This window comes from Panthera pardus, unplaced genomic scaffold, assembly GCF_024362965.1.
Source record: "Panthera pardus isolate Hobbes unplaced genomic scaffold, ASM2436296v1 HiC_scaffold_2, whole genome shotgun sequence".
NCBI classification, from domain to species: Eukaryota; Metazoa; Chordata; class Mammalia; order Carnivora; family Felidae; genus Panthera; species Panthera pardus.
The window spans coordinates 6,387,271-6,459,359 of NW_026526765.1; the positions used below are offsets into that span (position 1 = coordinate 6,387,271).

At 44.9% G+C, this 72,089-nt stretch overlaps 1 long non-coding RNA gene across 1 annotated transcript; it reads left to right on the top strand.

Annotated features, from left to right (window-relative positions):
• Positions 1 to 46,879: 46,879 nt before the first annotated feature.
• LOC109267824 (uncharacterized) lies at positions 46,880 to 47,932 on the top strand. The gene is made up of 3 exons (XR_002080296.2): positions 46,880 to 47,287; positions 47,355 to 47,486; positions 47,602 to 47,932. It is a non-coding gene; the product is annotated as an uncharacterized LOC109267824 (long non-coding RNA).
• The last annotated feature ends 24,157 nt before the right edge of the window (positions 47,933 to 72,089 follow it).

Here is a 72,089-nt window from a genome sequence, read left to right on the forward strand (position 1 = left end):
TCATAATAAGACAGGAAAAAAAGGGGCAGAATTCCAGAGCTAAAAATTGAACATTCACATTAAGCGTTAGTAGAAAAAACAGCCATCAGACTTTTAGGGATCCAATGTCACTAGCCAGGTCATTGGATAGCTAGATAAAAATTGAATTTTTAGCCTCAGTGGTAACACCATACCATTTTGGCCTGAACAATGAAACCATTCAAGAAAATTAAGCCTCCTTAGTCTAATTCCAAGTCAATAGACACATCTCTTATTCTATTTATTTATTTATTTATTTATTTATTTATTTTTATTTTTTTGGATGAAGTTTATTGTCAAATTGGTTTCCATACAACGCCCAGTGCTCATCCCAACAGGTGCCCTCCTCAATACCTATCCCCCACCCTCCCCTCCCTCCCACCCCCCATCAACCCTCAGTTTGTTCTCAGTTTTTAAGAGTCTCTTATGCTTTGGCTCTCTCCCACTCTAACCTCTTTTTTTTTTTTCCTTCCCCTCCCCCATGGGTTTCTGTTAGTTTCTCAGGATCCACATAAGTGTGAAACCATATGGTATCTGTCTTTCTCTGTATGGCTTATTTCACTTAGCATCACACTCTCCGGTTCCATCCATGTTGCTACAAAGGGCCGTATTTCATTCTTTCTCATTGCCACGTAGTACTCCATTGTGTATATAAACCACAATTTCTTTATCCATTCATCAGTTGATGGACATTTAGGCTCTTTCCATCATTTGGCTATTGTTGAGAGTAGACACATCTCTTATTCTCAAATACGCCTGCCCACGTAAGAGATTTAAAAAAAAATCTAATGAACTTTAAATATTTGACCTTTGTATTGTATCAATGAGCAGGATTTTATTTTCCGTGCCGTCTAATGAGAGAAAGAGAGAAAATGCTGAGAGATTAGGAAGCCATAACAACCCAGTCTGCACAAGGGTTATGATACTGTAAAGGCACGGACAGGCATTCTGCTGTCCACTGAGGATGTGTCTGTCTAGTGCACGTGACTTAGTCCCTCACAGCCTGATGTCCTGGGACAGCAGGGAGAGACGGCTCACCAAGTAGAAGATTCACCCAACTAGCTCTCCTGCAAACGACACATCTGGACATTAAATGCTCCTAGGATTACTATATACTGTAGGCACAATAGGACTTAACATCTACAGTGCTAGAACATATCCCCTGTCATTGCGTCTATCAAGGTTGAGGGGCAGGCAGAACCTCCATCATCCCCGCTTACAGACAAGGAAGCTGAGGTTCATAGAGGTAAAGGTACTTGCTTACGGCACTGTATCCTGTCCCAGACTCAGAAACACGATCTGGAGCAGAGGCCTCTGTTTGGGCAGACCTTGTTTAACCATTCCATGCGACTCTCCAAGAGTTGCCTTTTTAGGGTCCTTCCTGTCTCCTTATGTTTTCATGTTGGGGTGAAGATTGTTGGGATCACTAGTAAAGCCAGGGTGGGCCTGTGTTTTGTGATCCCAACTGATGAGTAATTTGGTTTCATGGAAGACAGAGACTAAATCTTACTCTTCTTTAATTGTTTCGGGCTCTTAATGGCATAGAGTCTGCCTTGCACAGAGTAGGCCCTTTGTACTTACTGAATGATAATGAATGTCATCTCTATAATGAATATCATGATGATATTGTCTTATTCGTTGACTATTTATGTAAAGGCTTTGGGAAAGTCTCACTACTTTGAGCCTTGATTTCCTCATATTTAAAATGGGGCCAGCATGACCCCCTTGTAGCATCTCTGAGACCTACAGATGATATGGGTGAACCACCAGTGTCCCTTACAGCACGTGGGAGGTAATTCATAAAAAGAGGCAGACGTTATCACAGCACCCCGGTGATTATTTTATGATCACCATTGTATCTCCTATCAATATGTCTTCCGTTCCCTATGGAACTTCACACACAGATAGAAACATAATCGATATTTAATAATGGAGCTTAATAAATGCATGTTAGTTGATTAATTAATTGTCAAAGAACGGAGGCAGAAAAGAAAAATCACCAGCAGAGCTTCAGGCAGAAGCGGCCCTCTCTAATCCATCTCCTACCCTTCTGTCCATCCCAAGTTGACAGTCGTACCTCCTTAGTGCATGATTGATTATGGACTTCCCAGCCCAAGGGCTGTCCAAAAGCAATCACAGAATCTTGTACCCCAGAGAGTGCCTCAGCTCTCAGATCCCAAAGGCATGAGAAAACCCTGAAGATACATTTCAATTATCATGCAAAAAAATATGAAACCACATTAAAACTACGCCTACACTCAACCTCCTGGCGCGTCTACAGGCTCAGGATTCGTGTTTCATCAGACACCCAGGGAGAGGGAGGAGAGTTCGTGCACACTGGGGGTACAGAAGGACATCTTCCGAGAAGTCACCTGCTCTTGTGCCACGGTTTTGGGGGCAGGTCAAGAGGTGAGTATTCTAGGGTAGCTGGTGGATGAAGTTGGCTCTTCCATTTTTGTTTCATACGGTTTTCATTTAAAAGCCACGGAATGCAGGTGGAGAACTTCCCAAGTTCCTGTTAAAGAATGATATAAGAAGTTAACTATGTGATTTAATAAAATAAGAAAATCATCTTCTCTGGCTGTCACTCTTTAAAATATTCCCCAACCTCCTTCGCTTCCTTGACCTCTAAATAGTTTTTCTCATTGAAATCTATATTGCATTATTAAGGTTAGATGTCTTGTTTGATAAGGTTTTCGTTTTACCTTTAAGATCCTACAAAGGTGAGGTATTATAGAAATTATTTCCTGATTTTCTGGCTTTGATAGTTTCTTCATCTTGCCATAAGAAAGAAATATTAATTTTTTTTATTGTAAATAGACAAATATAAACACCCAAGTTTATTTAGAGAGGGGTTATGTCCCGAATATGTTCGGGACAAACATCAAACACATTTGATCTTTTAACTTCGTGTCTAGAGAACATACGCGAAGTCTGAAACTCAGCAAGCACCTTCCTGATATTCCAAACAGCTTCAAGACTTCAAGACTATCCCTCCCGGCTGGGGACTCTCAGTCATGTTTCTCTTTATGGGACAAAGGGGCATAACCTTTGATTAGTACAAACTTTGACAAGTGCTGGGAGGTGCCAGAGTCAGCAGTCAGCCCAGAGGGCACAGAAAAAAGCAGACAGCCGGCCCCTCGAGCTCACCCAGACTTCAGAGTTTGCTTACCCTGAGCACGTGCCTGGGAGATGGCCTCAGAGGGATGCAGAGGAGGTGAAATTTCATGGCCTAGGAGGTGTCTACACAGAAAGAGGCTAGGCTAAATCCAGCCTGTAAATCTGCACTGGCAGAATGTACTGTCCTGACTGGGAAATCCAAACCAAAAGAAAGTGGAGGTGGAGACGGATGGGGCTGAGCCCCAAACTTCTGATCAAAAAGGCTGGAAGTTAGTGAGTCAGGAATCAGCCTTGGAGGATCATAGAGGCCAAGACTCCATGCCTTGGAAGCTGGCACATAGGTGAATCTCAGATACGGATCCAGCCTCCAGATGCCTTAGCCAAACAAGGCACGGGAAGGAGACTGGCTGCAATCACCACAGCTCATGGGTCAGGTGGCTCTTGTGTGTGTGTGGGCCGGGGGGGGGGGCGGGGGGGGGGGCGGTGGTAGTGCTGGGTGTCTCCTGTTCTTAAAGGGGCAGCACCTTCTGGGCAGGAAAACACCCCTACTGATGCCTCTGTGAGTGTTGGCTTGCCCTTAATTCCCAAAGCAGACGCACTTGCTTTCTTCTCTCCAGGTGGCTGCCTCCAAGCAAACTGCTCTGTTGGCGCCCAGTTTCCATCACCAACACCACGTGGAAAGACCAGCACCATAACAAAGGCACATCACGTCAACTGGAAAACCCAAGAAGGCCGTGCTGATGCCCAGCGTCAAGTCAGGCAGAACTCCCCGAAGGCACAGGACGTGGTAGGTCTCTATGGAAAACAGCAGCTCCACTAGCTTACCCCAAAGTGACCAGGCCCAGAGGAAGTATCTCAGCCTGATACCTTCTCAAGGTGTGGAGAGACATCAGAGTGACAATCGAGTCACTTACAATGGGGTTAATGGTGGGGCTGTTCTCAGAAAATCATGGATTTTCTTCCGCTATATGTAAATGACCACAACGTGACCTAGAAGGTTGCTCAGGGAGCGTAACCGGTTAGAAAGGAGGACTCTGAAAGTTTCAGAAGGGATACTTCCATGAATCCTTAAAAGCAGTAGAGACGGTCATCTGTCCAGATAGCCAGTAACAGCCCAATGCCCTAGAACCGAAGCACCCTTTCCCTGGACAAAACTGGGCACACTCACAGATTCTTCAGCGCTGTCTCTCTTATGCCCTAGAATCTATTATATTTTCCCCATTCTGACTTTCTGACAACAGAACAATCGCTCCGATGTATCGTGCCATGAAGAATGTTACAGTCTTGTTTTGTTGTTCTAACCATCGTGTCCTTCTCGCGGCAGATTTCCCAGCCCTGTTGGTAGCACGGTGAAAAACACCTCCTCAGGAAAGTGCCTTCTACTGCCATTGACCCTCACTGAGTGCACATTTCTACCTGTTCCCGCTTCAGAGGTGAGCCCGACACCTCACACAGAAATCTGCAAGCTCCCCGAGCGTCGATGGAAGCCCCGTCCACGCGAATTTCTTGGTGAAAAGACTTCTGCAGCTAAAATGGTGTCACGGTGAATAGACAAGGAAGTCGTCACGGCGCCATTGTGGCTAACGTTGACTTTCACTTCTTCAGAAGGTTATGCTGTCACTCACCTTTCTTAGGGTCGTTAATATTGCCCCCCTCTTGCTTTCTGCCCATTTGCGATGCTATCACCTGGTTTTCATTTAAATGAGGCAGGGATTGGGGCGCCTGGGTGGCTCGGTAGGTTAAACTTTTGACTTCGGCTCAGGTTCGTGATCTCATGGTTTGTGAGTTCGAGCCCCGCGTCGGGCCTTATGCTGACAGCTCGGAGCCTGGAGCCTGCTTTGGATTCTGTGTCTCCCTCTCGCTCTGCCCCTCCCCCACTCATGCTCTGTCTCTTTCTGTCTCAAAAAAATAAATAAACATTAAAAAAAATTAACTGAGGCAGGGATTAATTCTGAAATACTGGAGCAAACAGAATGCACTGTCTACCATCACAAAGAGATTGACCGGAGCCTTGCTGGTGAGGGCACATGGGGCCCACAGTGAACCCATCAATCACCAATCTATTTAGTTGGTGCTGGGGTACCTCCGTAAGAAGCTCTGAAAGCAGGAATGTCCCAGAGACGCCATGACAGAGATGCACTTACTTCTCAGAACTGATTCTTCTAGAAAGAATCGCTATCCTCCTCTTTACTCTAAACAGGAATTAGCCTTAACATCAGCCCAAGGAGGATTTCTGGGATATGCATATTTCCTACACCCTTGATCTTGGAAACAACAACCAAACAACCAACTAAGCACTTGGAGGTCAAAATGAACTTGTTCTAAAAGACAATAATAGTGCTCTGCATAATCCCCACTACAAATAACGGCTATGTGGGAGGTGTCATTCAGTCTGAGAGTCAAAGGAGACTGTTCACAGAATTCCAAAATTGGGCCAATTGCCCCATTCGGTTCCAGGAGCATTGGATTGGGGGTCCCACTGCGGGTCTGCACCAGAAGACTTACAGCATAGAAGAACTGAGGTGACCTCGTGCTCTCCCTGGACAAACCCACTCCCCAGGCCGAAAAGGACAGACCCAAGCCCGGTATGCCTAGTGTGCCCCAAACTGACCAGTCAGAAGAGCTGCTCACCTCTAGCAAAGTCGGATCATGGGGACACTCCCTGGGCTCCATTCACAGGAGGTGAACACCAGGAGGCAGAAGCATTCCGTCCCTGACGATCTAGATATACAGACATACAATTCAACCAATGTTCCTTTAGACACCTGAGCTTTAACATGTTGGCAAACAGCGAGATTCCAACTGTATTAGGAAAATAAAGGGAGGTGTTGTCGTATCTCATGCCATATGACGTGACGGAGGCTGGAATAATGAGGAAGTGATATGAAAACCTTCCTTTCGATAAATTATGGGTTGAGAGTAGGCCAAAGAAGGGATGGCACTTCCCAATTAAAATCTGAAACGTATATTCTGGGGCCAGGAACAGAGTGACGGTGTTGTCTGTAAAAAGCAGAGTGTAAACAGACTGCCAAATATATCTGAAGGAAAGCACCTACCTCCCCTCATTTGGGGGAGAATCCGGGCGAGCATTATAGGAGAGAAACACGGTCGTGAAATCAGCTAGAGTGGACCTGTCTTTGAGGGACCGAGGGAGCAGGCTGGCCCTGTACGACAGCTGATGGCCCCAAAGGGTCTCAGGTTGCCTTGCCAGAAACAGCTGGCTTTCCCCACACCCCAGTCATCTCCCTTGCACACTGGCAGACATGGGGGACCTCAGCTTTTCTAGGGGAAAACCCGCCCTCACCCATCCTTCCTATCATCCTTGACCCCACGTGACACTCTGGAACTTCTGTACGGGAGGAGCTTAGAGGTAACAGTCTGGATACAAAGGGGTGGTTTAGGGTTCTCATCTTGAAATATTTTTGTTGCCCCTCCCCCTACATGGTCAGTTTATTTGGCTTGGTATTTTTTAAATTAAAAACAATTATACATTGTGGGGTGCCTGGGTGGCTTGGTCGGTTAAGCATCTGACTTTGGCTCAGGTCATGATCTCACGGTTCGTGAGTTCGAGCCCCAAGTCGGGCTCTGTGCTGACAGCTCGGAGCCTGGAGCCCGCTTGGGATTCTGCGTCTCCCTCTCTCTCTGTCCCTTCCCTGTTCACAATCTGTCTCTCTCTCTCTCTCTCTCTCAAAAATAAACATTTAAAAAATTAAAAAAATGTTATAAAAAAATTTATTTATTTTGAGAGAGACAGAGAGAGACTCCCAATCAGTCCCATTGCTGTCAGCACAGAGCTTGATGCATGAACCATGAGACCATGACCTGAGCCAAAAAATCAAGAGTTGGACACTTAACTGACTGAGCCACCCAGGTGCCCCTGGCTTGGCATATTTTGATCAGGAAACACTTTCTTTATTCCCTCCAGCTGAACACCACAAGAAATAGGCTGCTAATCAGAGTTAAATGTATTGGTTTGTTGTGACAAGGAAGATCGCAGCCCTCGAAGGACCTTGGAGCTTCTCAGTAAGAGGAGCTTGTGAAAGGCTCTGGCTTTGCATATGTGACTTGGGAGATGTAATTAAGGAACGGTATGTAATTTTGCTCTAGATGAGTGAAGTCAGAAGGCAGCAGTGATTCCATGATTGGGTTTCTCAATGTGTCTTACCTAGGAGGTGAGGTGGGAAAGGGTAATGTCTGGTCATTTGCTGTGGTTTGGGCAGCATTCTTATTGTCTCGTGTGTGTGTGTGTATGTGTGTGTGTGTGTGTGTGTTGAGACACGACTGCAGAAGCGTCTTGTATTCTTTTCGCTCCACCATGGTCACACACCTTGTCTGGTGCCAGTGTTTTGTGAGATTGTTTATGTTCAGTAGGAGAGCCTCCTGTGTTCACTGATAAAAACACGCCAGCTTCAAGATGCTTTTTAATTGCTCAAGTTTATAGTGATTATGGGAGGACCAAAGTCTCTGCAAACTACCCATGAGAACTCTACTTTTTGGCTTCTGAAGAACATTGTTATACCATATGACATGACATTCTTCATCTCAAATAACAGAAGAAGAAGAAGGAGGAGAAGGAGAAGAAGAAGAAGAAGAAGAAAAAGAAGAAGAAGAAGAAGAAGAAGAAGAAGAAGAAGAAAGAAAGAAAGAAAAAGAAAGAAAGAAAGAAAGAAAGAGAAAGAAAGAAAGAAAGAAAGAAAGAAAGAAAGAAAGAAAGAGAAGGAGGAGGGGGAGGAAGAGGAGGAGGAGAGGAAGTAAAGAAGATGGGAATGGCTATTAAATCACACACTGGGAGGTGCCAGTGAACCCATCTCCATACACACTTTTCTGGGCTGTTCCAGAGCATCCCTTTTGCTGCCCAACCATTGGCAAAGTCCCTTACAGGCAAATAGCCAATAGTCCCAGGTTCTAAGATCACAGACACTGGGAGTCAAGATGTTAGGCTCCTGAAGGCAGGAGGGCATTAGAGAGAAAGTGGTCTTTAAGGAAGTTTTCCTCAGTATCCTTTCTCACAAAGGAAGGGCTTCTCATCAATTTCAAGTACCCAAGAACCAGCTCTAGAGACGGCACCTGGAGAACCATTGCCCCCTGCCTGCAAAGTTCGTATTTACGTTAGAAATTAGGCTCCTCTCCGCCTATACTTGCAGATTGATAGCTTCATCCTGTGGGAGGGAAAACGTCTGTCAGCACAAGTAAATAAAATGGTGACGGTTTCAAGAAGCAGCATGACTCACAGCAGGCTGCAGGAAGTTTACAAATCATCCGATTTGTTTACTGTATAAAAATACGCAATTAATTCACAGTAATTGATCTGAAAAGGAACATTAGTGAGAATTTATTTGTGATGTTCAGCTTGAAATCATTACCCAAAAGAGAAAAATGATATTTGAAATGCTCAAGAACCACCGACTAGGCACACCTATAATTCTGTATCTTGAAAGTCCAATCATGCGCTCCCATACGTCTTACTCTGTTTGTTTTTCTGTCTCCCCAGCCCCAGCGCTCCCCAGATATTCTGGATTGGGGGCAGTTGTCTGTATGTGCCTTTTGCACCACCATTAGGTGCCCCTAAAGTATCCGCTTGTCTCTTGAGTGAAACGTCGGAGGAACCTGACCCCAACATCTCTCAGCTTTCTGGCTGCACCTGTTGCATATTCCTGACAACTCGGCCCCTCCATGCATTGCCCTCCACTCAATACAAGCTCAACTGCTGGCGATCGATCCCCCGTCTAACCTTTGTTGCTTTCGCATTTCTCTTTCCCGGGGTGGCTGGGGGTTCCAGCCTATTCGCGATGGTCAGGTGGGTGAGTTCTCCTCTCCTTTCCCACCTCTCCAGTGGATGTATCCCATCCTCCTAGCACCCATAATGTCCACCATTTCCTTACAAGGCGATGCTCTTGGTGCCTCTTTGCTTTGTACATACTGTTTCAGCGGTCGGGGGGACTCTTAGCCATTTCTTCTCACAACACCCTAATAACTCCCAAAGACCCAGGTTGATTCCACCCGCTATGTGAAGTCTTCCCGAAGGCTCTTAGGCTCCTCATCTTCTGTCTCCTGGAGCCACTAAGGGTTTCTATGAGAGCACCAGCCACATATACTGTGATTACTTACTCACACACCTGTCTCTGCCAAACTGGTTACAAACTCTCCAGGGTCGGTGGGAAGACACACAGGGTTCAATATTTCACTGACCTATGTTCTGCCCATGATCGTCTACAGCAGATATTTTGTGGATGTTTTCCTTCTACCTCGTCTTGTTCATAATTTGTGACTGTTATTGTTAAGCGCCCCCTCGCAGACGATCCAAAATTTCAACGGTTTTCCTTTATTCTCTTTCATTTTATTTTCATGATGTTTTGTCATTTCTTCTCAGATTTCCAAGAAGCCTTTTTTTTTTTCCTCTCACGAAGTAATATATTTTAGAAGTGAATTGGAAAACAAGAGACCTACAAATCCAAAGCCGAGCCAGCAAAGCAGGTATAAAAAGATACTCAAAGTTGAAAGGGGAGAAGGGGTTTATTTATATTCTAGTGCGTTAGCTCATAGAATTTATTTCTTACCAACAGTAATTTTGGATGAGACAGAAGCCCCATGCGAGCTGAACAAGTCACAAAAAGTTCCACTGAACTTTTGGAATCTGTCTTCAGTATCCCCACACTTTCTTTCTTCAGGCTTCACTTTTACAAAAGAGGGGGTTATACCAGATACCAGATCCCAAGATTTTGTGAAAGATCAGAGACTGGTTACAAAGATTAGAAAACAGAGAGGAGCGCCTGGGTGGCCCAGTTGGTTAAGCATCTGACTTCGGCTCAAGTCATGATCTCACGGTTCGTGGGTTTAAGCCCCGCATTGGGCTCTGTGCTGACAGTGCGGAGCTTGAAGCCTGATTCAGATTCCGCGTCTCCCTCTCTCTCTGCCCCTCCATTGCCCCCCCCCAAAATCAATAAATATTTTAAAATTGTTTTAAAAGAAGAAAACAGAGAAACAAAAATCTTTCCTTGACCTAACGTGGTCGCCATTTCCAAACATCTAGAAGAGGGTTTCTTGACTTTGGCACTATTGACAGTTGGGCTGGATAATTCTCTGTTGTGTGGTTGTCCCATGTGTTAGAGGATATTTAGCGGCGTCACGGGCCACTACCCTCTAGATGCCAGTAGCACCCAAGTTGCGACAATCATGTGTCCCCTGGGGCGCAAAAGCATCCTTGTTTGAGAACTGCTATTCTAGAACACAGTTCCCAAACTCTGTGCCGTGGTTCCTTGGACTCTGTAGCAACTCTTGGGCTCCCAAGGCATATCTTTTTTTTTTTTTTTAACGTTTATTTATTTTTGAGATAGAGAGAGACAGAGCATGAACGGGGGAGGGTCAGAGAGAGGGAGACACAGAATCCGAAACAGGCTTCAGGCTCTGAGCTGTCAGCACAGAGCCCGACGCAGGGCTCGAACTCACGGACCGTGAGATCACAACCTGAGCTGAAGTCGGACGCTTAACCGACTGAGCCACCCGGGCGCCCCTGAAGGCATATCTTTAATTATCTAGTGAAACACAGCGACATTTGTCTGACACCATGGGACCTGCTAGTCTGTGGGAGTTTGCAATTTTAGCATTAAATTGTTATATTACTTTTGATGTCATCCCACATTTGTGAGTCTGGATTTGGGGAATAGCTATAATGAAAAGCAAGCACTAAGTAAAAATCAAGGTGGAACAGGAAATTAGAATGGCGGTATCCAATATAATTCCAAGGATTAAGAATTTGTTCAATGCCCAATAGGTGCTAACTAATCAGGACTTAAAAGCTTACAAAGTTGTTTAGATTTAACTACATAATTAGCTGAATTGTAGGCATTTCTTTTGGCCTAGCCGTCCCAATGAACAAGTAGCTGAGATGCTACACATACTACGAACCAAATGAGTTCGGAACCTCTGCCCCAGCGCAGAAAGTTTTGGTTCTTCCTACTATAGAGTAAGTAATCACCGTAGGTACATATTTTCTTTCAAATTATAATTGGTATAAAACCCTGAACACAATTGTTTTTATGAGAAATATTTGTGGGAGCTTGGATGGAAGCAGGTACCACGATTCTCTTTACCAGTTCATATGAAGACGAGTTGACAAATCTTGGAATTATGATTGAGATGGAGGACCTTTTGATGCTTTTGATGGTGTTTGTAAAATGACTGTAATGGACAATCTCTTTCATTTTCACTAAATAATGCACACGATATTATAGAGATGGTGGTCCATAATCTCTCCTATGCCCCAATTTTTTGCTTGGGATTCATTTTTTTTTTTTTTTTTTGGTAGGATCCACACCCAATGTGGGGCTTGAAGTCATGACTTTGAGATCAAGAGTTGCATGCTGTATCGGTGAACCAGCCAGGTGTCCTTGGTTTGGGATCCAGTGAGCTATTTTTATAGTATATAGAAACAATCTTCTTTTGAAAGGGAAATAACTGAGGCAAGAATTAGCAAAGTATTGTTGGCTTCGGGGAAAAGGTGATAGAAAGAAGGTATTTGAGAGGGATGAGAAAAGAGAGAAGACCGACAACTGAGAGGGGAAAAGTAATATTATAGATGCACGGTAAGTTAAAAAAAAGAAGGCATTTAGTTGCAGTTAGAAAAGACAGTGATGGCTCAACACAACAAGTGGTGGGTTGCAAGAGAAAAGGAGAGGAGAGGCATGTTAGCAAAATATTCACATGCATCAAAGAAGAAAGAATCAAAGAGAAGCTGAGTATAGTTGGAGAATAAGTTTCCGTATCCTTGCTGAGCTGAATTTGATGCATTGGTACCCTATCCGTAAGAAAACTGATGTGGAGTAGGACAAGTAAATGCATGAAACCCAACTAACCAGCTACGAGAGATCATATTTTCAAAGATGGCAGAAACACATCTCCATCCCCACATGCTCTTGTATAATGTTATCTTCATGTAGAGATGAAGGCAAGTTCCCCTACCTTGGAATCTAGTTAATCTGTGGTGAATTTGAACACTACAAGGTGATGTAAATAATATTCTGGGACGTCTGAGCTCAGAAATTAAATATTCCTAGAAGCCTCTGCTTTTTTTTTTAAATTTTTTTAACGTTTTTTATTTATTTTTGAGACAGAGAGAGACAGAGCATGAACGGGGGAGGGGCAGAGAGAGAAGGAGACACAGAATTGGAAGCAGGCTCCAGGCTCTGAGCCATCAGCCCAGAGCCTGACGCGGGGCTCGAACTCACGGACCGCGAGATCGTGACCTGAGCCGAAGTCGGCCGCCTAACCGACTGAGCCACCCAGGCGCCCCAAGAAGCCTCTGCTTTTGTACTCAAAAGGAAGCCGAACTATGTAAGAGTTTGACTAATCCAAGATGGCCATACTGTGAGAAGACCAACACGGTCACATGAAGACACCATGCGGGGCAATACAGAGGGTGGAACCCACAATCCCAGCCGAGTACGCAGCCAACAGTATGGCAGGAAAAAGCCATAGAAGGGAGGCCATTTGGAAATGGAACTTCCAGCCCTACTTTGGACACCCACCTGATGCCATGTGGAGTGGAGTGGAGTTGTCCCTGATGACGTCCCTGGCCAAACTGCAAAATTTTGAGCACATCGATGTTTCCAGCCACTAAGTTTCACAATGGGCAACTTGAGGTTTTCTAGCCTCAGCAGACTATGTGTACAGAGATGTCTATTCAGAGTAATTGGCCCACTTCACTGGTCTCTTGCCTCTTTCCCTTGATTTACTTAAGGGAGCCCCAGTAGACTTTCTCTGTATCTGTCAGAGACCAGGCAAGAAAAGAGCAGGCGCTCCAGAGGTCTTTAAACATGGACAATTCAATACAGGGACTTATACATGGCATGGGAGAATGAGAAGTCAAATGAAAGGCAATCACGGTGATGGTAAACACTTGTATGCTCTTCCCATTCCTGGGGCTGACAGAGTAATGGGAACAAGGAGCATTTCCAGAGCCCAGCAGCTAGAACCTTCTATCTTATAGAGACTACCTCGTGGAAGTTGGGACCATGGAGGGTGAGGCCGACCAGCAGGCCCTGGAGCCACAGGAAGGAGCATTCTTACATCCTTCCCCTTCTTTCTCTAAGTACCCCTCATTTTCACTACACTGACTCATGACTGCAGTGATTGCTGAGTTGAACCACAGATCGGAACGGCACACATCAAGTTGCCATCATGCAGAATCACCCATCCCTGAGACAAGAGAAGTTCTTTTATTTATTTTGAGAGAGAGAGAGAGAGAGAGAGAGAGAGAGAGCACATGCGTGCACGCACCTCAGTAGGAGAGGGGAAGAAAGGAAGGGAAAGAGAGAATACCAAGCAGGCTCCGTGCACCGTTAGGGAGGAGGCTGGCTTGGGACCCGATCTCACAAGCCCTGAGATCATGACCTGAGCTGAAATCAAGAGTCAGGTGCTTAACCGGCTGAGCCACCCAGGCACCCCTGAGACAAGTGAAGTTCTGATACAGGTTCCTTAACACAGGTTAGACCCTCTCACCCCTGAAGCTCAGTCCACATACGGATTCATTTGTGTTGAACTTAACTGCTGGGCAACCTGCCCAAGCACGTCTGAAATGCATCTTAAACGTGTTGACCTCGGCAAGCCAGAGAGACTTGTTGGGGTTGGGATTGGAGGTGCTCTCACAAGTGGGAGCCCCAGGTTGTACTATCACAGCTGAGGACATCTGAAGGATTAGGATTCTTAAAGCCGGTTATTTATTCTTAATTGTCTCAACTTTTCCTCACTAGCTGTTTCTTCTGAGATCTTCCCATAAACCTCCCATCTCTTCTTGGATTGCCCTCTTTAAAATGCTCTCTTTTGAGACGCCTTGGTGGCTCAGCCAGTTAAGCACCCCACTCTTCATTTCGGCTCAGGTCACGATCTCATGGTTCCTGAATTCAAGCCCACATCGGGCTCTGCACTGTCAGGGTGGAGCCTGCTTGAGATTCTCTTTCCCTCTCTTTCTGCCTCTCTTCCACTCACTCTCCCCCCCCCAAAAAAAAAAACCAAGAAACAAAAACAAACCACTGTAAAAATATGTTCTTTTTCAATCGATTGGACTCCAAGAGGTAGATGTTTTCTTGACCTTGATTCCTAGGCTGTATACCTTAAGCACACCCCCAGAAAAGATTGTACAGCAGCCTTACTTAATAAGCAACATCACAACACCTTGTGAGGAATTAGCCTTTTCATTTTTCCAAACTGGATGGGCAGTGGCAGGTGGGCAACCAGGAACCAGAGATTTAAAATCTTAGCCAAGGACCCAGAATGAATGAGGAGCAGGCTGGAAGCAACCTTGTAAACCCTTCACTCCCTGATTGCGGTCATTAAACTGTGCCTCACAGTTGGGTTATTGATATCTTTATGTGCCGTTCCGCATATATAGTAATCACTTTACACAAAAATACAGGTCAGTCGATAAGAAGAGCCTTTTCAAACAATTAAATGCGCTAGTCTGATGTCTTTCGGGATAGCAGGATCTATCTGAACACATGAGCAACTTCATTATTGGAACACAGTGGCAAAAGGAAATAAAAAGGCTGTGAGCCAAAAGAATGAGAATACAAATGGCAAACAATGACAACAGTTGCCTTGCTAAGACCTGCTTGATGCATTGAAAGCAACTTCTGCATGCTCTGAGTTTTACATTTTGGGGAGGAACCGATTTTAAGAGCCAACCTTCTTTGGATCAAAAAGCGTTGTAGAAAATCTTGGGAGAAAAATTATTCTCATTTTTTAAAAAAATAGAGCCACTGTCACATTTATCTCAAAATGAAAACTCGCACCCATCACTGACCATTCTATGGCGATCAGGACAGTCAAGAGGAGGAAAGGCCATGGGGAACCCAGGACAGTGTGAACACTCCCATCAGAAGTAGGAGGGGATGCCTCTGGCCCATGGGGACTGAGCCCATGACTGTCACCCAAGAACCCGCTGATCGTGTCAGATCCCATTTCCCGCCGAATGAAACGCACACGCATTTCCTCACCCCGATTCTGTCACTTCCCTTCCCGCTTCAGACTCCTTTATTTCTGAACACACAGGGACCGTCCTCATCATGAACGGTGCTGTGTCACGATTAAGTGCAGCTACAAAGGTCTGTTTGGAACCCAAACCAGATGGTCACAACAAAGAATGACAAAAGGGAGGTTTGACGTCTCTCTCCCCCCCACCCCGTTGTCATGGAGAAGAATGAGGGTCTGCTCACTGATGACACCCCAGGGGGCACCTCCTAGCCACGGCTGCCCCTTCTCCCATCGCCTGACTTCTCTTTGTCCTCTCAAGTACAGACGACATGATTGCAAATCCCAGGAGTGCAGGCAGAAATTTCGGCAGTGCAGTCTGGGAATGGCGGGTTTTCTTCGACTCCGTAAGATGAGTATTTCCTTCCACGTGTGATAATATTTCCACAAATTCGATGGCACATTGCAGCCATTAACCTTGGTTAGTCTTCGTTGTTCATACATCAGAAGGCTTCTCTTCATTCTCAAAACAAGCATCTCCTATCATTTGTCTTTGTCCTTAAATCCTGAAATGATGTAAATTCTCAAAACAGCAAATCCAAAAATACGGAAGGGGGGAAAACCCACAGACTTTTCTATTCTAAATGTACATTTTCCACAAACACAGACTGTTGGCCAAATCTTTGAAGCCAGTCACGGACATCGTGGTCTAACCAGTTGTTCCAGAGAGAACCGAAGGCCCGTCTCCGCTCGCCTGGCGGGGGACTCTCAGTGGGGTCTGCAGCATTGAGTTAGCTGGCGCCAACCATGGAAATAAGAGCCACCATTGACTAGGACTTAGTCTGCATCAGACGCTGGATTAAAATCTGGCGTCGAGTTTCAACTTGTTACGTAAACAACTTGCCAGAGAGTCATCATCCCCATACACCTGGCGGAAGGACAAGTCTGAGCCCTAAAGGGTAAGGGGCTCGAATAAAGGGCCTACAGTGGCTGCACTTAGATGTGGGGTCACCTGGAGCAGGTGACCTCTCAGCTCTGCTGCTGGGCAGTCCGAGGACAGAACTCCAGGGAGAGGACAAGACACAGCCGGTGGGCACAGAAGCCCCCCACTGCTCACCACTCTCAGGGCCCACGGAGAAAATGGAATAAACCAACAACGGAGACTAAAGCCGACGCAGAAAGACCAAAGGGCCAGCGATTGACCTGTGGTCTCCTTCTGGAACAATTGCAAGTGTTTAAAGTTAAGGAATTTTAATTGAAATTAAAGAATTAAGAATCTTCAAAGCGTCAAATCAGTATCAACTCGAAACGGATGGTCGATTTTACTCTTCTCAGTGTTAGAATGCAAATATCGCTTACATGCTCCGAGATAAATCGTCTTTTGTGTTTGTCGCGTCTCTTAAGCTTCCTTATTTCACAATGAAACTGTTTGGTTGGATCTCAATTTGTTTTCGGTAGAGTCAATAGTAAACGTCCCGGGGTCTAAAAGATAGGTTTTCTTTTCTGTTAGTGGCTCACTAATTGCTAGAATGGATAATGGTAGAAATTAGGATGTTCTCAATCAAATCAAAAGTCCAGAGGCTTTAAAATTGGCAACTGACACACTTTCCAAGAGTGGGTTCCAAAAATAGCTTGTGCTCATTCCCGGTTGCAAGTGATGTACACAAAATCCAAAAGCAAATACATTTGCCAAATATAAAAAAAGATCTAGAAGTGTTCATTTGGCAATAATCATTGCCAAAGAGTGAATGAAAAGGTAATCCTCTCTAAAAATACCTGGACCTTGGTTGTTCAAATATTTACAAATATTCTAAAGTAGAGTAACACCACTGAAAAATAATTCGCAGTATTTAAGAACAACAGCCTGACTGTCTAAGGAATCATTTTGGAGCTACCCTTTGCTTTCTAATCATTGAGGTATCGGCTGACAGAGAATTAACAATATCACTGAAAAACTAGTTTCAAGGTCTGGACTGTTTTTCCATTTTTTAAAAGTTTTTTAACATTTATTTATTTTCGAGAGTCAGGGACAGATCGTGAGTGGGGGAGGGGCAGAGAGAGGGAAAACGCAGAATCCGAAGCAGGCTCCAGGCTCTGAGCTATCAGCACAGAGCCCGACACGGGGCTCAAACCCATGAACCTCGAGATCACGACCTGAGCCGAAGTCAGATGCTCAACCGACTGAGCCACCCAGGCGCCCCTGACAGTTCATTTTTAATGTGCCATTTCTCAAAGAGAGAGGGAGAAATATATGTATTGTACTAAAATATGATTGGTTTCCTAAAAAAGCATGCATAGGCAGGTGGGAAAATTCAGGAAACAAAAAAACCATCCACTTAGATGCTACTGAAAGATTAGAGACCCTCCCCCCACTTTTTTTTCCAAATGAGAAGAGTAAAGTTCTCGCAAATATCTTCAACTGTAACGTTCCTTATATGTATGCTTTCAGGGGCCCACGTGGTCCTCCTTGCCTTCACTGGAGATGTCAAGGGCGGGCAGACTGGGACCTCAGAGGGTCACATTCAAACCGTAATTATGTCTGAGTGTCACCACCCTGGAATTCATGTGAGGCTCTGGGTCCTTCCCTCTATGTCTGCTGATTGCGTATTTTAAAAAAAAAATTGTGTTAGAAGTGAAAAGTCAGAGTTGAATAGCTCTGTAGGTCTGCACATCAAGTTATTAATTTATCCACGGCTAAATTTTATTTGTCCTAATTTAACAGTACAGCTTTGTTTTGTGCCAGAAGTAAGTAAATATGTAAAAATGCGGCAGTGTTCATGGCTCTGGTGCCAGATTTTAACTGAAAGAGGAATAAGAATTCAGGAAATAAAAAAACATCCACTTATATGCTACTCAAAGATTCATGCCCTCACCTTCCCAATGATCCGGGAGACTGATTTTAGTCCTATCCCTGAAAGAGTGATACACTTCACGCATGGAGGGCGGGTGCCATAAATGTTGATCAGCTCACCCACATATTATTGCAAGCGGCTTGAAAAACATTTTCTCCCCCAACTCATAGTACAGGACACAATACAATATTTGTTTCTATTTATAAATGTTTGCTGTACCTATTTGCCTTGTTTTCCAGGAAAGTAATATATTTAAATAGACTCTATGCTTTGGCAAGTTTTGTTTATTTATTTATTTTGAGAGAGAGAGAGAGAGAAACAGTGAAAGAGAGAGAGACAGAGACAGAGAAAGAGAGAGAGAGAGAGAGAGAAACCATGATCGGGGTGAGGGAGGAGAGAATCCCAAGCAGGCAGAGCCCGACTCAGGGATGGATCCCATGAACCACGAGATCATGACCTGAGCGGAAATCAAGAGTTGGACAGTTAACCAACTGAGCCACCAAGGCATCCCAAATGCTTTGGCAAGTTTTATAAGAGCACACTATGCCTGGGATTTTCAAGCCTATTGGAAAAGGGTACTGGTTATATACTATCTCCTTTATTTCAAATAAGCCTACATTTTTACTTACTTTATTTCATAAAAATGCTTAAAATAACCTGATCCAACCACTAAAGGATACATATATGACAGTTGTTGTTTTTTTTTTTTTTTTTAACAGGGATTTATGTAGTGCTTTTCTTCTAAGAATCGCCAATGTGTCACACACATTTATATACATTTTCAGGCCCCATCTCTTGTATTGCCCCTTAGGATTCACCAGAAGTATATGAGGTCTTACGTAACACGCAGATTGTAAGCTCTGCAAAGTGTAGAAGTGTAGACATTCGGCAAACTCATGGCATGTAAAATCTGGGAAAATTTCCTGTAGTGTTTTCATCAACTGAAAATTACCATGTATAAAAGTGCATTAGCATCAACCCCCACGAGTACTCTGGCTAGGAACAGATCACTTATTGTACTGAAAATTGGGAAACTGAGCCAGGTTTCTCTGGCAGTACTTCGAGTGAGATTACTTTGTTTTTCATATTCTGTAAATACACATAGGAAATGGTTGATGGAGACCCGACCAGTGAGAAACCAAAGAAGGTTGAAAGTTACACGAAACAAACAAAGTCACCAAGGAGTAATCCTGTTATCTTGGCATCTCTGAGCTTTGCTTAAAGAATGCGTTTGTTTTGTTAACAGATGTTACACAATGTACTTGGTTATAACTCTGAAACAAACGGGATCCATTTTTCAAAGCCTGACACAGTGATTGGGATACATATTGAATGGAGTTAAATATAGAAGTAATGTGCGCAGGAATGAAACAATTCAGAACTGGACCTTTCCCCTGCAGTTAACCTGGGGTAATTTACTAACATGAGCCAGATCAACCCTGGGGAGGAATTCCAAACCCTCAGGACTAAATCATGGCTCTGCCAGGCTAACATGTGCGTGGTTTATGTGATTTGTGAGTTATCCTGTGTATTCACTGCATCGCATGACTTCAGTATCAAGGTAAGCATTCTCATTGGTTGGTTTCCTGACCTCCCTGCAAATGTCTAAAACCTTATTCCATAGTATGCACGGCAGACACGCCCTTTCATCCTTCTTTTGTCTGATTAAGTATTCCGTTCCAAATGTATTTGACAAGCGCCACAAAAATAAGTGTTAATTTAGGGGTAATATGACATGCTCCTGGTTCTGTCCATCTCTGGGCATCATCACTTAAAGAAACAAATAGGAGTACGCATAAAGAAATTGCATTAGGCACTGTCTTTAGACTGTTAAAAGAAAAAAATGAGGATTTCTGGTCTATGACAATCTTGACTTGATGCGTTTTTTTTTTTTAATTTTTTTTAACGTTTATTTATTTTTGAGACAGAGAGAGACAGAGGATGAACGAGGGAGGGTCAGAAAGAGGGAGACACAGAATCTGAAACAGGCTCCAGGCTCTGAGCTGTCAGCACAGAGCCCGACGCGGGGCTCAAACTCACGGACCACGAGATCGTGACCTGAGCCGAAGTCGGCCACTTAACCGACTGAGCCACTCAGGCGCCCCAACTTGATGCATTATTAAACGCATGTCTGAAACTTGGCTAAATTAAATAATTTTTAGAAAATAGGATAAGCGATCTATCTAATTGCTTTAAATATTGGCTTTCTACCAATCAACCAAGACAAACACCAGAGTCATATGTACTTGAATTAAATTACCTTATCTTCTTAAAAAGTCTCTTTCCCTAAGTGACATAGCAAAACTGTGCCCTCAGTTATTATCAAAGGATATTATTTAAAAACAGCACATGAGGGGCACCGGGGTGGGGGGGTGGGGGGGGGCGTTTCTCAGTCAGTTAAGCCACCAACTTCAGCTCAGGTCACGATCTCACAGTTCCTGAGTTTGAGCCCCTGGTCCAGTTCTGTGCTGACAGCTCAGAGCCTGGAGCCTGCTTCGGATTCTGTGTCTCCCTCTCTCTCTCTCTCTCTGCCCCTCCCTTGCTCTCTCTTTCTCTCTTTCTCTCTCAAAAATAAATAAACATGAAAAAAAAAAACCAGCACACTAAATTCATTAGGGCATTTGTAATAAAATATCTTAGGGCAGAAAGAGGCACTCTGGACCAGTGAGTGTCCTTGCTGACTGAGTCATCTCAGACAAATGTTACTATAGGCAGGACTGCTCTGGAATATTTGTGGGATCCCTACACACAGTAGGGATTGCAGTAGCCCACAATGCCCACATTTAGGGGCCTTCAAACCACGGTGGTTGACCTTGTGTTCAGGGTGGACCAGTGTGGGTTCTGTATTGTGCCCTCTGTCCTCACTGCAGCGGGCAGAGTCGCCCGACAATCGAACACTTGGACACGCACGTGGCCACTGCTGCTCCCATTTTGTTGACAAAAGCAAGTCACAGGCGGTTCCTAATCTGAAATGGGGGGCAACTTTTCCCTTGCATTTAGGAAGCAAGAGTTTCTTAGTACACTCACGACGGTCATCTGTTGGGAGCCTCTAGGAGTGAGGCCTCGGCGTGAAGTCTGTGGTGAATGTGAAGGTCTAGAAACTCAGCTGCCAGCCTACCGTGCTCCTCATGGCGTGTTTTCTTAGAGTGAGATCTGAGCGGAGCACCCCCATGGCTCCCACAGAGAATTAACGTGGGACCGCAGTACTCTAGCATGCTATTATACATCATATAAATATGTACACATGTCACATTTTAAGTAACATAAATGTCAGTAAACGTAGACCGCAAGGTAACCCCACAACTAACAGCTGACACAAATTGACCGCTAAGTAAGTGTTCATCATCTGAGCTGAAATGAATAAACAAGGTCATTCACATTGTCCACCTTTAGATTTTGCTGCTAAAAGCACTTGTATTTTTAAAAATGTTTTTAAAATGCTTGTTTATTTTTGAGAGACAGAGAGAGAGAGAGAGAGGCAGAGAAAGAGGGAGACACAGAATCCGAAGCAGGCTCCAGGCTCTGAGCTGTCAGCACAGAGTCTGACGCGGGGCTCGAACTCACGAACTGTGAGATCGTGACCTGAGCCGAAGCAGGACGCTTAACCGATAGAGCCACCCAGGTGCCCCCAAAACACTTGTCTTAAGGCAGAATTAATTTCTTTCCCCATGAATCTTTTTTGAGCATAAAGTGATCTGATTTTAAAATGGACACCTCTTAAAAACTAATAAAATGGACACCTTTATTGGTTTTTTTTTTTTTCTCAAAAAATTACTCTTGGAACCTTTGGGAATCGTTTGTGGCTTAAGTCATTGGCCTGTCACTAAAGTGTTTGAAATTTCATACAAAATCTATACTGTTTTGCTCTAAGGATTTGCAATTCAAATGTTCACCTTTTGAAGTATCTTTATGATGACACATTCTCTTAGCAAATGGAATGAGCATATGTGGCTGGAGAAAAGGAACTTTTTAATAAAAAAAACCTGGTCCTTCCTCTCCGGGTGATATAGTCAAGCTGTGTGATTGAATAATAGCAAGGGACAGGGGACCTCTTTCCAGATGGCTTCTCACACCCTAATAAGCCTGAAATGTCATAGAATGTGGCTTTGCGCCCGAGGCTTTAATGTCACTAAATATTTTCCTTGTTCTTCACATCATGCTATTCTTATCATCATTCCTGACTTCACCTTCAATTGTACCAGCAGGAAACAGAATACTAGTTTAAATAAAAACACGAAGTCCCTTTGTTTCAAACCTCCGGTTAATTGCGCCCAGGGTAAGACATGGTTACTCAGGAGAGACAAAGTGCTCTGACATCTGAGACCCTCAGACTTGCACTCAGCACTGGTCTGCAGAATCCAAGTGTGTTGAACTTCCAGAAGCTTCCATGTTGAAGCCAGAAAACCTCTAAAGTGAGGGAATGAGCTGCTTTAAAGCAATGTTTTTATAATCCTAATATATTTTAGTAGCCAACTGTAAATTGTGAGTACTGATGCTTCAAGTAATAAACAAATATTGTGAAAACTCCCTGTGGATTAAGTGGTGTGTGTGTGTGTGTGTGTGTGTGTGTGTGTGTGTGCACAAGTGCATTAGTACTAAAGAAATCTAGTTTTATATTCTCATCGACCTGATTCCAGGAAGATGGTCATTTGAGATCCTTAAAATTCTTGAGACTCATAGGGCTGGTCCATACCGAATTATCTAATTTTGATTTTTAATGTTTTATCTCTTTCTTAAAGAGATTCTCTAAAACTGAATGAGCTTCAGGCCCCCAAACCTAGCTCACTCTGATAGTTACTATATCTCCCCGAATGTGCTCCGAGAGCCCACTGAGTCAATGGACTTTAAAACCTATCCCTGCTTTGTGACAGGGGGCTCGCGGAACCCTCAGTGTTCATTAACTCATTTAGAAGACCCAAGACAACCAAATGTTAAGTCAACAGTGGGGCAAACCAAAAAGTAACCCGATTTACACCATACAACTATCCACAGCTACTGGACTCTGTGGTGCTGTTCCCTCTCTAGGTAGGGGTGAAAATAGAGCTAAGATAGGAAGCGGGCTAGACTTTTCCTTTGTAAGAATCAGTGCCTCCTTGGTGTCTCCACCCCGAATGTGGATTATCTTTTTTTGTACCATCTAGGAGTTCTATTACAAGGGTGCCTTTCCACGGAAGGCACATCTTTTTCTATAGGTGCTTTGGGTTCTTGCTATGAGACACTCAGCATCCTCAGGAAAGTTTAGAATTCAACCATGAGGGCCCGATCCGGACTTTTAGCCAAGGTTTTTTGAGAGTGGGCTGTGTGCAGTCATTACCTGCATGGACGTCTGCTCTCCCTGGGCTGCTGCCCTACTGATTTATGAAAAGAACTTCTGAAGGACCAAGTTTCTGCCAAAGGAGGGCTGGCTCTCGAATAACTGGATATGGGAAAATGCCCCATGGTGCTGCAAATGCCTATGAACCATCCCCTAAATATTTTTTTATCATGAGCAACACAATATATTCAGCACCCCCCCCAAATCAAAATAGTATTGAGTATATTTGCTTAAATGTCATAGCTATCCAAAACCATGATCTTTTTCCCAGTCGTGTTTTACAAAACGTCACTGAGCTACCTATTCCTTGACTACAGGGACAAGAAAACAGTGTTTACAGACTGACAAGTGTAGAATTGATCACGGTATTCCTGCGTGAACCGGTATGTCTAAAAGCTAAACCCCCAAAGTGACACCATTTCTTTCATATTCAAACTTCCTAGACTACTTCTTAGAAGCGTGTGCCTGTGCGACTCTGGCCAAATCATTTGCCTTTTCTGCATTTTAGTTATACAGATCACAGTGAGAATACCTGCCTTTCAACTGTAAAGATGACAGTTTTAGACGAGTGCATTTTAACATCCGTGTGGAACTGAACTTCCATGAGAAAAACTCCCATGAATCTCTTTCCCTGGATGTGACTGGCATTAAGGGGAAATAGATGTGTGTGTGTGGATTCATGGAGCTATAGTATGAATAAAAACAGAGCTTTATTTCCTAGACCCCTACTCCCCTGCTCTCCAGCAGGGCAGGGATGATGCTTCTCACCTCCGCAGAGTCAGAACGCGGGCCATGCAGGGGTGAGGCACGTGGTCGGGTGAGGAGGCATGAGGCTGACACGTCCACCACCAGGCAAGCCATACTTGGGGAACAAGGATTCTCAAGGATCCGCAGTCCATTTGAAGGAGACCTTTGGGAATAAAGGCACTGAGGGGAGTTTTCTGTGCTACGCAACTATTTAACTAATCACATCTGGATTCCCTGATGTACTGACCACAAAAGGGCAATCAGACAGCAAACGTTCTGAGAAACTACTACCCTGGACTGAATCAAAGGGGTAACTTGCAGAGGTGGAATTAACATCTGTTAAAATACAAACAAACAAACAAAGAAACAAACAACCTCACAGGCCCAAAATGGCTTCCTTTGGGCCAGGCCAAGTCACCAGACCAGCTTAACACCTACCCTAATGTAGTCTCAACCTCCCTTCCCACCCCCCCCGAAATGTGTCTTAACCTGTCAATCAGGAATGTTCTGATAAGCACCTGGAGGTAATCTGTCATGTGGGCCCTCTCTACCCCACCAAGGAAGGTGAGATGATCCCCCTAAGAAGTCGCCCCACCCTTCTTCCCCTACCCACCCTTCCCCTACAAGGCAAGGTGATCTGGATGCAACCAGTCTTTACTTTTGCTGGTAACTCCCATGCTGTGGCTTCTTTCCTGTAAAAACCTTCCATTTTGTACAGCTCCTCAGAGCTCCTCTCTATAAATCCTCTAATAAAATCAGTTGCATCTATAAATTTACTTGGTTGAACTTTGTTTTGTAACATGTGCCGTCACTAGCCTCCCGGACTGAGTAGGAGCCCTCAGAGCTACCCCTTTCCCTTTTTCTTAAAGCACAAATTCACTTAGAAGACGCCTAGTGCCGTTTTGCTGAAATCTAGGCAAGGGGCATTCGCTGTGGGGCCACGAGTCACCTTGCTATTTTAATAAGCTTTTTGAATTTCCAGTTCAGGTTAAAGAAAACCAGAGCAGTGTTTACAGCAAGCACTTTACTCAAGTTCTTTAAAAAAAAATTTTTTTTTTTAAGTTTATTTATTTTGAGACAGAGACAGAGAGTGGGGGAAGGGCCGAGAGAGAGGAAGAGAGAGAATCCCAGGCAGGCTCCGTTGCTGTTAGCTGTCATGGGGCTCAAACTTATGAACTGTGAGATCATGACCTGAGTCGAGATCCAGAGTCAGATGCTTAACTGACTGAGCCACTTAGGTGCCCCAGGGAATATGTTAAAATTGAAGAATAAAATGGAGGTGTGCCGCTTTTTAAGTGGGCTCCTCCCCGCCCTCACTTCTGACATAGTCTGTGGTCTAGAAGCAACTGTTAGGTCCCACTGACTCTCAAGGGGAGGGGTGTACAATGTCTGAACACCAGAGGGTGGGCTTCTACAGGACCATTTTATCTTCTGCGTGATGGCAATCAGCCTCAGGACCCCAGTGATTCCAGTCTCTCCCAAATGCAACGTTCAGGCATCGGCTAGAGTCCAAAATCTCACCAAAACGAAGTCAAGGTGTGGATGAAGGCTCCGGGAGCCTGCTTGGGATTCTCTCTTTCTCGCTGCCTGTCTCTCTCTCTCAAAATAAATAGTGTATGTTCATTAACCTACAATTTGTTAAATATAGTTCCTGGGGCAAAATTCCTCTCCTGGGGACCAGAGCAGCCAGGGAGATACTGGGTGGGTGGATGGGTATAGGGTGACGGTCCTACCCTAAGTTGGGACCATTCAAACAAGGGGAGCTAGACGGTAGAAGGGAACCACTAGCCTATAGCGGTTCTGAAATCCAGCCAAGCGAGCGTCGGGTTTCTTGATTAGGTTTCAAGGCCCCGGACTAATTCTCTGTGATTCTGAGCAGCACCTTTTATGTTCCTGGTTCTGCTTCCTGAATAATCCTTCTCTCTCTACAAAGGGTGTGGTTGCAACTGTGGTTTGATGGGTCTGTTCATGGTATTGCCTCCACGAATGAAGTTCATGGAGACTCTTATGAGTGGATTTCCTATCCATCCTTCCCGGTGAGACAGGGAAGCGTAACGGACCCCATTTCAGAACAGCTCTGTCTCTGTGTTTCTGTTAGGCCTCGTCTCTGAATGAGCCAAAAGAAGCTGTGATCCCACTTCAAGGGGAAAGCAAGAACGTTAACCCCTCGCTGAGCTCTGTCCCAGGCGGAAAACACCTGACAACATTTAAGAGTCAGATTCCAAACATGTTCCTGGACATTAGCTTCCAACACATGCCTGCTGATTCTGGCCTCGACACCCCCTACCTTCGGTGATTTATGGACCAATACTTATTCTTCACCTGACACTTGCCTTTGATTGGACCCTATCCTGGATTTCTGAAGGGACACGGACCCTGGACCCCTTTCCGATATAAACCTCTTGCCCCAAGCAATGATGATAATGCATTGCGTCCTTTCTAAATCTTTCTGGCTCTCCAGCTGCTGTTCTCTGCCTCTCACACTATTCTATAAACTGTTTTCACTTTCTCTGCTTGTGTTTGATTTCCACCATGTGTGAAGTCAAGGACCTGCTAGGCTGGTCTTCTGGGACACTCCCCTCTGGGTCCTCGGACCCAGCCTGCCCAAATCACTGGGGTTTCATGTGCAAGGAGATATCTGGCATTATAACACGAACGGTAACAAAAGTCAATTCTTTTAGCTACAATAAATGCAATAAACATGTTGAAAAGTTAAACAAAATTAAAGATAGCACAAAAATAATAAAAACATGACAACTTCATTTCTTAGGTTTATTCATTTGTTTTTGAGAGAGAGAGAGAGAGAGAGAGAGAGAGGGCACGAGCAGGGGAGGAACAGAGAGAGAGGGAGACACAGAATTCAAAACAGGGTCCAGGCTCTGAGCTGTCAGCACAGAGCCTGTTGAGTGGCTCAGACCCATGAACTATGAGATCATGACCTGAGCTGAAGTCAGACGTTTACCTGACTGAGCCACCCAAGCGCCCTGCTAACAACTACATTCATTAACAGATACAAAAATGTTAAATAAAATACTAGCAAATGAATTTCTAAAATCCAGTAAGGAATAATATGCAGCATCTAACTAGTATTTATTCCAGGTATATGATAGGACAGTGTCTTATTATCAGGTGAAAAGAAAAGGTCATCTACACAATACATTTGAAAAGATTTGATATCCATTTCTATTTTTGTTTGTTTTTTAAAGTTGATTGACTTATACTGACAGAGAGAGAGAGAGAGAGAGAGAGAGAATGGAAGGGCAGAGAGGGAAGGAGACACAGAATCTGAAGGAGGCTCCGGGCTCCGAGCTGTCAGCACAGAGTCCAATGCGGGGCTTGAACCCACAAACTGCGAGATCATGACCTGAGCCAAAATCAAGAGTTGGATGATTAACGGACAGAGCCACCCAGGGGCCCCAGTTTGTTTCCAAGTAAAATAGAATAAGATCTCCTTCCTATGATTTCAAATTTCTCAAACCAACGTCACCAATATGTTATCGTGGAAATGTTAGCCAACATGACTAGATAAGAAATGAGTTAGGAAGTATTATCTTGGAAGGAACGCACTGAAACGGTGCGCAGATGATATTTTGCTAATCTAGAATACTCGAGGCTTTAGTGAAATGCGGTAGCAGACAAGAAGCGAACTGAGTAAGATGTATGGCTTGAAAACACATGGCAAAATCAATAGTTCAAGGCTCTTCCTCCCCCTACACAAAATCCCACTGAAATGAGGAGAGGCGTGTGTGTGTGTGTGTGTGTGTGTGTGTGCGTTTCATAACCACACTGGGTGAAACAAGGAATGAAGCTGTCGGGTGTGGGGCAGTTTTGATCCATTTTTTCAGTAAGGTTTGAAAGCACACGGCGTCAGGCTGATGGGGGAACCAGGGCCATGAACACACGCCGGCCCACTCCCTGTCTCCTCCTGCTGAAGACGTTCCTGTTCCCTCCCGCTGCCCAGCGGCCAAATCACAGCACAGGTGTGGCCCAGGTACAGTCAGGGTAATTAGTGGAATGACTGTGCAACACCTGAGCCAGTGAATTTGCAACTTGAGGGCTGGAGTCACTGCACATCCATTTGGTTTCCCCAACGCAAGCCCGGTGTGTAGGACATCGTAGCCGCGTCCTTCGTGCGCTTGAGGAGTGGATCAATGGGCCCATCACTAATGAATGAATGAGGGATGGAGGGATGCTGTTCCCCGCACCCCCCTCGCTTTGTGAAAATCCCTGCGCCCAGCTCTGCTTACAGAACCGAGAATGCCGCTCTCCTGGCTGCTTCCTCGTCTCCCCTCTCCCTCCCTGCTGTGGGGTTCCATCACCCCGCCCCTCCATTCCTCTCGGTCATCAGACCCCTAAGGACCTTCTGCCCTGTGCTCATGCCATAGACCCACGCATTGTGGTTACTTTCCACAAAGATTTGCTGGAGGGAGCTTTTAAAAATAAAGGTAGATTCTAGCTCAGAGTTGTTATTGGATGGCATTGAAAGGATCCATTGGCCAGACTCGAAGTTTTTTGGTTCTTTCTCAGGCCACGCAGATTCCTTGCCCTCGACTGAAGCCGTTTGTGACTTTGCCAAGATGACAGACTGTGGCCTTGTGTAAAAAGAGCAACTGGGAAAGTCCAAGGCAGATGCCTCTAGAATAAGAGCCACAGACCCCTCTGCAGACTTGTTAATTTTAACAGAATCCCATACTCAACGGAAAGACTTAAGACAAAGACAGGACACTGTACTTAAAATACAAGGGGGTTAGCCTAAGGATTGTTTTGCAAGTAAACCCCAGGACAGAAAGGTTTATTATTTTTTTATACTTGCCCTTAAAAACAAACAAACAAACAAACAAACAAAAAAACCACGCCCAGCTATGACAGACAAGCATCACACCCATTTTTTATAACTCAGTCCAGGGGAGAGTGGCCTAAAAGAGTGAAAAGAACTCAGAATTCAAGTGGAAAGTGTGGAGCAGAGACAGAACAGCAATGTTCCCTCTTTAAAACGGGGAACATTTTCAGCTATCGGTCGGTATTTTAAAAACCTAAAACTTCGACTCAGTATGTATGTAACGAATCGTGAACGGTTGAGTGTGCTTTGGGTTATTACCCAAGGCAGAAGTTGGAGATGGAGTGACTCACTTGCTATTGGTTTACAAATACTGTAGTAATTTTGCTCAAATTCGAATTCCTCCAGGTCACCAAAATTAGGCTACATTTGTATAGCCCCCTAATGCCTAAAATACCTATATACTTGAAATATCACATGCATTGTTTTTCAAGTGACAAAACTAAAGAATATAAATAAATAAATAAATAAATAAATAAATAAATAAATAAATAAACAACAGCTTATCTTTGCCAGTTACAGAGCTCACGGTTCCCAGGCTGTGACGGGACTTTTCTCAGGCACCAGTGACTTTGCGAGGCGGACCTTGACATGTTGCTTCAAGTGTCGGCAGCTCACCCAGAACAAGGGTTTTTGCTTGGTGTTTGTTTTGATTCTGTCCTGAAGATTTAAAATCGGCCAGCTACAGTGAACCCAAGGGATAAGGTTGGTTACTAAACCACAACGTGACAAACCTACTGTAATTCTGATCTACAAGGAAGAATATGGGGGTGGGGTAGGTAGTCTGCCATCAACTATTTCTACACCAGCTACTGGCGGGAGATTTGAAATGATTCTTAACTTTTTTGGGGTCTACGCAGGAAGCAGCCTGAAGTCCACGCCACGTGAGCACTGCATTTAGTGATGCCCCCCCCTTTTTTTTGGAAATGATCATTTGCTAAGTGTTTATCAAGTGTTTATCATGCGATCAGCATTATTTTCGAACTACACGCAGATTATTTCATTGACGACCAACTGCAAGAATCGGGTGCCATTGGTGTCATTACACAAATAAATGGGAAAACAGAGGCTGAAGGCCGTGAAATGCTCTGCTGAAGGTCATACCTGAGCAGCTACCTGCCCAGGTGTATTTGTACCACAAAGTGCTTGCTCTTAGTCTCTCCGCCATGTTCTCCAAACACCTCGTCCGAAACACTTCCGTTGTCTCCCATTGTCCTATCTTCATCCTAATCATGGCTTCCTCGGAAAGACTCTCTGCCCGACTGCAGAGCCTGCATGGTGGGGGAGGGGTGTTTCTGTGTTTACTCGTGATCGTCACTTTCTTTTTCTCCCAGCACAGATCTCAAAAATAGCGTGTGGTAGGTATTAAACATGCATTTGTCGAATGAATAAATGAGAATATGTTGCGGGACACGATCACTGGCTTTCCTCACCAATAGCGGGCAGTGATTCCACCAAAAAGAAGACACTAGAAAGAAAAGAAGGAGGAAGACAATTCAGGCAAGAAGAGAGAGAACAGAACAGTTTTACGATAATATTACAGTGGAAATATTTGGGCAGAGTGAGGTCCTTCAGACTGCAGGGAGAGAGAGAGAGAGAGAGAGAGAGAGAGAGGTATCAGCACACATCCACAATGGCATTCATAGAAACTGCACAGGGAAGGAGCCAAGCTATCCATGCCTGACATTGTAACAAATATAAGACACGGGCGAGACCCTTCTATTATGCCCCAACAATTCATTCATGCCATTTTCTAACCAACTCAGGCAACTAGTTAGTCCATGGTACTCAAAAAGTATTTGGAGAGTATTAGATATTGAAAAGCAAGGGGACACAAGAAGGTGTTTAGATTGTTCGTGTGGCCTTAGATGAAGGGTATGATAATGGCAGGGGGTGTTTCTTATATTTTGTCTACATATTCCTAACCATGACCAATTGCTGTAGATTCAAATCAGCCTTCAGAGCAGAAGTCAAATATATTTAGTGACCACGTTACGGAAGAGATAGAAATGGTACCCGGCCAATGTCCATACGAGGTGGAATACTGATTTATAAGACAAAGGAAATCCAGGAGCGAGTCTGATGGTGACAAACTATAAAATTCCATATCACTTGATTGGAAATGAAAATACTGAAGAAAGTTGTGACCATCAGGCTTTCAAAATTGTTTCTTTTCTCATTTGCTGGATGTCCGTTATGGTAAATATTATATACCCAAATGATATGCCATTCATATTGGTGAAATTAAGGCTTAACATAAACATTATTAATGTGAAGGGTCACGTATTCATTCCAGATAAATAGAAATTTCATTCCCATAACCACTTGTCTGACTTTAAAATTCTTCACAGAATTACTTTAAAAGGTAAACTGATGGGGTGCCTGGGTAGCTCAGTCAGTCGAGCTTCCCAACTCTTGATTTCAGCTCAGTCATGATATCACAGTTCCTGAGATCAAGCCCCGCGTGGGGATCCACACTGAGCGAGGAGCCTACTTGGGATTCTCTCTCTCTCTCACGGCACCTGGGCGGCTCAGTTGGTTAAGCCTCCGACTCTTGATTTCGGATCAGGTCATGATCTCATCGTTTGTGGGTTTGAGCACCACATTGGACTCTGTGCTGAGAGTGCGGAACCTGCTTGGGATTCTCTCTCTCTCTCTCTCTCTCTCTCTCTCTCTCTCTCTCTCTTTGTCTCTGCCCCTTCCCCATTCATAATCTCTCTCATTCTCTCTCTCTCTCAAAATAAATATTAAAAAAAATTCTCTCTCTCTGTGTGTATCCCTCTGCCCCTCCTTCACTCACATTTTTTCTCTCTCAATCTCTCTCTCTCACTAAATAAGTAAATAAATAAAAGATAAACTGATGTAAATATTAGAATACAAATTTTACTTCTGTTTGCACATTTAAAACGGGCCCAGAGTGAAACCTAGCAATCCAATGTTTGTTTTTCTTTGAAGAACCAAATCAGGACAAACTTGTTAAAATGTGTCATTTTCCAGTGAAGTCCTCCCAAAGTCATCCATTCCATATGCAAGGACTGTGACGCCCACGGCCCCATCCTACGTGGGCATCATCCTCCTCGTCTAGCCAGTAAAAGCTCCAGAACCTGTCTCACAGCTGTAAGGATAGAAACTGGGTTTGAATCCAAATACAGACCCTCCAAAGCCCTCGGGATGATTTACAACCGCAGTGTGTGCGACGTGCGAAAGCTGCATTGAGAAGAGACCCGAATTTGCCGTGGCAAGAGGAAGGGGTAGCTCAGGAAGGACAGAAAGTGACCCGTTTGCCAGGCAGAGAAGCTTGGGAAGTGATTTTTGGGGTCGGGGTGGCGGGGGGGGGGGGGGGTGGAGAGAGGGAGAGAGAGAAAGAGAGAGAATTCACAAACACACCGAAGGAGGAAACTATAAAGAATATTCAGAATTAGTAGCATAATCCAGCATGACTGAAGCACATGGCACAGGGGTAAGAGTTGGGAAGGGTGAGGCCAGAGGAGGGCAGGAGGCAAGAGAGGGCAGGGGACACGTGACATGTGGCAAGGGTGGAGGAAACAGATCCTTGCCTGTAATAGGTGCCTTTCTCCACAGGGCTTCTGACTAGTCCAGGGCAGGCACATCATCAGAGCCGTGACTGAAGTAAGCCCTAACAGAGCTGGCCGGATCCTGGATTGAAAATAGAGAAGAGGAGGAGAAACAGGGAGAGGGAAAGCGAGGAGTGGGGGAGACGGAGGGGAGAGGAGAGCAGGGAGGCAGAAACACCAGGGAAAAGCCAATCGAGATGACAAATTTAACTGACACGTTGGGATGTGGCCGGCGGGCTCTGAAGTTCCTGGCCTGGTCATGTCCCCTAAAGCCTCCCTCCAAGGCAGGGGACACAGCGGGGCTGGCTGGGAAGGCACCTTCGGCCTGGGGCGTGCTGGATCAGATGTCTGACAGGTCTGAAACGGAATGTTCTAGGCAGGCTGCACAAACACCTGTCTTGATGTAAGTAAAGCATTTAAGAATAAGGCAAAGATTTGGGAATCCTCAGGATAACTGTCTTCAATGGTAACTCAATCAGTGTTCAAATCATAGATGAGCGCCTGATTTAATGGATGAGTAGATTTATGGAGCCATAAAAGTTGGTAAGACCGTTCTGGCCAGGAACAATAAGGAAAGAAAGAAAATGCAATATTCCCCGAATAGGTTGGAAATGCCGGGGACACAGTGAAGTCAGCTTTCTGGTTTGCATTGCTCCCGGCCCTTGGGCGAGAGGAAGGTACACTTCACTAGAATGTGCAGGATTCTCGCTCGACGCCTCTTAACAAGGGGTGTCTTGCAGCAGGAAGTTATGAACATTTTTTTCAATATTCAAACAATCCAGTCTCTCAAATGTAGTTGTGAGTAGTTGTTTGATACGCAGAATGTCTTTCTTTAAACTTTTTTTTTAATGTTTACTTATTTTTCTAAATGTTTATTTTTGAGAAGGGCAGAGACAGAATGCGAGTGGGTTAGGGGCAGAGAGAGAAGGAGATGTAGATTCCAAAGCAGGCTCCAGGCTCTGAGCAGTCAGCACAGAGCTCGACATGGGGCTCAAACTCACGAACTGTGAGATCGTGACGCGAGCCGGGGTCGGAAGCTTAACCAACTGAGCCACCCAGGAGCCCCGGATCTCCTCAGTATTTGATGTGCTATCATGCTGCTGTCTCTTGCAAATTTTCCCTTAAAATTATCACATTTTGCGATAATTTTCTGATTCTCTAATTTTCACACCTGTGGAAAACAGATGAGTTGTGGAATACCGAATCTATCCTCATAGTAAGATCCAAGCGGTCCTGCTTTTCCACCAGCAACTTAGAATCCTTCCGTTTTGAAGTCACCTGTGGGATCCCAGGAAGGCAGCTCTGTTTCTGATTTTCTTTGGTTGTTGTGCTATCATGGGGTTCTCATCACTAGTCCTATCCGGAAGAGTAAGGGAAATTCAAGATTAAACACCAGTAATACGGCTGCAAGGGATTCTAAGAAGGCAAGTGAACATTCACTTGTGGAAAGTTTGTGTTTGCCACTATTTTGTTGTCTCTTTACCCCTGCTGGAACTGGTGAGCGCAGAAAATCTGCTTTATAAATTGCGATACTCCCTGAAGCAACCATGCATCCTGGGATTGGGTAAATGGCAAAATTTCAAGAACAGAAGTAAGTCTAGCACACCACCTCGAAGTCAGCGTTCATGTCCTCCTGTAAAACAAAGCTCACCGCGGCCAAGTTTTGTAACATCCGGCCATGGCTCTCACACGAACGCGCGCTGGGCTGATCCCCCGTCTCCCTGCACAGATCTTGAATTTTGTCTGATATTTAGTCTAGCTACATACACGTGCCAAGACCACAATTTTAATCAAGCCTATAATGGCCAAAGACAATCTTCTTTTGACTACGTGGGTCACACAAACAGAAACTAAACTCTGGGGACCTGTCTGTGCCACTCTGAGTCTTTTGTGACGTTCAGTGCATGGACGTGTTCGCTCTACTTTGCAAGCACCTGCATGCCCTGCGTTTTAAACATGCAAATCCTCAGTGTCAGGTAAATATCTTTCTTGCCAACACATCTCATGTGAATGCTGACTCTGAACTCGGTGTCCTCAGTTTCTTAGGGAAGTCTCTCCAGATGTCTATGCCTCCCTAGAAATCCATTCCCGCGAGAGGGCTTCCCAAGGGAACGGGGAGAATAACGAACAGAATCCCCACCACTAAGGAGATGGGGTTTCTTCCTTTGTGTTCATCACGTTAACCGCCAAGTTAATCCCATTATTACGCTTAGGAATTGAACACTTCACCGAAGTTAACATCTCAAAGTTAAAAACATATGTAGCTTCAAACTATTGACTTATCAGATGAGTTTCCTGATTCTCTCCTAACTCCCCCCATTTAATTCTTGGTAGGAGTCTAAAAATGGTCACAATTCAAGTAATTTCAATGGCTCAAAACAAGAAAAGAGATAGAGGTCACATATACAGTATTTCGGGGAGGCAGTTGCTGGGGAAATGAACCACAGCCGTATCACATTGCTTCCCGTCCAAAATGTGAGACTGAGCCCGCCTGTTTGGGTCTTCTTCTGAAGATTCCATTAAAGTGGCAGTAAAGGCGCTTCTAAAAAATCCAAAATAATGAAGAATTCTGGATGGGAGACTGAAGCAGACACAAGAACGGGACAAGTGCCAAGGCCAAGGAAAGCTGCAGAATGACAAGTGGTAGAGTCTGTATGTCCGTGTCCAACAAATGACGTACAACCGTCTCAGACCTAACAACTTCTTACCATAACAAACATTTGGTAGTATTCCTTTTATTGTGCAGAAAATACATGTATGAGGCGCCTGGGTGGCTCAGTCGGTTAAGCGTCCGACTTCGGCTCAGGTCATGATCTCACGGTTCGTGAGTTCGAGTCCTGTGTTGGGCTCTGGGCTGACAGCTCGGAGCCTGGAGCCTGCAGCTTGCTTGGGATTCATTCTCTCTCTCTCTCTCAAAAATAAATAAACACGTAAAAAAAAGCTGAAGTAGGCAGAGGCTCACGTCTATGCACAACAGTGTGAATCCATCCTCTGTAAATGTAGCATTGGGAGAGGTATATTGTTTTTGCTATGTACACACTCTACCAACTTTGCCTTTGATTTTGGAATTTTCTACAATGATAAAATTTCAAGCAGAATAGAATCATCTTCCCTGGATTTCAGGATAGATACGTGCCTTGAAAGTTCCATGCTTATTAAAACGATGTTTAAAAAATGTTCACCATATTTCCTTATAGGAACACTGTCAAAAGACAAGAGGTCATCAACACCCTCAAAGTTCTGAGGGGCAAGGTTTTGAATCTGAAAGTTCTAAGTGTAGGTGAACTACCACACGAGGCAAGAATACAAACATTAAAAAAAAATTTTTTTTTAACGTTTATTTATTTTTGAGGCAGAGAGAGACAGAGCATGAACGGGGGGAGGGCCAGAGAGAGAAGGAGACACAGAATCGGAAGCAGGCTCCAGGCTCTGAGCTGTCAGCGCAGAGCCCGATGGGGGGCTCGAACTCACGGGGTGCGAGATCATGACCTGAGCCGAAGTCGGAAGCTTAACCGACTGAGCCACCCAGGCGCCCCAAGAATGGAAACATTTTAAAATATGAAATAACTAAGTGTTTCTTTTCCTACAAAGCTATGTAAGGCTATACCTCAACAAAATAAGGGAGTAATCCCTGAAAGAAAAATAAAGGAAAATCAGGAAACGCTGGATTTGATAAAAATAGAAGTGCAGGAAAGTTGCAATATGAAAGAAGGGAAGTTGGCCTAGAAAGTAATCAACCAATGAGAGTCCATTTCTTACCCCTCAGGAGACTGAAGGCAAGAAGCTGGGGGGAGGATGAGAACTAGGAGGGATGCCCACTAGTAAAAACAGTTCCATTAAAATGTTGAGAAGCCGAGGCACCTGGGTGGCTCAGCCGGTTGAGTGTCCGACTTCGGCTCAGGTCATGGTCTCATGGTTTGTGAGTTCAAGCCCCACATCCGGCTCTGTGCTGACAGCTCAGAGCCTGGAGCCTGCTTCGGATTCTGTGTCTCCCTCTCTCTGCCCCCACCTCCCTGCTCTCTCTCTCTCTCTCTCAAAAATAAATAAACATTAAAAAAATTAAAAAAAATAAAATGTTGAGAAGCCATGAGTTTATGGTAAAGACAAATACTGCATTGTAAGAGAAAACAAATTATAAACAATGGAAAAACATAAATATTTTCAAGAAACCTGTATTTCCAACACGAATAAACTAGTCCCGTCTACAATACAAACTTTACAAAGAAAATCAAAATAGGGGCGCCTGGGTGGCTCAGTCGGTTAAGCATCTGACTCTTGATTTCAGTTCACGTCATGATCTCCTGGTTGGTCAGGTCAAGCCCTGTACTGGGCTCTGTGCTGACAGTGTGGAGCCTGCTTCAGATTCTGTCTCTCTCTCTCTCTCTCTCTCTCTGTCAAAATAAATAAACATTAAAAAAATAAAATTAAAATAATTCCAAACATGGGATTAAAAGTATAAGAAATTGAAAGATATAAGGGATTTGCTGAGGCCAATTTTCTTTTTCTGTCAAAAGAAAAAAAACATGATGGTAACCAGTCACTTCAGTAAAAACCAAATGTGTCAAAATGAAGGCACACAACTGTATGGAACGTGGCATCATTTTTAGCAACTGCTGATGTATTCGAAATTCTTGAATTGATTAATTGATTGCCTGCCCTTCAGATGAAGGATACCGAGGCCCGACTCTCTGTGTGCGTAAGTGTTGACACAAACCCTGTCGTGCTCTGTATTTACACAGTGAGGCTCCTCTCTTCTGAAGCCACACCAGGGGATGTATTAGAATTTTGCAGCATGTCTTCCAGAAGGATGGGGAAAGTGCCAGAAGATTTGACTGTGTCTGATGGTTAGCTTCATGTGTCAGCTTGGCCAGGCCGTGGTGCCCAGTTGTTTGGTCAAAGACTAGTCCCGATGTTGCTCTGAAGGTATTTTGTAGATATGATTACTCTTGATAGATTATTCTTGATGATGTGGTGGTCCTCCTCAATCAGTTGAAGGCCTTAAGAGCAAAACTTGAAGAAAGATTCACCTTCAAAGCTGCAACATGGAAACCTACCTGTGTTTCCAGTGTGCAAGCCTGCCCTGTGGGTTTCAGACATAAGACTGCAACATCAGCTCTTGCCTTAGTTTCCAGACTGCTGGTTCCATCATGTGAGCCCTTTCCTTCAAATCAATGATCTATCTATCTATCTATCTACTTACTTACCTACCTATTTATCTATGTATCTCTCTCTCTCTCTATCTCTGTCTCTCTCTGTCTCATCTATCATCTCCTCTTGGTTTGGTTTCTCTGAAGAGCTTAGACTTACACTTTGCTTTTTCCAGGATCCCTCCCAGTGGTTCTCCCCATCTGAATTCAGAGAAGTGCTTTTCTTTTGGTCACAAATTACTGATGCAAGACTGAAAACTGCCAGTAACTTGGTTGCCTGAGCCTTTGGGCTGTGGGTGGAGGTGGGAATCACAGATCTGAATCCAAAGAAATGGAAGTCTATATTCATAGAATTGCTTTCCAGAAGGATGTAGCTGTGCAGGATGCAGGGAGAAGAGAGAGGCAGCTCACCTCCCTTCCTTATCCTACAGACTCAACTCTGGGCCTCCAGGAGGTTTTTTCCCAAAGTGCCTTGCTTCCTGGTGGCCTTCTCACCTGACCACCGGTGGTCTTTATTTTGACATGTGCTCTGGTAGCACCTCTAGCCCATCTCCAGCCTTGCCCTTCTTACTGGCAGCATTAATAGGTGCTGACATATACTTTGAGTTGTGTTGCTTTTTCCTTTAAATTTATTCCATCACCTTGGTTAGTCTGGCTCATAATCCATTAATTATGACCAACTATTGCCCAATGGGGAATTTGGCCAACTAAGGTTCCTTTAAATTTATTCCATCACCTTGGTTAGTCTGGCTCATAATCCATTAATTATGACCAACTATTCCCCAATGGGGAATTTGGCCAAGTAAGATTCAAAAGAAGAAGGAAAGTTTAGGTGCCTTTCTATTCATTCTGTCTTAGTTCTGTCGAGGACCTGAGCAGTCTATCCCATTTTCCCCCCAAATTTTGAGAATCTATACCAAAAAGGACGCAGTATTTGGGCAGATTTTTGCGCAATTGGATTGGAATTTGTACCTTCATATTCCCTTAAGAATCAAGAGACAATCTATAACTCATTTTTTTACTTGGGGTTTCTCTTCCTAGGCTGATTCACTCTATCCTGGGAGTGTCTATGTGAGGTCCCACCAAGACGCACGTGCACTGGCTTCTCTCTCCATCTCAGGGAAGCTAAGGTGAACCAACGTGCTTCCCAGGAGGGAAGGAGAGGGAAAGTTCCAGGGACCATGAACTCCCAGCAGCCAGGAGATCAAGTGGAAAATTGTTACAAATCCTAAACAAGGAATAGGTGGCTGAAACTATCGGACCACAAGACAAACGTTAGTGCACGAGCTGTTCTTCTTTTCACATAAATCCCAGGCCTGTTATCAATCGGGCTACAATCATCTCTGAAATCAAATCACCTAAGTCTGTGTCGGATTGAACTGATCTCTCTCATGTACCGCTTCTCGGTGGAAAGGATGACACTCTCAGAATTGCCCCAGAAAATCTTCTTGGTTCTAGACAGTGGGTCGATTTCCAATGGCATAACCCCTTTAGTGTCGTGCCCCCATTTTCTTTGCGCCCTGCGCATTTTCTCAGGGAAGCATTGCAGAAACACCACCATTCCCGTGATGAGGGAGCTATCAGCATGACTTTCTCTTTACGGTTCCATATACATTAGGAAAGCAGAAAATGTGGATTCTAAATGCATGAAATCCAGCTGCATGGTATTATTTTCGTCTGCTACAGCCTTCAGGAAAGCTTAAGTGGACATATGGGCATGATTTAGGGCCGTAGCTCTCAAAGTTCAGCAGGCACTCTCACCCGGAGGGCTTGTTAAAACGTGGGTTGCTGGGACTGTCCCCTGAATTTCTGATCCGGTAGTCCTGCGGGGAGGGTGGCAAGAATTCTAGCAAGTTCCCAGATGATGGTAGGGCTGCTTCTCTGGGCTTCACACACTGGAACCACTGATTTAGGGAATAACAGGCATTAAGTTACCGGCTACTCCTTCCATGAGACACAAAAGAAGACAGTATTCTCTCCATTACATGAGGAGCAGTATTCTGCTTGTCCCTTCAGAACTTTTCCTTTCAGAATCACGAGTTACAAGATTACGTAAGAGTTTACAGAAATTATGGAACCAACCCTCATGAGAGGCTGTCTTTCCCCTGCCAACCATTTTCTTGCTCGTCCTGGATCCCAACTGGTAAGACGAGAGTGGGTAGGGATCTCCTTCTCACGCCTCTCAGAACTGCTTGATATCAGTTTGTGCTAAAACCACTGAATCATCACAAGGAGGTCGCGCTATTCTTACCATATGTTCCCAGAGAGACAAAGAAGTCAAGGACTTGTCTTTCTTTCCTTCATTTATTTTATTTTATTTTATTTTATTTTATTTTATTTTATTTTATTTTACTTTATTTTTTTCTGCAATCAACTTATGCGTTGTGTTTTTCCCTTTTGTTGGTCCAGAGACTAGTCTGGTCCCTATAATACACTTTTCCATCACGTCCACGAGCGCAGCATTCAGTTCTCTGTAAAAGCCTCCCACTTATTAATACATTCTGCCTACAGTGTTTGTTTAAGGCAATAAGGGAAAAACCATACCCGTGGGTCCTTTCCCATGAAGAAGGCGGTGTTAGGTGTGGTACAGAAGAGCCCCAGTTCTGCCGACTGGGACAGCAGAACCCCTGAGGGGTGACACCCACTTTGCCATGGTTAGCACATCATTGCGTCTCTCGGGACTCATTCAGGTCCCTGCTTGAAAAATTAGGTGTGACGGGGTTACTGTGTAGGGCCTCCCAATCTCTTAAAAGTCTATTGTGTAACATTTAGAGTGATTACAAATAAATACAATGAATTATATAAATGGATACATTATAATTTATAATAGTTCTAGGTTATACAATAACATAACCTTAAGAGCCATTTAACTTAAGGTTTGTTTATTTATTTATTTATTTATTTATTTATTTATTTATTTATTTTGTGAGAGAGGGCGACAAAATGAGAGTGGGGGAGAGAGAGAGAGCGAGAGCGAGAGCAAGAGAGAGAGAGAGAGAGAGAGAGCTCAGCCCCGAGCCTGATGTGGGACTCGATCCCACTATCCTGGGATCATGACCTGAGCCAAAATCAAGAGCTGGCTGCTCAAAGGACTGAGCCTCCCAGGCACCCCAGGGCCATTTGACTTAAAGTAAGTTATATTGAAATTGTTCTTATTTCTGGAACTTGTATATTAAAAATTATTAAGTTTAAGTTTTAATACGCTTCTTTCTAAGACTCAAAAATCTACTTCAGGAAAAAAAAATGCCAACCTAGATTTTAAGTGAATCCACATTTACCTTATGTGCTTCAAGCCTACCATTCATGGACTGTAACCAGAAGCTTCCTGGACTCTATCACATTTAATCTAATCTAATTTAATTTAATTTAACTAATTTAATTTAATATTTAGTAGGCATTTTGAGTTTGGATATGTTCAAGCTGGACTACATCAGTAGGGGTCATCACAGTTTCTCTGTTACACTTACATAATTCCTTTAAAAAACAAGGAAACTTAAAGTTATCTGAAAGTATATCTTACACAGTCAAAATGTAGCTTTTAAGATGAAATGTAATGGAACCGTTAATGTATCTTACACAGGATATTGTCAGAGTCGAATTTTGTTACCAATTGTCAAAGCCATGTTCTTAGGAGCACATTAGGGATAGAAATCCACTCAGAGCAGAAGAAAACTGTGACACTGAAAAGCCCATAATCCTGATGTATTTGTAACTACCTGTAGCTCAACATATGCCTGCTGCATAAGCCCAGAGACAACAGTCAGAAAAAGAAATGATTCACTTTCTCCCCCTTCAAAACTCTCCAACAACGGATAGGCCAGTTGAGTACTTACCAAGTTTTGAGTTCATATTTTAGAAAGTTATGAAACTGTGGCACATTCCCTTTGGTTATCAATTTCTCTTTCCCTGAACACCTACGATACTCGTATGTTTCATAACGTAACATATGCTCGTTTGTTATTTGCATGTCTGATAAAGAACCTACTTATTTTATGAGACTTATTATATTTTGACTGCCAAAAATGATCGAAGTAGCTCAGTTTGGGTCGCAGGCCAAATCTTTTCATGATATGGAAGATAAAAATAATATTTAAAAAACATCCTTGGTGGTAAGAAGTTGGAAAACCTTTAATATTGTCCAACTCCCTTATTTGATAAGTGATATAAACTTGGGTTCATACAGATAAAATGGCTTAGATTCAGAATACCCTACAGGGAGAGACCTGTGACCAGAGCCCCAGATTTCCTGACGTGACAGACCCGAGTTCTTAATTCTGCATCTCCTAGAAGAAATAAAACCAAATTACTCTTTAAATGTGTCCAAAGACTGAGGATCTATCTCAGATTGCCTGAGTGGACTAAGAAGACAGGTCAATGAAATGCAATGCTGATCTTAGACAGGGTCCTGGCCCAGAAAATGGGCACTAGTGAGACGACTATCATAATTGAATAAGAAGGTCTGGAGATTAGTTCATGGTATTGTATCCCTATTTTTTTTTTAAATGAAGCAGCTCATTTTCAATAGGCGTACAAAAGTATTTAATTCTTCAATCGCTAAGATTTTATGTAGCTTCAGCCAGTAATTAAAAAGACTCCGATGGTATTGGCTTACGTCTTTATAATTCAAAATTTATCCACATTTGCTATGAAGGTAGAGTGATGTATGGAGTACTGTTACTTCCTTCACCTGAGCATGTCATTCCCCATCCAGTCAAGTTTTTGTGCGACTCCATTAACCTCAAACCATGGTAGAATTCTTTGAAAAAAGTCATGCTCTGAGATAAAGCTTCCCACTGGCCGGAACTGGCTGGTCCCTACAAAGGTCTGAATTTGCTGAGAAATAGTTGGATCCACCCCAGATTCTCTGCTCACTTTGTCTTGTACTCTTCTGAGGGTTCACCTCCATGAATTATTAATTTGGTATTACCTAAGAGATATTATCTTAGTAGTTCTGCTAATTGTTAATGTGCTTTAGCAACAGGAATCAACATTTCCCTTTTAAATATTTAAGTAACTTCTTTAGCCAATTCCCTAGCATAATCAAGTAAGTCATGTCTGCTGGAAAAACAGAAATACTTTATAAAAGGAAACACTGTCGAAGTAATCAAACCTGTAAGAGTCTTATGTCTGTTGACTTCATGTTTCAATAAGGCAGGGGACTGAATGCCCAAAGGTCAAGATGTATGTTGCAACTGGGGTATAGAAACGACTCCAGTCTACCTTCCGGGGGGCCCTGGCTTGGAGCACAGGCTTAAAGGAACCCTTAGCCAATTGTATCCCTCCTAGAGATATGGTTTTAGATTCTGATTTGTTCCAGAAACTTCTTACCCTATCTCATGAGTTCCTAGGTCCACCTGGGGGCTTCTACATTCAGAAAACCAGTTGTTAGACCCCCCCGTCTAGAAAAAATGTCTGCTTCTCTATCAGGATCTACTGAAGATAGAATTCTAATCTGTATCAATGGTTAGGGGTTTTTTTTGTTTTGTTTTTTCTTTTTCTCTTTGAGGCTAATTTCACAAGAACTTTGTTTAAAACCATCAGTGGCGCTTGTTGGGATGAGCACTGGGTGTGGTAGGTAAGCAATGAATCATGGGAAGCCACCCCTGAAGCCAAGAGCACGTTGTATACACTGTATGTTAGCTAACTTGAAAACAGATTATATTTAAAACATAAATGAATAAGTAAATAAATAATAAAACCGTCAGTAGATATTTTTGCTTCGCACCATATAAATTGGTGGTTGGGTTTATTTTTTAGTCGCAAATACTTTCTTATAAGAAGTTAGAGTCTCTGTAAACACTGCAAAACTTAAAGAACTTTAGCAGTACATAAATAAGTCATTTATATCATGTCTTATGGTAAAACTATGTAACTGAAACTCAGAAAGAAAAAAACAAGCAAAAAAGGCCTCTAAGTTGTCAATCAGAAGTCGTTAAAACCTTCCATAGAACCCAAGAATGTTGTGCATTAACCTTGGGCTTTAATTCGGCTCTGACCCTAATCCTCCTGATTCTGTGATGTACAAGGTCACTGCGGCTGCAAGAAAAGGGAAAGTAAGAAAGACACCATTTGGGGAAACCCATTGCTACTCAAGGCCCCAACAGAAACGGCAGAGGTGGAAACCTGTGGAAAGGAAAAACTAGACCTCCAAAAGCACACCATCCTGGTCCCGTTGACACAGGGACAGACTCACACATAAAATCAAGACTGGCCGGTTTGGGGCGTGATGTGTCAGGGAGTAACAGGGAAGCATCTTCTATACAGACTGCTTTTTGAAAACCATGAAATGTATAATATTTTGAGTTGTGTTTATGTAAATGAATTCCATGTAAAAGCGGTCATGTGGGGTTAAAAGTGAACCTCCAAGTTTAACCTAGTACGTGGGGCACAAAAGTGATGCACCTTCCACAGACAAAACCAAAGTCGGATTCCACTTCCACCTGGATTGTTAGATACGTACGAAGGAATTTCTTTACCTCAGGCAAATTCTTACAACTCATTGTCTTTCTTTACCCAGAACTCTCAACAAAGCTGGAGAGGGAAAAAGTAAAGACGTGCTCATTCAGGATGAATCAGTCTTCAGCTGTGATAAAAGGGCTGTCAAGACAGAGGAGAGAAAAGCCGTAACACTGAGGGGCGTCTGGGTGGCTCCGTCGGTTGAGCATCCGACTTTGGCTCAGGTCACGATCTCATGGTTCGCAAGTTCGAGCCCCGCGTTTGGGCTCTGTGCTGACAGCTCAGAGAGATGGGCTCCGACAGAGAGGCTTCACTTACTAGCATACTCTCTAAACTCACCTTTGATTGTTCTTTTTATCAATTCTCTCCAGGCTCAAAATTGTTCTTAATAGATGCCCACTCTAGTCTGTCTTTCTTTCTTCAAACCTGCACCCGATTGATTTATAAATCAGGTAAAAGATCAATCTTGGGAGCACCTGGGTGGCTCAGCCGGTTAAGTGTCAGACTCTGGGTTTCGGCTCAGGTCATGGTCCCAGGGTCATGGGATCAAGCCCTGGGTCAGGTTCTGCACTGAGCATGGAACCTGCTTGGGATTCTCTCTCTCTCCCTCTGCCCCTCTTCTGCATAGCTCTCTATCTATAAAAAAAAAAAGAAAAGAAAAAATTAAGGAGAAATTTTGTAGTTCCATCAGTGGACGTAGATCTAGGACACATTCTTCCCTGAAAATGGGCATTCATACTCAGAACACAGGTGGAAAAATTTTGAGGAAAAACCACATTGAGATTTACAGCTCTCTCCCAACCAGGCTTAGAATTTAGGGCTATGACTTTATTTCATTATGTTGCAACATTGACACCTTTTTTCCTCCCAAGCCCTGAAATACAGGTATCATAATCTTCTCACCTGCAAATAGATCTGGAATGAAAGAATTAATGAGAATTCATTAAGAGTAAGGACAACGGGAGTAAATAAATCACCAGGCAAAATTGTAACTACAAGGTCCTCCTCTGGCCGGTTTGCTTTATCTCGCTGACATAAGCCATGCCATTTTGACTTCTCTCCCATGTCCCTGAGATTCCCCCCATCTTTGGATGCTCCCATGGATTTAGGATAAATATTAGTTTCCACCCAGGAAGCATATCCCTACCAGACTGAAACGGTTAAAAACAGGCTTGTTTTCTCCAAGTTCTCTCATCCCAGCCTGGCTAGATGGCAGTGTCCAGTGGGGTTGTAGGAAACAGACTGATCAGCTGCCTCCATCAGCCTGGGCCCTAACCCTCTTGTCCCATCAGCAATTAATCACCCCTGTGTGGGACTGTTACAGGAGCTGAAATAGAGCTTTGTTGTGTTCAGCATGGGAATTTGGGGGTTATCTATTGCAATACTAACATAACCTTACCTAACAGATTTGCATTTGAATCCTAACTCTTTGGTTTACACTGTTTGATGCGCCATTAAATGACGAAGCCTCACTGAGCAGACAGGAGAAGATTCCCAGGGGAGAGAGTGGGAATCCAGGCGGGAGGTCATCCCAGCTTTCTGGAATTACATCTAGTCTCGCAGGATACTTGAAGCTCTAAACATGTGTTTTTTGATCTCATTTTTGGTCATAATCAAGAAACAATGGAATCTCTGCAATCACAACTCCATTTTCTCCTTTTATCCTGCTGCATCCTGAGCAATAAAAGGGGAATCTGAGGGCGAGGTTTGAAAACAGAAAGCTGGGATTCATAAATTCACTACTAACAAGAAACGAATTGTGGCCAAAATGATAGGGAGTCACACAGTTTCCGATTCACAGGGCGCACCTGCATCTGAGAAGCATATTTCTATCCCGGATGCACATAGATTGCTTTTGTGAATGTCACATGGCACAGCTTCTGAAGATGGAATCAGAAAACAAATTCAGAAAAAAAAAAAAAAAAAAAAAAGATTTCGGAAACATCTCTGTTTTTCTGGAGTTCTTCCGGGAGTAAATTAAAGCGTCAAGCTTTTATGATTTCGATCTGTTATTACAATTCATTTATACAGGTAATTCGCCTTCATTAAATGACACCCACAGGACAGGCCACGTTCTTAGAGAAGCATCAACGCTGACATCCCTGCTACCCTGTGAGCACGTGTTCTTGGCTTGGGAAGAGACCCGCCCACCGCCCCGCCCCCTGTCCCCATGCGGGCGCAGAAGGGGCTGGGCAGTTCTGCGGAGAAACGCGTCAGGTGCAGGGGGCCTGTGGCTCCAGGGATTTCTGGTGCGGCGGGGTTTCCACCCTCTGCGGGCTGCACACCTAACCCCAGAAGGTCAGGGACTGAAAACCAATCACAGAAGGCCCAGGAGCCTTGGTGGGAGAAAGAAACGAACAGCGATCAGTTCGTTGGAGATGGAATCCAACGATCAGTTCGTTAACATTAAACGGCGGCCTGTCACGCCCCTCATGGCATGCTGCTTCTGCCTTGGTCCCCGTTCCAGCTTCCACAATACGGGCTTCGGGACCTGCCCTCGACTGTGACGCCCTGAGGTAGCCCAGACTCCAACCCCGTGGAGTCATTCTTTACCTTCTTAATTTTCTCAGACCCTGTGTGCAACCTGTTACCCAATCCTGTCCACATCACCTCCCAGATATATCCTGAACTGACCCCTTCTCATTCCCAGCCCCCCGATCAACGCTCCCACGTCCCAACTAGTCTGGTCCGAGGCACCAGCACCTCTTGCCTGGATTATTGCAATGGCCTTTTAGGAATTGCTGGGGTCTGTGCCTCAGGCCTACCTTCCTAGAGTCGATTCTCCACAAAACCAGGAGCCTTTAAATTTAAGGAAATATCTCTCCTCTGACCAGCCTCCTACATTGGGTTCTATCTCAGTCAGGGTAAAGACAAAGTCCTTAAAAAGGGCTCCAAAGCCCTGTCCCGGGGGGAGGCCTGAATCTTGGGGATCTCTCCTCCTGCTGCCCTCCCTCCTGATAGTTCCACTCACCTCCTCTGCTGTCCACAGCACCCTCCGGACCCCCAGCTTGCAATCCCGGCCTGGCTGCCATCTGTGCCCAGAATGTTCTTTCCCGCATCAGCCACACCCTGTTCCCACCCGTCCTTTAACCCTCTCTATCCACGCACTGTGCTTTATCTTTCCTTTAGGGCCAAACGCTTTACGTGGTAGCTATTGAAGGCTTTCACAGTTGGCTCTTTGCAGGCGCGTGAGGCTGTGGTCCACAGACCCATGTTTTACCCGCAAGAGGAGGGCGATCCCTGCTCTATGCTATCAGGTGAATAGCAGCAGTTTGAAAGTAGCCCACTTACATCCTATAACAACAGTTTGCATATTTCCCTTAGGTTGTGTTCTTGCTTGTTTTGTTTCGCAGGCAGGTGAGGAGAGGGGACAGGAGTGAGACTGTCCTCTCTCTGTCTCCTATGAAAAATGGCATGTCAGTCTCCTGGAAAGCTTTATGAAGTTTGAAATATTAGGTGTGATATGCTTGGGCTGTCGGTTTGGGTTTTTTGTTTGTCTTTTTTTTTTTTTTTTCTTTTCTGTCACTGCATAGTGGTGATGGTGTTTTGCTTTGCTTTTAATTTAATTTAGTCAGCCTCCAGGTGACATTCATCAGGCACGGCGGGACCGAAGTGAGACAGTGGGGGTGCCCGGGCCACCAACATGCTGAAAGGCCACGTTGCTGGCCTGCTTCCCACACAAAAGCTGTGCCGTGGATGATCAATAACATCCTGATTGGGGAGGAAGTTCTGGCATCGAGCCTCCCGAGGAAGGAGGAGGCGGACACAGAGCAAATGATGATTCTTCCCTGATAGAATTCTCCACGAGTAAATCTTCCTTCCCATTTATTAGCCAACAGTCTGTGACAGGTGGGTCAGGAGGGAGAGGAGAGATGTGTGATTAAATTCTGCTTTTCTGGCAACATCGAATCATTACATTGTTACATTATTAAAGCCGAACTCGCTCCAGGAGGCTCCTCCTTTAAAATGTATACACCGTTAGTACATTCGCGTGAATTATTCATCAGGAGCTTTATGAAATACTTTGGGCCGAATGGAATTGAGCTAGAAGGTAAGGCGAGAGAGAGAGAGACAGAGAAGCCCGAAAGCCAGTGGGTGGAGGCCCCCCAAACCCAAAGAGCCGAGCAGAGGGGGCGCTGCCCTGCCTTGGAACAGACGAACGACTTAGATCCCAGAAACGGTGGCTTTGTCCAAGAGCGGCGGCCCAGGGGGTTTTCCCTGCTACCTCTCAGTGTTACCTTCAGAGTGTAGACACCTCAGCCCTCGGTGACCCCGTTGATGAGTGCTCCCAGCGGCCATCTCCCTCCTGTTGGCACCACAGGGAGTGAAAATCAAACCGACTCTACCCACTGGGCCCGTGCGGAAACTCGGGTGGGCGTCGAGCCTCCCGCCTGATTGTTGCCCCCGGGGTCGCCCCCACGGGGCTCCTGCGCGATGTGTGTCTGACACGGGGACACCGCGTTCCCGGGGCGCGCCAGCACGCGGTGGCCTCGCTCAGCCGCCAGAGGAGTGAAGGGGGCAAGGAATGCGACCACGGAGAGCTCAGGCCTTCCTCCCAAGGTCACCGTGTCCAGAGAGCCCCAAGGGGAAAGCGTTGAGAAGCAGCGTCACCACGTTCAAGCCCTGTGAATATTCACCCTGAAGAATAAAGACGAGTTGCTATTGTTACTGCTTCTCTAAAGACAGATGGATGGGGCGCCTGGGTGGCTCGGTGGGTTGAGCGTCGGACTTCGGCTCAGGTCACGATCTCGCGGTCCGTGAGTTCGAGCCCCGCGTCGGGCTCCGTGCTGACCGCTCAGAGCCTGGAGCCTGTTTCAGATTCTGTGTCTCCCTCTCTCTCTGCTCCTCCCCCATTCATGCTCTGTCTCTCTCTGTCTCAAAAATAAATAAACGTTAAAAAAAATTAAAAAAAATAAAGACAGATGGATGACCTTTGACTTCTGGACATAGAGATTAAGCACTTTGCCTGTTAAAAAGTAGAGTTTTTAACTTAAAACCAATCTAAAAAGGGGAGCCTGGTGGCTCAGTCAGTTGAGCGTCTGACTCTTGGTTTCGACTCAGGCCGTGATCTCAGGGTTTCATGGGTTTCAGCCCCGCATGGGGCTTTGCACTGGCACTGCGGAGCCTGCTTGGGACTCTCTGTCTCTCTCTGTCTCCCTCTCTGTCCAACCCCCATTTGCACTGTCACTGTCCCTCTCAAATAAACTAAAAAAAAAAAAAAAATCTAAAAAAATGTGATGTGTAATACCTTAAAGACCTCGGGGGTGTGTTACTAAAAGGTATGATTTGTTGCCTCCCTTTTGGGCTCCAAGAATGTGCTAACATACTCCCTAATACCTAATTATTATTATTATTATTATTATTATTATTATTATTACTATTATTGCATAAAGAACAAAAAACCTTCACTCAATCATTGTTTTTTTCCAGAAACGAATGTTGTCACCATATTGTTTAAAAAGTGCTTGCTTACTCGAGTAGAGATATATGGATTTCTGTTTCAAATGAAAGTGAATGGAGGGGCGCCTGGGTGGCTTAGTCGGTTAGAGCCTGGAGCCTGCTTCGGATTCCGTGTCTCCCTCTCTCTCTGGCCCTCCCTCACTCATGCTGTGTCTCTCCCTGTCTCTCAAAAATGAATAAACGTTAAACAAATAATAAGAGGAAGAAAGTGAATGGAAACGTTAACTATTACAAACAAACGACGCCCTCGGCTCTAAAGATTTGTCCATCCCCACTGTTCTTCAGGGGTTCCCAGACTGACCTAATTTCCAGTAATTTCTGGGGCAAAACATTTCCAAAAAGTTCTGGGGGTTTTCTCTATGGGGAAACAGCAGACTCACACAGCTCAGCACGTTCCTCTGGGGGACATCTACTGCCCTGCCCGAACCTTTGTTTCTCTCCTGGAAGGCAAGTCTTACAGCATTGGTATCAGTCTTCTCTGTCTACAAATGGCAGCCACTAATTTTAATCATGGTTTGACAGGTGGCTTTTTGCAATTCAGACGTGCCCGTCTCTGGTTCCCCTGCTCTGAGAACTTCATTACCATCATGCCCCAGCACACTCTGCCTTACACAGTATTTTACCTTTCATAGGAAAAAGTACCCCTTCAACACAGCCTTATTTGCCTGGTTTATTGGCCTGACTTCTGCTCCGGAGGCTTTGCACTCTGGCAATTTTCCAGGCTCGAAACGCATCCTGCTTCATCCATAGGAATGAATCTCCAAAGGACTGGTCCTGCCCCAGGAGGGAGCAGCCTGGGGGTAACGGAAAAGTACGGGAAATCTCAGCTTTCCAGGACGCAGGTCAGACTAGCCAGTTCCAAAGTTAGTAATTTTATAAGGACAGAATAAAGGATATTACACACTCCACCCCCACTCCCCCACAATTGGTCACAAAGACAAGCAGGCTTCCCTAAGTCACCCCCAAAACCACATGATTTCAGGCTGGACAAGACACCTAGAGACAAGGCCAGCTTTGCTCCTGGTTGATTTGATGGGTGCTGGGAAGGCCACTGTAGAGACACAACTAGGTGCCTAGCCAGTGTCTTTCTACACTTTTCCCACGGTCACAGGGCCCTGAATTTGTTTGGGGCAATGGTGTACTCAGCTAAAAGATTCCAAAGAATCTAGCCTTCCTTGATTTTAATTTGTAGCCAGTGATTTATTTTGGGAAAATATGAAAATACACTAAAAATGGGCACATATGTTTAAAGCCTTTTTGTACTTCCTCTCTTCCTCTCTGCTTGGAACGCAGTGAGATGGCTAGAGCTCCCACAGCCACATCAGACCCTGAGGTAAACTTGAGAATGTCAGCCTCTGGCTTAGAATGTCAAACAGAAAGATGGACAGAGTTTGGTTCCCTTTAGCCTAGAAGTTAGCAAAACAGTTTTGGAGTTTCTACTTTTATAATTTTTTTAAGTGTTTATTTATTTATTTATTTATTTGAGAGAGAGACAGACAGACAGAAGGAGTGCAAGTTGGGGAGAGGCAGAGAGAGAGGGAGACACAGAATCCGAAACAGGCTCCAGGCTCTGAGCTGTCGGCACAGAGCCCGACTCGGGGCTCGAACGCACCAACTTCGAGATCATGACCTGAGCTGAAGCCAGATGCTTAACCGACTGAGCTCCCCCAGGCGCCCCTCCACCATTTTAATCATGTTCAACCCTGGCAAGCTCACTGGCCAGTCCGCATAGTTGGTTTCTGGCCTCCTCTCTCACCTGTTTAATCCAAGCCTCGAGCCTCCTACAGTCACCTCATCCACGGCATTTTAAGGGGATTGACAATCCTTTTGTGTAAGAGTCTGTTGATGTGCTGCACAAACAGCTTTCACGTCAACAACTGCTGGAGACTTAAGGCACAAGCCCTTTTGGTTCTTCTTACACTATTCCTACGAGAGGCACATCCGAAAGCCAAATCCACATATTAGTCTCCAGAGGAAACTATTTTTTCCAAAGCTGCATTCCAACTGGGGAAGGATATCTATCCCCTTCCAGCCTCCTGAAGACGTTTTGCCCCTAATAAAGGGTGGGGAAAAGAGTCAACTGGGATCAGGGCTTCAAGGAAGGAAATGGAGAACACTTCAGTCAGTGAAGGGAGTCGGGAAAGCTGAACCGTAGAGAGACACTTGTGAAGGTCACAGCCCTGAGACACAGGCCGACGGAAGCTGATGCTGAATCACAGATCATAGCACGCCCTCCCCTCCCCCACGCCTTCCCTCCACACGAACAGGGCTCCAGCCTAATAGTAGTCCTACAACACTCGGTCCAGCAGAAATTGCGTTCTTTTCATGCCGCCGTGGAATATTCACCAAGACAGACCACCTTCTGGGCCACGCCACACCCAAGGACAAAATGAAAGGAGCAGAATACATACACAGTCTGCTCTCAGGCCACAGTGGCATTAAACTAAAGGAAAAAAAAAACAGTAACAGAAAGACAGCTGGATAACCCTTCAAACGTTTGGAAATTCAACAGCACACTTCCAAGTAAGGCAAAGTTGAAGAAGAAGAAGGTGCAGGAGAAGAAGAAGGGGCAGAAGAAATTTTTAAAGTATTTTGAATTTAATGAGAAGGAAAAGATAGCATTAAAATTTGTGGGCTGCAGGGAAAGCGGTTCGCAAGAGGGCAATATATAGCACTACGTGCACATGTTACAAAAGAAGAAAGAGCTAAGCTTGCACTTTAGGAAACTAGAGAAAAGAGACCAAGAGAATCAGAAAAGAAATTATTAAAAAAAAAAAAAAGAGTAGGAATTCACATGCAATTGAAAACAGGAAAACCATGAAGAAACCAAAAAACCCCAAAAGTTAGTTTTTGAAAAGGTCAATTAAATGAATAAACCTCTAGCCAGTCCAATGGTGAATTAAGGCAAGACACAAATGACCAGTTTCTGAAATGAGACAGAGGTCATTAATACTGATCTCATGGATTAAAGAATAATAAAAGAGTACTATGAATAACTGTATGCCAACAAATTTGATATTTTTTTAAATTTTTTTTAAACGTTTATTCATTTTTGAGACAGAGAGAGACAGAGCATGAATGGGGGAAGGTCAGAGAGAGAGGGAGACACAGAATCCGAAACAGGCTCCAGGCTCCGAGCTGTCAGCACAGAGCCCCACGCGGGGCTAGAACTCACGGACCGCGAGATCATGACCTGAGCCAAAGTTGGACACTTAACCGACTAAGCCACCCAGGCGCCCCAACAAATTTGATATTTTAGACTAAATGAATCAAATTCTTGAGAAGCATAAACTGCCAAAACGTAAACAACAAAAAATAGATAACCTGAGTAGCCCATACTTATTCAAGACATTGAACCCATAATTAATAACATTTTAAAACAGAGACCGCTGGGCTCAAATGGCCTAACTGGTGGATTCTACCAAACATTTAAGAAAAAAATGATACCAATTCTCCACAATTTCTTATAGATTATCCTGGTCCCCAAAACCAGATAAAGACATGACAGAAAGGAAACTAGGAAAGGAAACTGATACCTTTTCTGAACACAGATGCAAAAATCCTCAACACAATATTACCCATTTGAACCCCACATTTTTTAAATGTTTTTTTTTTTAATTTTTTTAATGTTTATTTACTTTGGAGAGAAAGAGAGACAGAGAGAGAGAGAGACAGAGAGTGAGCAGGGGAGGGGCAGAGAGTGGGATTTATTCCAGGTATGAAAGGCTGGCTAAACGTTAAAAAACTCAATCAGTGTAACCAACCACATCAACAGGATAAAGAATAAAAATCATCAGATCATAGGGCACCTGGGTGGCTCAGTTGGTTAAGTGTCTGATTTCGGCTCAGGTCGTGATCTCGGGGTTCGTGAGTTCGAGCCCTGCGTTGGGCTGTTTGCTCTCAGCAGAGAGCCCACTTCAGATCTTCCGCCCCCTCTCTCTCTGCTCCCCGCCCCTCTGTCTCATACATAAACCTTAAAAATATCATCTGATCATATAAATTGATGCAGGAAAAGCATTTGACTAAATACAACATCTAATCATACTAAAAACCCTCAGAAAACCAGGAATAGTTGGGAACTTCCTCAACTTGATACATATCTTTTTTAATGTTTATTTATTTTTGAGAGAGAGAGAGAGAGAGAGAGAGAGAGAGAGAGAGCAGGGGAGGGGCAGAGAGAGAGAGGGAGACAGAATCCGAAGCAGGCTCCAGGCTCTGAGCTGTCAGCACAGAGCCCGACAGGGGACTCGAACTCACGAGCCGTGAGATCCCGTCCTGAGCCGAAGTCAGACACTTGACCAACGGAGCCACCCAGGTGCCCCTTACGAGGCACATTTAAAATGATGTCCCCAAAGCAGATGAAAGCTCCAAGGTAAGGGGGTCAGACGTTTTGCTAATAGATGAAGACAGACATGAGGTTTCTTTCTCCTCCTGCTAAACATGAAAAAAGATCGCTTGTTGCCCAAGTGGACCCACAGAGGCAACCCGCAGAAAGAAAGAGGCTGAGAGAAATGAGGAAGGAAAGAAGGAAACGAGGGAGGGGTAGAGAACAGAACAGGGTAGCCCCTGGGTGGGAACGAAACTTGATGGCACAGGGTTTCAAGATACACCTGCTTTGAGCTCCTTGTCCGCACTGCTAAATGCGCTGACCCCAGGCTTTGTTATTTTACTGTTCTTCACGTCATCCAGCGGCTCCCCAGATATATGTTGGGTTGGGAGTGAAGCCTGGGGATGAAAGCGGTGGGGAGAAAGAAGGACTTCCAGAATGAATGACAGAGATGAACCACGTTTGCCTGTGGGGCTGGCTGGCTGCCACCATGACGGTGGCTCATTTTTTTTCTTTGTGAAAAACAAACAAAATCTCCCGATTCAGCCGCCACCTGGAGTCTCAGAATTTATCACCGGTTATGGTCTAAGATCTGTGGAGTCAGAGGGAGAACACAATAACCAGGGAGCTCATTCCCTGAGATGATTTCGTCGGTTTTAAGTCCCGTTGGCTCAGTGCTGTGGAAGGGGTAAGAGGCCACCCTCCGCGACCGAGTCCCCCGAGACCTCAGGGGGCAGCTGCGGAAATCGGAGGTGAAGGGGTGATCAGGACCAGAGTCGCACCATTGCCACGGCTGTGACTCTGAGGACGGGGCTGCTGACTCAGAGGTCAAGCTAAGGGAGGAGCTCAGAGGGAAAACACCAAGCCAGCTGGTCTAACGCCCTCGGTGCATCCAGGAGGACTTCACAGAGCCTCCCACAGAGGGGGCTCTGCCTCCCACCCTAATGTGACAGCTGACTCAGGTTAACCCCCCAAGGCGGGAGAATTGCTTCTTTTTTTTTTTCCAATATGAAATGTATTGTCCAATTGGTTTCCATACGACACCCTGTGCTCCTCCCAACAGGTGCCCTCCTCCATGCCCATCGCCCACCCTCCCCTCCCTCCCACCCCCCCCCATCAACCCTCAGATTGTTCTCAGTTTTTAAGAGTCTCTCGTGATTTGGCTCCCTCCTTCTCTTTTTTATTCCTTCCCCTCCCCCACGGTCTTCTGTTTAGTTTCTCAGGATCCACATAGGAGTGAACGCATATGGTACCTGTCTTTCTCTGGATGACTTATTTCACTTAGCATCACACTCTCCAGTTCCGTCCGCGTGGCCACCAAAGGCCAGATTTCATTCTTTCTCATTGCCACGTAGTATTCCATTGTGTACGTAAACCACGATTGCTTTATCCACTCATCAGTTGATGGACACTTAGGCTCTTCCCATAATTTGGCTGTCGTTTCTTACAATGAGGATAAGCTCCCAGGGCAAAGTAGCTCGTTGACCTTCTAATTACGGGGGGCAAACCACACAGCGCTTAAGAAGGGGGACATATAAGGGCACATTATTAAGAGATTAAATAACAATAACTATTAGCACCTGTAACCTAAAGACGCCACAGGGATGGATACACAATCAATCTCCTTCGTAGGCTGCAGTTGAGGGCAGGTGAGGGATTCTAAGGAAGCCCAACTCTTAAGGAACAAATTGCATTGCCTAATAAACATATCGAAGGGAAAGAGTAAAATGGAAGCAAGTACGTTATCTTCCCGTGAAAACAGAGTCAAATGACTACCGACATTGCTACGATTATGCAATGGAACCACTTAGGGCTTCCCGCGGTGTAACTGCGTAACCAACTCTCCAAACAACCCTGTTTGAAATATGAAGTCTTTTGCAGACAAGTCCTTTGCAAGGGGCTACAATTCATTTACTGACAGATGACAGCAACCCGTAGACAAAGGAGTCCACAACTGGCGACTGAATCACGGCTACAGGTTGCTTTGGGGAATACAACAAAAATTCTCCTCGCCTTTTGGCACGATTTCCTCTCCTGGAGAAAGCGATTCCCATATTTTCCGGTGACACCGACAGAGACATAATTTTAAACACAACTTAATATGAGAACTGCACGAAGCAAGCTTAAATCTAAATCCTGAATTAATATCACCTTGATTTTAGACTCTGAAGTTGGTGCTTTGCGGTGACAGACAGGTGGAGACACTGGTTTTCAGAGGCTGCGGCCGGTGGTGTTTTCCTGGGGAGGTGGGGAGGGTCCACGCCGTAGGACCTGGAGTTGGAGAATGAATCAGAGAATACCCTTGTGCTCTTCTGAGTAATCCCGGCCCTTTCCGCCTGGGCCACATAGCCCATCTGGGGACCCCTGGGGGAGAGGCTTGTGGGCCACGGTCCGCTCTCTCGCTGGGCTCCCGAGTCTGCCGCCCTGGATGCCCTGCGTGGCTTACCCCACAATGACCTCCGGACGGGGAGCAGAACAGAGAGGTGTGTCTGCCCCTCGGCGGGCTGGGAGGGCTCAGGGGAGCCTGGTGTGTGCCCTCCCGGGACTGTCAGGGTGGCTTGGACGGTCCCGCTGTAGCCCACAGACCGTTATTCCAGACCAGGGAGCCCCTCTCATGAGGGACTGGCGTCTGGAGGCGGGGGCAGCAGGACAGCATCCTGTGGCTGGCGCCACCTCCTGGAAGTTGGGGGGGTTGCCTCTGAGGAGCTTAAAAAATACCACCTTGAACCCTGGGACAGAAAGGCGTGGGGGTGCACCGCCAGGAGCCTCAGGGCACCCACGAGGGGCCCCCTGTGAGAGGTTTCGGGGGCGGGGAACCTCTTTAGCAAACAGACGGGGATTTCTTCCTTCCTTTGTGGCAATTTACCCCTCTCTTCCCAATGAGATCAGGCTGACCCGCCGCGTGTGGTGTGGCCGCGTTCCCGGCAACCTCCTCCACGGAAGCCACGTTGGGAATTTCAGGATCCTAACGAGGGCGGCGCGCCCTTTGGTTCGCATGCGGCGGTGCGATGAAGGAGGCCCGTTGGGGCACCGGAGCTAATGTCGTGTATCCATCCCTTTGCGTGCAGCTCTGGGCTCCGAGGCGCCACTCTCGCAGCTTGAGACTGAGTCCAGGGCGGGGATTTACGCACCGAGATGGGCGTGGGGCACCTGGGAGGCTCCGGCCCCGGAGCGTGGAACTCGGTTTCCACCCAGGCCATGATCTCACGGTTGGGGAGTCTGAGCCCCTCTGTGGCCATAGCACGGGGCCTGTTTTGGTTTCTTTCTTTCTCCCTCTCTCTCTCTGCCCCTCCCTTGCTCGCTCTCTTTGTCTCTATCAAATGAATAAACTTAAAAAAAAAAAAAAAAAAAAGATATAGGCAAACACTGAAAATCACCCGTCTGCCTCTGCCTCTCTTTCCTTTGCTTGCTTGCTTTCTTTTTTTTCTTTCTTTTGCTTGCTTGCTTTCTTTCTTTTGCTTTCTTTCTTTCTCTTTTTCTTTTTCTTTCTTTTGCTCTCTTTCTTTCGCTTTCTTTCTTTTGCTTTCTTTCTTTTTTTTTCTTTTGCTTTCTTTCTTTCTTTCTTTCTTTTGCTTTCTTTCTTTCTTCCTTTTGCTTTCTTTCTTTTGCTTTCTTTCTTTTGCTTTCTTTCTTTCTTTCTTTCTTTTTGCTTTCTTTCTTTCTCTTTTTCTTTTGCTTTCTTTCTTTTACTTTCTTTCTTTTGCTTTCTTTCTTTTGCTTTCTTTCTTTCTTTTGCTTTCTTTCTTTTGCTTTCTTTCTTTCTTTCTTTTTGCTTTCTTTCTTTCTCTTTTTCTTTTGCTTTCTTTCTTTTACTTTCTTTCTTTTGCTTTCTTTCTTTTGCTTTCTTTCTTTCTTTTGCTTTCTTTCTTTTTTCTTTTGCTTTCTTTCTTTCTCTTTCTTTTGCTTTCTTCCTTTCTCTTTCTTTTGCTTTCTCTTTCTTTTGCTTTCTTTCCTTCTTTTTGCTTTCTTCTTTTGCTTTCTTTCTTTTGCTTTCTTTCTTTCTTTTGCTTTCTCTCTTCTTTCTTTCTTTCTTTTGCTTTCTTTCTTTCTTTCTTTCTTTTGCTTTCTTTCTTTCTTTTTGCTTTCTTTCTTTCGCTTTCTTTCTTTCTTTCGTTTTCTTTCTTTCTTTTGCTTTCTTTCTTTTTGCTTTCTTTCTTTCGCTTTCTTTCTTTCTTTTGCTTTCTCTCTTCTTTCTTTCTTTCTTTCTTTCTTTCTTTCTTTTGCTTTCTTTCTTTCTTCCTCTTTCTTTCTTTCTTTCTTTCTTTTGCTTTCTCTCTTCTTTCTTTCTTTCTTTTTTTTGCTTTCTTTCTTTTGCTTTCTCTCTTCTTTCTTTCTTTCTTTCTTTCTTTTATTATTATTATGATGTTACTTTTTTTTTTTTTTCTGGAAAGCCAGTTCACAACAGCTGGCTGCATGTCTGCACCTCCTCGTGCATCATGGAGATGCTGGTGGCTTCTCACCAAAGGGGGGCTTGGATGGGATACAGAACAGACAACTAAAGGAGCAAGACAATGTGAATAGTTTGAAAGCAGCTGGGAGACAGAGACCACGGATGGAGGGGTCCTTCAGGGGACAAGGACAATACCTCACAAGGAGATGAGCATGATCCAGGCAGAGACGGGAGGGAAGGGCTTTGGGGCAAAGAACCCGGCAGGACTATCTGTGCTCAGTGTATTTCTGGAAGCAAGGATGGATTGATTGCCCGAAGTAAGGGCAAGCCAATGCAGGACAGAGAAGCCACCTAACTAGGTGTTTTCTTTGATAGAGGTTACACTCAAAAGAGACATCAGCATTTCTTGAGCAACTATTATATGCCAGGTACTCTGCTATACGTCAGGAATACAGTGGTATGAAGGCACACATAATCCCTGCCTTCATGAGAGGCAGTTCATAGAATATTCAGTAATAAATGATTCAAAAATTACAAGGACACAATATGTCCTCATGAAACGGCCACTGACTTCCTGACCCAACATGTCGTCATTTTCCTCCAGAGGACACACAGAGGTTGTAGATGGAATCACACAGTGGGGACCCAAGAGAAGAAGCCAAGAGACCCCGCCAGGTAGCCTGGCTCACCCAGCACGGGCTGCATCTTTTTGGCGAGTCGACTTTCTCAACATCCCGTTCCTGTTCTTGAAAATGGGTCAAGCAATATCTACTTTGCAGAACTATTGTGAAAATAAGCCATTTGCGACTTGTACCGCACGTTCCTGAAATATGTGAGTGACTCAATACATTATAGCTGCCAGTGCTCGTGAGAGCAATGTTCCCCATCACTTTAGTGTCCGGTGAGCCTTCAACCAACAGAGCAGAGGGAGGATAAAAACAGGATCAGATCGAGGGATTATCTGTCCACATGACTTAAGCCAAGATTGAGGTCCGGTCCAGGTAAGAGGACTTGAGCTTTAATTAAGGTCTTATTTCAGGAAGGAGTTCTTGGGGACTGGGGCAGACTGCCTCTTTCTTGTTGGTTAACACCGGCAAGAGGAAAATGGGTATTTATTTTCTTGCATGATTGTAAAACTGAGCCTGATAAGTCTTCCGAGAATTTTCCAGATTACAGCACAAAGATAAGACCTTACTTAAGGTCTTTAACATCCATCCCTGGATGTGCTGACTGTTCCAGGAGCAACTCACTGACCTGAATGAATGTTTTATTAAAACTGTCCCCAACCACCTTGTTGGAAGAAATTGTGCCTAAGGAAGCATGGTTTTATACGCTTTCTTATGAACTCATGGAAGGAACAAAGGATGATATATGAGGCACAAATAAAAAAATTGATGAGAAGAAGTCCTGGAGTCAGGTCTCACTTTATGGAAGCCGTGAAGAGGTAAGAGTCAGAACATAGAAAACTCTATTTTTTTCCTATTGATGTGGCTTTTCTGTCGCTCTGCAATGCTTCCTTCTTAATACTTTCACAGCTACCTACGCTAATTTTTAAAAAATATGGTCTATTAAAATCCTTTTGTAAACCTCAGACCCCAGTGGTTCCTGCAGAGGATTGGTATGGAAACACAGTGACAGTTTCCAGACGAGCCCCAGGTACACTTGGAGGAGACTTTGTGAAGCCCTTTGAAACCAGCTTTGTATGTCTAGATGCATAAATATTTGTCTCAAAATTCTGAGCATGTTGCCTATACTGTGTTTTATTTTTGCTGAGCGTTGCACCATGGACATTGGCACGTTATTAAATGCTCTCTGAATATCCCCCAAAGCAGACAGATCAAGCTCTCCTACGACTTACTAGTCATCAGGCCACACCTTTCTCAAGACCCGCAGAACCGGAAGACTAACTGGTGGGCTGAGGTCTGGCCAGTTCCTGAGTCAAAGACTCTGCTGCCCCCATGGGGAGGGCTCTGGAAATTGCCATGGTGCCCTAAGCATATGGCTCAGCATGGCCCAGAAGAGAGTGCTGGGTCCCCATGGAGCCACTAAGCTGCACCTTCCCTCTTATCCTGGAATCAGTTTCCGGGTCACCCACTCGGTCAATGAAGGTTATGCTGTGATGTCCTGATGAGCACATTATACCCGCACCCACCCCGTATGTGAAGCAGCCCATGCTAAGCAGCACCCACTCATTGTCCTGCTCAGCTCTTGGTGTCCCTGCCCCCAGGGCTCCAGATCCAGATTCCGGAACCCACCCGCCCCTGGAGCTGTCCACATGGCCTCTGGACATCTTCCCGAGACACTCTGCAGCTGGCTGATTTCATTCCTGCCTTTTCTCATCAGGAACCTGTCGGCCCGGTAACGCCCCTTTCCCAGATCCCCCTTCTCTGCCAGCTCACCCTGCTGGGTCCCTGCATCCTCAGAGGAAGCCCACACAGGTCAGGCCATTGGACCCAGTCACAAAAGCAAGGCCCTAAGAAGGTCCCTAAAAGAGTCAAGGCAGCTGCATCATGCTGGGCAGCGGCGTGGAGGGTGGGAGTAGTCACTGCCTTGGCAGAGGCAGGTGAGGCTAGAGACAGAGATATCAGAAGAGGCTCCTCTTGTCCCCATGCCTGCCCTCCCCCCACCCCGGTCCTTCCCTGCAGCTCCCACAGCCAGTAACGGTCTCAGCAGGACCATTGCTTTAGGACTTTATCCCTTTTCTCTTAACTTTGAGAAAGCCCGGCGAGCATCTGGGCTCACTCTGGAATGCGGCCTGGCTTCAGGTCTCCCCTCTCCCCTATACAGCCTCCTTGGTCTGCTGCCACTCGTGTCTCCCCTCGGGGCGCCCGCCCTCCCTGTGGCAAAGCCACCTTCCTTCAAAATCACACCGTGCTCCTCTGCTGGAGAACTCTGGTTGCTGGTCCACTGAGGCCAAACTCCTTTGTTGGCCTGTAAATACCTTTCCCCTCACAGTTTGCTTCCAATGGCCTACTACCCTATCCCATCACCTCCGTGATTAGATTCTTCTGCAAGAACAGAAATCCACGATAATAGTGACTCAAATGAGGGAGCTTATTTTTGCCTTGTACCCACAGACAGGTAATCCAGGGCTCTGTTCCATGAAATGCTTGGAGACCCGGGCTCCTTTGAGCTCACTGCTCTGCAAGACCTCATGGTCCCAGGTGGTGGCTACAGCTCCAGCCTTTGCGTCTGCGTTCCAGGCAGGAGGATGGAGGAAGGGATGAAGGAGGGGTAAAGGATCCCGGACAGTTGTCTTTTAAGAACGTTTCCAGAAACTTCAGTCACAAGCAATTTTGGCCACACCCATGAAACTTCAACCACAGTGACCTTCTTACCATCCCCCCAAAAGGCCACACCCTTCGTGCACCCCGTGTGTGTCAGCACCCTTTCTTTTCTTTCTGGAATTTTCTTCTCCTCCTTCTCGGCCTGAGAAGAAAATGGCAATCGATCCCTCGTGACGTGTCAACTCATTTCCTCTCTTTAGTCAACTCCTGCTGGATGCCGCCACCGATCTGAGAAGGGCGCGTGCATTCATCCACTTCCACAGCTTCGGCGGAAACCGCGTCCTGTCATCAGCCCCCTTGACGGATAACGCGCAGCGTGGCCTGTGTTGAGGTTCCCAACGACGTGCGATGTCCCAGAGCCCGTGCCTGGCCCGCCGCCCCTCACGGCTTCTCTGCTAGTCTCACCCTCCCCACCGGTGCCTCAGCACTTGGCCACACTTCACCCCGGTGCCCCTGGGCCCGGAGCCCAAACTTACAGTGTGTGTGCCAGTGTGTGGAGGGGCGAGGGCGGCCGGGGGGATGTGAGAGGAATTGCAGCACAGCAGGGCACCCTGGGTCAGAGCCCAGGGGGGAACCAGTGGGGCAGAGGGAGGAGCAGGGCATTCAAGTCCCGTTCCCTCTGGGCCTCCTGCGGCAGGTGCTGGGACCCAGAGAGAAGCGGGGTCACAGCCCAGCCGGGAGAAGCCCACGAAGACGATAAAGAACGACAGGCCACACTGAGGGCACGGCTGTCACCAAGGGCTGGCCTGGCTGGGGTCTCACCCTTCCTAAGGAAGGACAGCTCGCTGTGACCCCCCCCCCCCCCCACTGCACACAACCGTCTGCAAAGTAGGGGTGCTGCGTCCCCAAGAGTCAAGTGTGCGCGCTGGCCAAGGGGGACACGCCCTCCATCCGCTAGAGATGGGAAGAATTTCCACCGACAGGTGGACAGGACATTGTTCCCGCAGCAGGAGTGGATGAGTAGAGAAGCCGGGGTGAGAGATCACAGGTGACAGGAAGGCGATGGTGAGTGGACCGGCGTGGCCGGAGCCAGGGGGCTATGAGGCTGGAGTAGTGATTGTGCCAGAACCCCGCCAAAAACCAGCCCGAGTGCCACACGAGCACGTTTGTGTGTTATTTTGTTTACAGTGGGAAGCCACTTAAGTACACGAGGAGCACTGGTTCTGGGTATCTTGAAATATCTTTGCAGGGAGGAAGGATCGGTGACGGGAACATCAATCAGGAGGTCACTGCAACGTTCAAGGGACATGTAATAAAGACTTGAGACAAGGCAGTGGCAAATGGGAGCCGATGCTGCAGATAAATCTCTTTTCGGAAGAGGAACTTAAAATTGTGTCTTCTCAACGAAGCCACTCCTCTGTGGCCTGAATCCAGTCCGCCTCCTCCAGTCGGGCAGGCTGAGCGGGGCACCCCGTAATGGATGGCTCCCCTAAAGTCAGGGGACAAGGCGGCCCCTGCTCCGAGCGTCTGAAATACGGAGGGGGATAAATCTCCACTGCCTTCTCAGGCAGACCTCCAGCGATGGGATAAATCAAAAAGTCCCAGCCAAGCAAGGAATGGAAACAAAAAAATATTGGAGACAGCAAGGAGGGACCAGCAAACAAGGGACAAATAAAATAATAAGGATTTTACACTCGGAGGAGGATGGATCTCGCGCCCCAGACAGGAGGCCGGGCAGAGGCAGGAAGAGGAAATCGGTTATGCATGTTTAATTGAACAGTTCAGGAAACCCAGTCACCGGCTGCATCCAAGCACAGGGCTGGGCCTTGCTACTCTCTGGAAATGGCTTCCTCTTAGAAGTCCCCGTGGCCTGACCATATCTCTGTGGGAGTGGCTACCCACCAGCCAGTCCAATCCTTGTCTCCAGTACCTGCTTGCAGCCCCAGAGCTGGAGAGCCAGGCACCCTCTGTCCCCTTGCCCTGTGGCTGCAAGTGGCCCCACGGGAGGTGAGGGGCAGGCTGCTGGGGGCTTGTGGGAAACGCACTTCTTTCTTTGTCAAATAAAGAAATTCTCTCACCACTCCGCCAGCCCCTCTTTCTGCCTTGGGATGTTGTTATGTGAGCACGCTGTACCTGCAATTATGGAAGCCACTCTGCGAACCTAAGAGAAATGGCAGGAGAACTCTAGAGACTCTGAGGAAGTCCCGCCATCTTGGAATTAGGGCTTTGAACCACTTGTCTTCTTGTTAAATAAATAAACAGAGTATGTTCCTATGGTTTAAGCAGCTGCTGGTTGGGCTTTCTATTTCCTGCAGTTGAACATCTCCTGAAATGATACAGCCCAGGTAAAGGGGCTGGCCCAATGGTACCTGGATGTAAGCTGGTCCTAGCTGTCTAGTGAGTGCACTATACCCAGGCAGTGATGGGGTATTATTGACTGGGTCTTTCTGCACCCTTTTCTCCTGGAAAAAAAAGAGTCCTGTCTACAGAACTGATGAATAATTATAATAATAAATAATTATTTTTAACATCTCAACTGAAATTATCCATTCTCTCTCCCCAGTTTCCAGACAGGACACAATATCTCTATTTTAATAAAACAAACACGAACTTCTTGATGATGTACAATTCAATGACAGGTTACTTATCGACCAAAAAGTTTCCCATCTCCATAATGTATGGCAAGCCTTCTGCTTCAGAAACTGGTATGTTCTTCTCATTTTTTGTTTTTTGTCTTTATTCCTGAAGTTACTTGGGGCTGACATGATACAGATGTTCTGATGTTAAGCAATTAGGTATACTAATTACAATTAAGTTTTGAAAAGATCAAATTTTTAATTTCCACAAGTCTCTATGTTGCTATATTCTTTTTTTTTTAATTATTTATTTTGAGAGAGAGGGAAAGTGCAAGTCAGGGAGAGGCAGAGAGAGAGAGGCGGAAAGAGAGAGAGAATCCCAAGTAGGCTCTGAGCCATCAGTACAGAGCCTGATGCAGGGCTGGATCCCATCAAACTGTGAGATCAAGACCTGAGCTGAAGTTGGATGCTTAACCTACTGAGTCACCCAGGAGCCCCTATGCTGGTATATTCTTGTGAATTGTTTCAGCCCACATCATTTGCAGGCAGTCTCTAACAAGGGATTAAATCACTAAAAAATGATAAACAAGGCATTGGGGATGGATGAACCTCGTGCAACAGACATGGGTGTGCAGCTATAATGTGAACTGAATTTACCTTGAATTCCATCAATACCTTGTCTTACAGGTCAAGACATTAAGATTTTCACTACTGGGGGTTTTAAAAGTTTCTTTTAGGTGTTGGCATAACCAGATCATTAAAAAAAAAATCCACGTCAGTTTTTGGGAAATTAGGTTAATTCCATTCACCAGAACTAACACATTGAAGAGCTTCAAGTAACATTTGCTAAATGATCTCTTGAATTTGCTACTACACGTCTGCACTCGGAAAGTTGTTCTTAAAAAAAAAAACAACAAAACTTTGAAGCACAATTTTACTTCAGTTGTCTCCTCACATGCCAGATTTTTAAGACCCACAATACCCTCTATGTCTCTCACAGGCAATAACAGAAGAACACTAATGTGTGTGCCTGAAACGAAGTTCCTTACTTGGTTCTAACTAATTTGCATGTGATCCAGCACTCATAATGGTGCAATTCAAAACCGATTTAAAATACTGAATTTGGAGGCAGTTCAGAAAAAAAAGGAAAAGGCATATATTAGTAAGTGATCAACTACCATTCCAGGAGACTCGGAATTCTATAAACTGCAGGTCTATTATTTAAGACAACTCTGTTGTCAAAACTAGATCATTGATTCATAATTTATAGTAAAAGTTTCCTGAGTTTTGATGCTGCTTAGATTATACAGTGCCCAACCTGGACTAGAAGTCACTGGGAGATTCTCAAAAGCCCAGTGTGCTTGGAGTGGAAAGTCCCCTCTGCTGGTTCCACTCTGTGGCCATGGCTGAGCATCATGGTCTAGCACTCGCTGTGATGCAGTGCCTGTCACCTGGGAGTAATAGAATGAGCCAGAAAAACACAACACCGGCTCGTGAGCGCTCATTCCGCAAGCCTCATCTGTTTGATGCATTATTATTTTTTTTAACGTTTATTTATTTTTGAGACAGAGAGAGACAGAGCATGAATGGGGGAGGGGCAGAGAGAGAGGGAGACACAGAATCGGAAGCAGGCTCCAGGCTCTGAGCCGTCAGCCCAGAGCCCGACGCGGGGCTTGAACTCACGGACCGCGAGATCGTGACCTGAGCTGAAGTCGGACGCTTAACCGACTGAGCCACCAGGTGCCCCTGTTTTATGCATTATTAAACTGGGAGCAGTAACTGTGCCATCCGGGGCCTGTACCAAGATGGAGATGCTCAGAGAGAAATGAAGGTGCACTTTGGACTCCGACCTGAATTGCTGCTTTTAAAAAAAAGGGGGGTAAAACCTCTTTTGGAATCCGAAGAGCAAGTTTGTCACCTCTGGCTCACATCAAACGAACAGCCCGTCCTCATGCCTCTTTGGTGTGTGCGATCTGTGATATTCATCTCTGCATCCAAGGTCTTCCGGGTGTCGACTCCGCACAGAAGACCCGCATTGCCGGGCCATCCTCTAGGACAGACGAAAGGATGTGGTGTTTCACCGCCAGGCTCGCTAAGCATCACAGGGCAGGAACCTCACACTCCTCACTTCTGTATCCTGCTTGCTTCTGGTGTTTGAAGGCCTGAATATATGTGCTTCACGTGGCCTGAGGTGGGGAGGTGAGTGGGTGGAAAGGCCACGGAGACCAATCCCCCAGCTTCTCTTACCCGCTGTGTGCTGTGAACCGACATTCGTTTGTGTCCCCCACCCCCCAGCTTCACGTGTGGGAACCCTCTCCCCCCGTGTGACGGTGTTAGGAGCAGGGGGGAGCTCGGGGAGGTGGTTGGGATCAGATGACGTCATGAGGGTAGAGCCCCGTGATGGGATTAGTGCCCTTAGAGGGGTCCCAAGAGGGCCTGCTTCTCCTATTGTTCTCTACCCTGTGGGACCACAGTCTGGAAGAGGGCTCTCGCTGTACGTCGGCCAATGCCGGCACCCCGATGTCAGACTTTCAGCCTCCAACTGAGCAACTTGTGTTCTTTTTATATATTTTGAAGTTTATTCGTTTATTTTGAGAGAGACAGAGGCGGCACAAGCGGGGAAGGGGCGGAGGGGTGGGGGGAGAGACAGAGAATCCCAAGCAGATCCAGCTGTGAGCGCAGAACCCGAAGTGCAGCTGGAACTCACGAGACCGACAGATCATGATCTGAGCTGAAACCAAGAGTCAACGCACTTGGTCAAGAGTCAACGCTCAACATGCTGAGCCACCCAGGCGCCGTGAGAAATTTCCGTTCTTTTATAAGCCACCCAGTGTGTGGTATTCTGTTACACCCGCCCAAACAGATTAAGATGCTGCGCAACGGTGGGGAGTGTTTGCTTGCTGAGTGTCTGTTTCCTGCCAGAAAGGGTCTATAAGCATCTGTGAGAGCTGTCTTAGTCTGCTTGGGCTGCTGTGACAAAACGGTCATAGACGGTTTGCTTAGACCACAAGTATCTATTTGTTACAGTTCTGGAGGCCGAGAAGTCCAAGATGAAGGCACCAGCAGGTTGGTGGCTGGTGAAGGCCTGTTCTGGGGCTCGTGGGCACCTGTTGCCCCATGCTGTGGTAGAGAGCAGAGAGCTAACCTCAGCCCCCCAAGTTCCCGCCTCCAAATACCATCACCTGGAGGGTTAGGTTTTCAACATATGAATTCTGGGGGGAAGGGGACACAAATATTTAAGCCATACTAAGGATTAACTATCAAAATAAACAAATCAAATCCCCACGGGGGAAATAAAGAGAATTATGTATTGCTGTTTATTAGTATTATATCTGTACTTCATTGTCAATTATAAAAAGCATCTTATTTCAGCTAATAAACCACTGTTCCCTAGGGAATTGTAAACTGATATTTGATCATCTTCAGAATAAAACAATATTTCATAGAACACACACAAAAAAATCTAGCACCCAAAAAAGTAAAACTCACAGTGACAGGCATCCAGTTGTCCTTATATAGAGAGAAGGAAATAAGATGAACAACCAGGAAAAAACCAATTAATAGGAAAAATGCCCACAGAAGTGATGGAGAAGATGAATATCACTAGAAGATCCATCATCTGTGTCCTCTGTGTATTTAAGACAAGTAGAAGAAGACATAAAGGCAAAGAGGAGAGACCTGGAAAACACACAAAAGAATCAAAAGGAACTTTTAGAGTTGAAAAAATACAATGTCTGAAGTGAAAAATAAACTGGATAAAATTAATAACTGATTAGACATTATCAAAGAAAGGATTAGTGAATTTAAGGACGTTGCGATAGAAATCAACCAAAAGGAAACACAGAGAGTAAATGAGAATAAAAAAAAAAGGAACAGGGCATCAGAGGCCATGTTACCATCAATGTATCTTTTAGAACAAGAATTCCATTACCGAGGATGAAAAGACACCTCTAGGCTCCGGGAGTTAAGTGGGTAAGAGGATATAGTAACAATAATGAATGTGTGCATACTTCATAACAGATAGTAACTGACAGAACAAGTTGAAAACCTGTAAGGACATAAAAAATGTGAACAGTGCGATCAAGCAATTCGATCTCAGTGACATTTATAGAAGATTCCAACCAACAACAGCAGAAGACACATTAAAAAAAATTTTTTTTAACGTTTATTTATTATTGAGAGACAGAGAGAGACAGAGCATGAGCAGGGGAGGGGCAGAGAGAGGGGGAGACACAGAATGAGAAGCAGGCTCCAGGCTCCGAGATGTCAGCACAGAGCCCAACAACTCAAACTCATGAACCGCGAGATCATGACCTAAGCCGAAGTCAGACATTCAACCGACTGAGCCAGCCAGGCACCCCAGAAGACACATTTTTTTTTCACATGCCATAAGCCATATTCTGGGCTATCAAGCATATCTGAATAATTTTAAGAGAATAAAAATCATACCAAGTTGCCTATCTGCTCCAATTAAGTAAAGTAATTGCTCATATTAATTAAAATGTTGAGTACTTTTTAATTAAGCAATTAAAATAGAATTCAATAACAGAAAGATATCTGGACAAATGTCCAAATATTTAGACATTAAACAGAATGCTTATCAGTAATTCTTGGGACAAAGATGAAATCATAACACATCAAAATCTGTGTAATGTAGCTAACACATGGTAAAATTCATTGCATAAAATTCTTATATTAGAAAGGAAGAAAGGTTCCAAGTGGATGATTTAAAATTTCCTGCTTTAAGAGTGAGGAAGACTGAACTAATACAAAAGCAAGCAGAGAAAGGCAATAATAAAAACAGAATAAATCAATTGATGCTTTTTAAAACATAGGATCTAGCAACACCACTGCAAGAGAATCTGCTCTTCTTCTGTTTTTAATATTTATTTATTCTTGAGAAAGAGAGAGAGAGAGAGAGAGAGGCAGAGTGAGAGTGGGGGACGGGGGAGAGCAGAGAGAGAAGGAGACACAGAATCCGAAGCAGGCTCCAGGCTCTGAGCTGTCAGCACAGAGCCCGACGTGGGGCTTGAACCCATGAGCCATGAGGTCATGACCTGAGCCAAAGTCAGATGCTTAACCAACTGAGCCACCCAGGCGCCCTGAGACTCTGCTCTTTAATTAGTGGCAAGTACCTGATTCATTCAGATGTGAACATGGGAGCTCCAGAAATTGTCCAAAAAGAAGTGCCCGATTTGGGGATGGGGGGACACGGAATCAGCAAAATGGCACATGGAACGTTCCCTGGGAAGTCCGTGATTAGCTCATAACTCTCAGAAATGTTACAGTAAAGCACAGAAGCTGACGTGTAGGTGAGTTTGGGAAAGAGCATTCTCCGATCCCTTTAATTCCACTCGAGGCTTTAATTTTAGAAAGTGCATTTGATTACTCATGCTCTAATGGTTACAAATCTTTAAAACCAGGGACTGTTTGTTATGCCGCGTAATCTCACATCAGCTTGTAAAACAAAATTGCAAACTCGTGGTCATTTAGCTGAAGCTCATGACAGAAGCCACTACTTGTGTATTTGCTTAAGTACATTTGGGGGACTTGGTCATCAGGGAATGTTTTGTCACAGAACTTATTAAATACGCACAGACGCGCTTTAAGTTTACAACAGGAAGCCTCTGCTATATTTGAAAGTCTTTGCAATTAACTTTGCAATCATGGTATTGAACGATTGCAGGCAGATATTTAAAACATAGAATAGATCCCCGTTGTTTTTTTTTGTTTTGTTTTGTTTTTTTAGGTGAGTGAAATTTATACCACAGTCTCCCAATACTATAAACTTTTTTTTGGTAAAATTCTCTAGTTCTCAGCTTCCATATGTAATTTCTAGAGATTGCAGATGATTATTTATATGTCCTAGAGGCAGACTTTTGATGGATTAATTCCTATAATCCATCATTTTTCTTTTCTCCCCATCTGTGTCGTGCATCAATTTTGCACTTGATTGCGGAACTTCTGAGATGCTGAATTCTAGAAAATGTATAGTGTTGTGGCCATCTGTTGCAGCCCGTGATCACACCCACTGATATCACTTCTATCTCAAGACACCCCAACTTCTTTTAACAAAACCCGACATCTTCACCATGACAATCCTTCGTATCTGCAAGGTCTTCACCAAGAAGTTTCAAAAAGCTGAAAGCAAATCCTCATTTCCTTTCTTATGGAGATGGGTTATCACGTTTCACGTGCTATAATTAGGGATCGCCCTTCGCAGAGGAATATTTACAAATACAAACGAATGCACTTAACAACAACTGTTTAATTACAGTGTTCGTTCTGTGCCTTTCTTTTTTAATTTGAGAGAGAGAGAGAGAGAGAGAGAGAGAGAGTAAGGCAGAGGAAGAGAGACAGAATCGTAAGCAGCCTTCAGGCTCAGCATGGAGCCTGACACAGGGTTCAGTCCCATGAACCTGGGACCATGACCTGAGCCAAAAATCAAGAGTTGGATGCTTAACCGACTGAGCCACCCAGGTATCCCTATGTCTTTGGGCTTTTTGAACAGACCCGCTTGGGGGTGATATTTGCACTGACCTCCTCATTGCTCAAGGCCTGTTCTGTTTCTTCCGAATCGACCCCAGCGTCCTGGGGAGGAGAGCCCGTGGCATGAGATCTGAATGGAGGCCGAGCTTTGTGGGCTGCGGGCTTTCAGACAAATGACGAGATCTCTCTGGAAATCTAGGACCACATGAGGGAATACTTCCAAAAGCATTTGGTAATAAGGCGCTTTGTAATATTGTCCTTAGTATTCATATCACAAATCTAGTTAACCTTCTACTCGCCAGACACATTTAGTTTTAAATGCTTCCTCAGTAGCATTGTTTGGTACAAACAATACACTCTACCTTGTATCAATGTTGATTACCCTTCAAAGAACCCCTTTGCCAGCATGTATTGGTTTTTAAGGTCTTTCTTTTTGACCTCTATGAGTCTCCTGTGGTTCTTTCTCCTGCATCAGGAAGGTTTATGTTTATTCTGTGTTCAAAGTCAGTATCTTTGATTGGGGCCTTTTGACCAACTATTTTGTCTTTCGTGTGAAATTTCAGTGAAGGATACAGCTTTTGAAACACTGACGCTGATTCTGTGTTTGGAATGCCCCGGATGTATCTAGCCCAACGTTTACGTTCTTTAACGTGTCTATTAACTTTTTTTTTTTTTTTTTTAATGCATCTGTTAAACTTTTGAGGGAGAATTTGATGTACACTATACTGAGAAGCAATTCTGTTTACTCAGCATAAATGTCCTGGATTCTCCTTCTTTTTTTGTGTTGTAGTTTTTAATTCTCTCACAACAGTTAACTTATAATAATAATAATAATAATTACAATGATATTATTACACCTTGATATTATTATAATAATGTATTGTTATTTACAATAATGCAAAAAGTCGTGTTCTTTATGAATTTGCCTTTATTTTTACTCCCTTTATCTTTACTCCCTTGCCATTGATAATTCCCTAATGCTCCTACCATTTTTCAATAGACCTGCTCATAACATCATAAAACCTGAGGATTTAAGGGAATGAGTTTGTTTCGTTTTTTTTTAACAACTGAGATGATATGAGTTGGAGCAAAGCTTGCTCTCAAGTGCTCTAAATGTGCCATTTTCTGCCAGAACTTCAGAGAAGGTCACAGTCTGTGATAGTTACAGTGACTCTAGGAGGGAGGGATTATCATCTCCTTTTCAGGGAAGAGTGAGACTTTGAAGTTATCACCTGACCAGTCATCCAGCCAGATGCTGGGAAACAGACGATCACATCCACGACGTCAAATTAATGTATCACCTAGACTTACGGCTAGTTTCTACAAAAGACACCCTCCAATCACCCTCTTGGCTGAAAATTTGAAGACCGCAGCTAGGACGTACGGATCACCCGTGTCACGAAGTCTGTGTGACTTGCCTTTTTAAATAACGTTCTCGGGCATTTCGTTGAGATGATACATTTTCTAAGCAATTCAAACAAACGTAGCTTCTGCTCGAACCTGTCTGTTCTCCTCAGTTTACCTGAGCCAGTGTTCCTGCCTTGGGCGAGACTGAGCTGGAATAAATAAAAGAGCTGCGTGACCAAGAAA